Raw genomic sequence first — 54,376 nt, forward strand, 5'->3', positions numbered from 1 at the left:
GAGGACCAACGACTCTATATATATATATAGAGTATATATGTGTATAGAGAGAATATGAAGTGAGGGACATGTGGGGGATAGATGTGTGGTAGGCCGGGAAGGAAACAAGGAGAAAGAGGAGAGGGGCTGTGCGTGCTTTGCTGTTCTGTTATGTGAGAGATATAGTAAAGTTTATTCTGTACCACACAAGTTTGGATCCTTCTTTATCATTTCAACCGTACAATTCAAATTCTTCGTTACACATACACTACACACGAAACACACACCACACGCACGGACCCAACCCGTAGTAGGCCACATTGTATAGGCACGGCGCACTGCACACACGCACACGCAGACGCATACGCACAGACACATACACACAGAGATGCACACATACACGCGCACACACACTACACACCTGCAACGCGTTCGAACTGCGCTGGCGATGTGTGGATAATCGGCAGATAACGGATAAGCCCTCGGCTCAGAGCCAAACTAGCTGCCGTGCACGCCGTATAAGGAATAATGGGCGGGGCTTACTGTCTCACTAAAATGCAGATTTACGAGGAAATTCAAGGGCGCAGCATGCTAAATAGCAGGTGAATTTTGTTAACAAGCCACTAGCTATCGATTAAGACAGTTCGCGAGTAGATTGATGCGGCAGAACGTTAGATCAGCGATTCGCACATCGAAAACTTTAGATGTACTTGTGTGACGAGAGGTGCGGTGGGCGATGCCTGTTTAAGCGTGCCCATACGGTCTAGTTGCGAAACAATCTTATCAGGTAAGAATTTGACGATACGTTTAGTCCCGTTAGTTCTTACTTTTAATGTAAAAAAATGGCAACAAACATTTTACAAATTTTACCATAGAAAATTCGTCACGTAGTCAATTTAAAGTGTTAGTGTGACTGTCAAAGCCATGGATAGTGCTGACAAACAATTGAAACATAAACGAAACGTTAATAGCGATGAAACTGGACACGTGGAAGTGACGTGAACATTCTGAGTGACAACGATTGTAAAGCGCTAAAGCAGCCAGTCAGCATACAGGGCCCCGTTGTCAGAAACATCGTAAAGTTAATGCTAATGTTAATGCTAAGATAACACTTACGACTAATGTTAATGCTACGAGAGTAGCGTTGACAGAAACACATCGTAGCTACGACTACGATCGAGCAAACTCACGATAACAGGAACTTCATAATTTCATGTCACAAGGCTGCTGATTGGATGAGAATCGATCACAAAATTCAAATTCATACACATCTATTGTACATCACAGTAATTTATGCATATTATGATGGCTAACCACATATAAATAATATTTGATGAAAAACGACACGGTCATGAATTTATTCTGCACAACAAGACAAATTCTCACACTGTAACACGAGACGCGAGAGTCGTGGCAAGCGTGGCAAACATTTAAAACAAGAGAATAAATGCCATACGCCATTTGTAAATGTATTGTTTTGTTTTATCATCGGTAGATAATTAATGATTTTGACGTGTTTTTCTTGAAAAACACATTTTATTCATTATTATAAAATATAATATCACTATAATTGTAATTCGTAGTGTAAATGTGTTATTTTCAACTTAATATTAAAGTTACGAGAGGGTCTGGGCTCTCGTAATGTTAAAAGGATATTTTCGAGAATTTTTCATTCTCGTAACGTTGCGATGTTTCTGTCGACGGTTACGAGTGGGAGTTAATGTTAAGACTAATGTTAAGACTAATTTTGTTTCTGACAACGGGCCCCAGGACTGCAAGATCAAGCTTACAGCTTATGATGGAGGCGAAATACCTGTAAAGGGAAATGTATCCTCAGTATAAAGCACGATAGTAAGCTCTACAGTTTATTATCTGTGCAACTGAAGTAGTCCCAATCTTGGGTAGATCTTGTGAGGATCTTGGACTGATCAAAAGAGTTTGTTATGTGTGTAAAACTCCTGAAACGCACAAGCATTTCTTCGACGACTACAGTGATACCTTCCGTGGTCTAGGCTGTCTGCCCGTGAAAGTAAGCATACACACACGTGATGACGTCCTACCTGTGGTAGAACCGTGTAGGAGAGTACCATTCGGGCTACAGGACATGCTGAAGGAAAAGCTTAATCTGATGGAGTCGCTGAAAGTAATAGCTAAATTGAGTGAGCCTACTGAATGGGTTAATTCACTGGTAGTTGTGCACAAACCAAGTGGCCAACTGAGAGTGTGCATGGATCCTAAAAATCTAATTAAGGCTATCCAACGTGAGCACCATAAGCAACCAACAAGGGATGAAATATCGCCGAGGTTCAGTGGAAGCAGATATTTCTCCAAATTAGACTGTCGAAGTGGATATTGGCAACTAGAACTTGATGAAGCCAGCTCGAAACTGTGCACATTTAACACTCCATTTGGGCAATATCGCTACTTGAGACTACCATTTGGTGTATCATGTGCAAGTGAAATCTTTCAAAAGAAAATGAAAGAACTATTCGAAAATATAGATGGAGACACAGTGCACCAGATAGCTTGCGTATTTGCGTAAATACGCATGAATTTCATACAAATACGCATGTAATTTTCAAAGGTATGCGTATAGATACGCTTGTGTTTTAATAAATACGTACATGAGAAAACAAACAGATCGTATCAGTACGCTAACCTTCAATCTACTCCCGTATCGGCTCGACTCTCTCGCTAATAGACTGGTAGCTTGGTCGCGGTGCCCCACTCATTAATTTCGCTATGGCTGCTGTGTGTCAGTACGTGAACCAGTCTATCTACTATCTATCGTGACTGGTTCCTGTGTGTAGTTTATTTTACAAAGCTATGAGTTAGAATGTGTTGCGACTGGAGGGCAGTCTATACTCGCGGCCTTCCCGGAATTAATTCAAATAAGGAAAGTCGAACTGTGTGATCTAACTGTGCTCCCCATTGGTCCAATTATATTTGATTAGCGCCAATTAGAATTCAGTTTAACTCCCGCGGTAAAAAAACGCAACGTGGACCGTCGTCTGCAGAAACAAACATGAAGTCTACACGTCGCGCTGCCGAACAGTGTCAGAGCATTTTAAAATATATGAATCCTACAAGACCAAGGAATGTTTCGTCAGTGGAAGATATATAGTTTCACCTATAATCTCGCTAGTTGTTGAAAACTGTCTGGACATTGTCGCTCCCAAGGCTAAGAAGAAACACGATGGTAGTTTTGTTAGCGAGGAGACAGTAGCAAAATGGAAGGGAAAATATCCATGGCTTATACTCGTTGGAAAGGGGGCGGACAGAAGGATTAGGTGTGACAGTTGTGTTAATGCAAAAATTGATAATGTGTTCGCGAAGGAAGGAAGTCCGAGTATACAGATATCTACCATTGAAAAGCACAACAAGACGTTGGACCACGAGAACGGCAGGGTCTTTGGGTGGTGTACAATCACTATGTCAAGTTTTGTGTGAGTACCTCTTAAACTAATGAGGTTGTAAAGGCAAGATATGTTAATATTCTGGTCGATACTCATACTAAGAAAATATGATGAGTACTGCCAACAAGGAGTACTCATAGGGATCTTGCCGATACTCATACATTAAAAAAATGGTGAGTAAATACTCATCAACGCCAAAAATTATCTGGAGCACTGAGACAAAGTATTGATGGATGATTTAGCTGTGCATGCTGAGACAAAAGAAAGCACGGTGAGCGTCTGGATGCGGTGTTTCAGATTCCTAGGAAACATGGTCTGGAATTAAATTGTGAAAAGTGCTTGCTCGGAGTGAATGAGATTACGTTCATAGGAGACACTTACACAGATAAGGGATTGAAGCCTGCTCAGAAGAAGATAAAGGCAATCACTAAGCTAGAGCGTCCAGAAAACCGTACTGGCTTGTAAAGTTTTCTGGGGATGATCAACTATCTGGCTAGATTTTTGCCTGATTTATCAGCCAGATCAGCTCCACTGAGAACACTACTGGATAAGAACATTCAATGGAGATGGGACCATGAGCAGGAACAGACATGGACAGACCTCAAAGCTCTGATTACGAGCAGACCAGGGGGCCGTTTCACGAAGCTATCGTAAAAACGCCATCTTAAGGATATCCTTAGAATTCTTGTATGAGAGCCTAACGCTGTCCTAAATGTCCCTCGTTAAACTGTTTCACGAAACTTATGCCGGTGCGTTGTTAGACTGTCCTTAAAATTCAGCTGTAACGATGTTGCTGGTGGCATAGACTGGTACCATATCTCTACACCTTGCTACTAGATAGTCTATATATATAGAGACATGTTACAAAATACAAGTCTAATGGCGACCCAGCTCACTGTGAGTTGCTATGCTAATCTCTCGCGTCATTTAGTTTTAATACATGTAGGTACAACAGCGTGCAAACTAAAAATAATAGGTTAAAATATTTTTAAATGCCAAGTACCTGAGAAATAATTAAACTAAAGCAAGGTTGTCATATTTCCTGCAACTAGAACTACCACAAATGACGTATTGACTGAACAAAAATGTAACATAAATTCTGAAGGTTTAGATTTACGTTTACTTTGATACAGTATTGGCGACATAGGATACAGTGCATACATACCTATAGCACATACCGCCATAGCATATATACATGAACAGCCGAAGCACGCTACATGTAAGGTGCAAGGAAGCATTTCATCTCTTCAAAATCTGCTACCACAATAAGAAGCTTCTTAGCCACACTTAACCCCTGCGTGTCATGCCTTCACAGGCCTTGCACAGTATTCTCGTAGACACAGAAGTTACCTTCTCGGCGGGTTTTCGCTTTACACTACGGCTAGCCAAAACAATGAAAACACGCGGGAAATCGCGCGTTGCTTGCTGTACGATAGCCTAAGTACTGCCCCTGACCTGTCCTTAATATTCCTCCTTAATAGCAACGTCGTTGAGTTAGCGAGACGTTTGTGAAACGTGGAAACTTAGCGAGGCTTTCGTGAAACACTTTCTATATAAGGATATCCTAAAACCCCTCTTTAACCCATCACTAACTTAACGAGCGCTTCGTGAAACGAGCCCCAGTGCTGCAATACTACTATGTGAGAAAGGCGGTGAAGATATCAACTGACGCATCCCAGAGGGGAATAGGAGCAGTATTGCTTCAGTGTAAATCCCTAGAACGGGAAGACTGGTTACCGATATGCCTCAAGGGCCATGACAGAGTGTGAACAGAGATACGTGCAGATAGAAAAGGAAGCTACCAGTATGTGTATGGGCACAGGTTTGAAGCTGAAACAGTTCACAAACCGCTGATCGCTATTTTCAGTAAAGCTCTAAATGACTGCCCAGCTAGATTACAGAGACTGCATTTGATATTGCAAAAGTACGATTGTGAGCTAAAGTGTAAACAAGGTAAACTAATGTTTACAGCAGGCATGTTGTCCCGCAATTAGCTACCAGACACAGTTGATACCAGTTTTGAAACTGAAGTAAGTGCGCATGTTGTCAGTGTCATGAAGCATATTCCCCGTAGTTGATAGAAAGCTAGAAGAAATTCGAGCGGAAACTGACAAAGATGAGACAATGAATGAACTTAGAGAGATAATTCTGAAAGGGTGTAGTAATAAGTTTAAATGCCCAGAGATATTGCATCCTTATTGGAACTTTAGAGATGAATTGACCGTCAGGGGCGTAGCTATCACAACGCAGATACGCAGTTGCGTACACATCATTTCACCAAACATTTTTTTATTGCAGAGAGAGAGGGAGAGAGAGAGAGAGAGGAGTCAGTCAGTCAGACTAAATTGTTTGTAACAAATAACACCCACGCGGCGCGCCACTGTATCACAAGCTTACTAAATCAGTGACGGATTTAGGGGGGGGGGATTGGGTGGCTAGATTACCCACGCTGTTGGACTAACAATATTTTTACATAGTCACGCAGCTGTACACAGGGGCGGATTCAGAGGGTTTGGGTGACCAGTTTCCATAGTTCTAGTGACAGCTAGGGGGGTCCGGGGGCAAGCCCCCCCCGGGAATTTTTAAAAAATTAGGCCATATTTGGTGCTCTGGTGAATTTTGATGGTCAATTCTGAAGATACCCAGCCTGTGACCGGTTTCTGGAAACCGGTGCAAACCGGCCTAAATCCGCGCCTGGTACAATACGTCACAGACACCTGATGCATAGGTTAAATTATATAATGAAGTAGAAAAGCAGGTTACAACCCTTTTGCAGCTTTTTCACAATTCCAAGAAAGTTTTGCTGTCGTCCTCATCCCAGCGGTGGTCACCCCTACACATTGAATAATAAACGTGACTTAAACAATCCCCTGATGTGATGTGATGTGCAATGAGTGATGTGTGTGTTTGAGCACACACACGTGCCCACACGCACCCGCACACGCATAGACCCTACGCTCGCTCGCATGCACACAGAGAGGGAGATAATAAAATGTCTTGATAATAAAACGAAAATTACATGATTAGTTATAATAATCTTTAGTGACCACATCTTGTTGCTTGTGAAGAGTTCTACTAAAAAGATAATTGTCGTAGTCAGAATGAAGGCTGTACAATTACTCAAAAGTGCCTCAAATACCATATCCTGCGATCCACAATTTCACAATTTTCCCAGACGCCCCTGACCATGACTAACGGCATCATCATGAAATGCAGTAGAGTGGTTGTCCCACAAAGCTTGAGAAAGTCGATACTTGATAAAATACATGCAGGTCATATGGGGATGGAAAAGTGTAAGTAAAGAGCTCGAGATTCTGTGTATTGGCCTATGATAAATAAGTATGTTGAGCACAAAGTTAAGATGTGTGATGCGTGTCTGACTTACAGAGACAGGCAACAAGGTGAGCCTCTGAGTCCACATAACACACCGGGGGGTCCATGGCAAAAGGTTGCCACAGATCTATGTGTATTTGATAAAAAGGACTACCTAATAGCAGTTGACTGTTATTCCTGCTATCGAGAGGTGGTAAGGATCAGCAGACAGACAAGCAGTGCAGTAGTAATGGGGATGAAGAATCTGTTTTCGAGACATGGTGTACCACAAGAGGTATTTTCTGATAATGGTCCGTGCTATGATTCTGAGCAGTTCAAGAAGTTTGCTAGGGACTAAGATTTTAACCATACAACGTCCAGCCCACACTACCCAAAGTCGAATGGCCAGGTAGAGAAAACTGTTCAGATTGTGAAAAATATACTAACGAAGTCACAGCACAATGGAGATGATCCAATTATTGGGTTATTAGCATACAGGTCTACGCCGATTATTGAGTTTATTACCAGCTCAATTTTTAATGGGGAGAAAGCTTAGATCTAACCTACCGACTACTGAAGACAGTCTCAGAGTTGATGAGTATGAGAAGGTAAAGGAAGGAAAAGAGGCCAACAAACAAAAGCAGAAGCTGTATCATGATAAAGGTACTAGGTTATTATCAAGTCTGGTAAATGGTGATGTAGTGAGAATGAGAGATGAGAAGACTAACAGATTGTCTATGAGAGCAAAAGTTGTTAGAAGACTAGCTCCAAGGTCATATTTAGTACAAGCAGAATACGGTGCAATGTACAGAAGAAATTTATAGGACTGATTTGCTTGCTACGAGTGCTTTGCACCACAGGCCCAAGAAGAAGTTATTCCTGTGACACTTAATACGGCTGAAACGGAACAAGGTCATACTACTAACCATACCGATACAAAACATTCATATGAAACGTCTTCAATGAAACCTACTAACAATGAGAATGTTAAGGATGTAAATCATACACCAGAGATTCCTGTCACACGAGATGACAATATAGTCAGAAGGTCGACGCGAGTGTTTAAGCGACCAGACAGATTGATTGAGTCATGTTAACTAAGTTGAGAGTCTATATCAGTAGATAGGATGTACTAGCATGTATAATAATAACGTTTAACAAAATGTAACCGAAGACAGTGATAAGAGTTAGATTTGAACTATTTCTGTTATAACAATTATGTTACCATAAGATAGTCAAGTTGTTAATGGTTCGATGTAATGTGCACTTCTAAAAAAAGAAAATCCTAATCTGGTTATACGCATAAGTAATCAACAGAACAAGATTTTGTTTAATGTGATTTGTTTACACCCCTACAGTTTGTTTAAAGAAAGGGAGGTGTAATGGTTTGTATATTCACTATTATATTTGTTCAATACGAGACACCGTCAGGTGTTGCCCTCTATTATCCTGATTATGTAATCATACATTATATGTTTATAAAAGCGTGGGCTTGAGCGTATATGGCTGAGACCCGCAATAAAGGACAAGTTCATTTACTCCAGTGTTACGTTTATTATACTGCGTTGATCCGCACCTAAAGAATATTACATTACTGATGTTAATATTGATTTCACATAGATATAGAAGTGATATTGCCAGGAGTGTCATAATATAGACACTGTAGTGTCTGTAGTGTCTATAGTGTCTATAGTGTCTATACTACTCAGGATCTACATAGTCATAATATGATTAGTGAATAATAATAGATCTATTATTATTCACTCCTGATGTTGCTATTAGTACACTCCACGCAGTGTGATGATTTTCCATTATCAACGTGATAACAGCATATCATGGCAGTGATAACGGCAAATCATCACACTGCGTGGAGTGTAGCTATTAGTGGCTAGCATCATTGCTTGTGCTGCCTCTGGTGGTTACATTGATGCTTTTGTTTGCCTTTTCACATCTCACTTATCTTACTGTAAAATCCTTTTTTTTCATGGGGTTCTAATTTTCGTGGATTTCGTGGGTCCATCAATCCACAAATTTATGTACCCAACGAAATATTATGTACATATGTCAATTGCCGGTTCCGGAGTGGAGGCCCGCAAACCGACGTCTGCCAACTTTCAAAGGCGCCGGTATTTCTGTAAACAATCAGGCCCGGCCGGGAGGAGGGGGACATCGGGTTTAGGCGGCAGTGACAAGTAACACAAAGTAGTGATAAAATTGCTGACACTCCAACCATCCAAAGCAATGTTTATATAGGAGTAATGTGCTCAGCTAGGGCCCGGGTTAGTTAGGCATCCATGTTTACACAACACTGTGGAGTCTGTGCATGCGCCAGAAACGGCAAGTAGGTGCGAGTTCAGGTTAGTAATTTGTTTGTTGGCATTGTTGTTTTTGAAAAAAAAAATTTATTGGAAGGCTTGATCCACAAATTTAAGAACCCACGAACATATATTTTTTATTGAAACCATGAAAATTGGAACCCACGAAAATATGTGACTTTACAGTACCTTTAGACTAACGTTTCGGCGAATGCCTGCATAAACCTGAAGATATTGCTGCTGCTGCTATGCTATGGTGCTATGATGCTATCTATCACAAGCAACAGTCACCTATAAATTTGAATTTATTTCTTAATAATATTTTACCATAACAATTACAATGTAATACATATAAAAAACTAAAATGTCACTGAGAATAATGCTGAATGACGGAGTAGTGTTATTCTTTAAATAGTGTAAAGAACATCAAGGAAATTTAATCTTTTCCCATGAAGGTGCAGAAATAATTCACACCTATTCATCTTCAATATCCAACTGATCAATTTCATCTTCTGCACCTCCTATTGCCCTCCAAAATTGTATAGCTACTTGTTCTGCAAATACTTTTCTCTGGTCATGTGGCAAAGTAGCTGCATGTTCTTTCATTATACGCATTCTTTCGAAAAGTTGCTCAAAGCTCTCACCTGAAAAGAAGATAATCCACATACATGTACACTGAAAACACATCAGCAAATATGCTCGTGTTTGCTGTACAATAACAATATACGATTAAAGGAATAATATGTCCATTGATTATGCAATGTTGACGAATGCTAGAGTAACTGGCACCTTGTGTAGTTAATAAGTACGTAACCTTATAGCCTAACGCGTATTAGTTTGTCCAATATCACTGCTGGTTACATTACAAGCAAGACTTGAAATCGGTTGTTGATATTCATTTATAACGTGCCGTAAATGTCATCCAGGAGTCAAGCGATAAGTCGCCGATAACGTAAACATTTGTGCGGCCCGTATGTTTTGGACGCCAGATGAAATGGATGTGTCAGCTGTGTAACTATGGCCACGGACTAAACATGGAAATGGAGTAAAACACACGTACTAATCACGGACGCACATGGACAGCCCTGACAAAAAGTTCCTTATCACGAGCGTCCGTGTTTACGAAATCACTGATGATAGCATTGCGTACGGCCGAGCGGTGTCAGGACAAATACCCCCCGGACAATTACCCCCGGACAATTACCCCCCCAGGGTTCTTGTTAATAGCCGGTAACCGGTTATTTTTACCGCCTATCGCGCAATTTGTTACCGGCTATCAATTTGAGAAACTCCAACTAAAGGCGGTAAAATATTTAATCCATATTTGAAAAAACGAAGTTTATTTTAAATACTTCCAACCAAGACTAACTCTGTGCACGGGCGGGTTTTTCTTTTTATAATAGATACTTAATATCATATATTTTCCTATCTAAAAAACGAAGTTTATTTTAAATACTTCCAACCCAAGACTAACTCTGTGCACGGGCGGGTTTTTCTTTTTATAATAGATACTTAATAATAATAGCATATATTTTCCTATCTAAACTACCAAATTCTAGAACCCATACTCATCAAAATAGGCTATTTGTGGGTCAAATCAGAATTTTTTTCCCGGGGGTGCATGCCGGACCCCCCTAGCAGGGCTTCGCGCCTTCGCGTCGCCTTACCGGGGTCCGGCCGGAAAACAGTTACCTTGTTTCTTGTCAAATTACCTTCGTTTGTCAAAGTTAAGCCTGCCCCCCTGCATTTACCCCGGACCAATTCTACCCGGACATTTACCCCGCATTTACCCGGACAATTACCCTGCGCATTACCCCCAGGGTCTTTAACACCATGCCATTTCACCCCCAAGGAATCCACACCTGGACATTACCCCTGGACAGATTATCCCCCGACAATTACCCCTGGATTTACCCGGGCATTTACCCACGGCATTACGCCCCCGGAATTACACCCCGGACAATTACCCCCCGGCACACTTTTACCCCCGACATTTACCCCGGACATTTTACTCGCCGCATCCCGGACATTTACCCGGACAATTACCCGGATATTTACCCGCAGAACACTTACTCCCCGTGATTACTCACTTGGTGTTTATTACTTCATTGATAACAGTGATACAGGCAGGGTCGGAGTGAAGGAAGAATGGGGGTGGAGGGGAGGGGGGAAAAGGTTGAAGGATAGAGTAGTGTGGTGGGGGGCATGAGAAGAGGAATAGGAGGTGCGTAGAGGAGGAGGAGGAGGAGTGGAGGTGGAGGAGGAGGAGGCGACGCGAAGCGTGGGAAAGGAGGGCACTTAGGGGGGGAGGTGGAGGAGGGAGAGGAGGAGAGGAGGAGAGGATGAAGGAGGGAGAATGGGTGAGAGGATGAGGAGGAGGTGAAGGAGGAGGAGGGAGAGACCGTGGGTGGGAGAAGAGTGGTGTGAGTGCGGAGGGCGAGAAGGTGGAGAGAGGAGCGAGGGAGAAGTGCGGCGGGGGCAGGTGGTGGAGGAGGAGTGGAGTGTGGTGGGAGGAGGAGAGGAGCCGAGATATCGTGTGGGGGGGAAGGGGGAGTGGTATTGAGGTAGAGGAGCGTAGAGGCGCCCTTCCTCATACTTTTTCCTCCCCCACCCTCCTCTCCTCTCTTCTCCTTCTTCCTCCATCACTATCTCTCTCCTTCCTTCCACCCTCTTCCCTCCTCCCCTCATTTCTTCGCATTTCTCCCAATCTTCGTCCCCTCCCTTTCTCCACTGCTCTGCTCCTCTACCTCCCTCCACCTCTTACTCCTCTCTTCCTCCTCCCTACAGCCTTTACCCTCTACACCCTGGCCTCCGTCTCCTCCCTTCTCTACTCCTCACCTGCCTCCTTCCTCTTCCTCTCCTCCCGTAATACCCTCCTCTCTCCACCTCCTCTCTCATTTCTTTCTCCTCCGTCCACTTTTTCCTCCTATTCTCATCTCGTCACTTCTCCTCCTCTCTTACCTTCTCCCTCCTCCTTCCCCTTTCCCCACGTTCTCCCTCTATACTTATCCCTCCTCTCTCCTCCCTCTCCACCTTCTCTCACTCCACCTCCTCGTCTCTTCGTCCTTCTCCTCTCTCCTCTCTACCCCCTCTCCTATCCCCTCCTCATCCCCACCCACGTTATCCCAGTTCTCCCTCTTCCTCTCACTCCTCTTCTCATCTCCCTCCTTCCTTTCCTCTTTTCTCACCTCTCCCCTCCTCCTCTTCTCCTTCTCCCCTCCTTCCCTCCCCTTCAGACCTCTGCCTGTTCACTGTCTCCATGATATAACCACACGTGCGTAAAGTAAAAAAATCTGTCCGGGGGGGGGGGGGGGCGTTATTGTTCCAGGCCTAATGTCGGGGGGTAAATGTCCGGGGGGTAATGTCGGGGGTTTGTCTTGCTGGCGGTAAATGTACGCGGGGGTAATTGTTCCGGGGTAATGGCGGGGGGTAATTGTCCGGGGGTATGGCGGGGGGTATTGCTCCGGCGGGTTATGTCGGGGGGTTAATTGTCGGGGGTAAATGTCAGGGGAGTAATTAGTGGGGGTTTATGGTCCGGGGGTAATTGTGGGGGTGGTCGGGGACGGTATTGTCCGGGGGTAAATGGCATGGGGGGTAAATGGCATGGGGGGTAATTGTCCGGGGGGTAATTGTCAGGGGGTAATTGTCCGGGGGGTGATTGTCCGGGGGTAATTGTCCGGGGGGTGATTGTCCGGGGGGTATTTGTCCTAGAACCGGCCGAGCATGCGTGCGAAAATGCCCGGTGCACTATAAATCTGTATCACACCCGCTTCGCCGGCAGCGGTTTGAAACTGTAAACAACTCAGTCAACTGATTTCTTGGACTGCAGATTTCAATTAGACATTTCTTAGTAAGCAGCAGTGATATAGGACAAACTAATATGCGTTTGGCTATAAGGTAATGTACTTATTAACTACATAAGGTGCCAGTTACCATAGCATTCATCAACATTGCACATCAATGGACATATTATTCCTTTAAAGAGCTAACGCTTACTAAAAGCACAGTTTAAGTTATTGGAATCACGTTATATTTCTTAAAAATTTGAACTTGCAAATTGCATCTGTTCGCTAATAGAGTATTTTTATAACAACATTGTTTATACGCTGCCCCACAGTTACAGGCAGAATATTGATTTTCCCATTCAGTTTTAAAGGCACATAACAAACCAAGAGTACAGAATCAATATATGCGAATGCAGACCTACATCTATAAGCGTTATTAGCCAATTACATAGCAACCTCTAGCTGATCATCAATCCATAAGTGTTAGCATTAATGAAGAGCAAAGGTCCACCGACACATATATAGCTAAGTAGATCTATCTATTGCTGGTAACTGCTTACCTCCAGGGTCTTCATTACCAAGTGCAGTCAACAACTCTCGGTCCATCACTCCATCGCCAGTTGCTGTCACTTTGCCTGTTGTCTGCTTCTTCATGTTCTCTGTGTCCTTCTTGTCCTTGTCACCCTCCACCGATCCACAAGCGCCCTCTGTGTGTTCACAAGCACCCTCGATGTGACTGGCAACATCTGCCCTCGCAAATCGTCCCGTGGCGGCGCCAGCATCCGAGACCCGCCCCGCAGCATGGTCTTGCAGTTGCGACGCGAGCACGCCTAGTGAGTTCTGCGTCGACGCATCCTTCAGTTCTAGGTTGGGCCATAGGTGCGCATGCAGTGCCTGCACGACGCGCCGCATACCACCCAGCTCCACCTCCTCGAAGCCCTCATCCGAGTCGTCGGCTTCGTCGCCACTCGACGGCTCGCCATACCGCTCGACGAGCTCAAACGCCACCTTGAGGCAGTAGCTACGCAGCTTCTCTCGTGAGATCACTGCACCCGAGTTCTCGGCGAGCGTCTCACAGACAAGCAGTCGCACGTCAGGCTGCCAGTGGGCGACGAACGTGAGCCAGCAGCGCACCGCGCTGAGGCTCTCCTCACTCTTGCTGTCAAAGTGGATGACTACGGCCTGTACGGCGTCAGTGAACTCGCGGCAGCCGAGTGTCTGCGTCGGCAGTGTGCACAGGTGCACATCAGCGCTGTAGTACTTGGTGTTGATGTGCCACGGGTATGCCTGGATCGTGTCGGCCCACATCTCCGGCTCCGGCAGCACGTCATCACCGATCACCTCACGGATGAGATGCTCTGGCTTGTAGCTCGAGCAGCTGATGAAGACAGCGCACGGTCCCGGGACGAGTGCCGCCGATGCCATTACTACAAGATGTCAGTCGCTCTGAGATTCAATAGTCTGCAAAATAACACCAGAACCGTGGCAAATACGAATTAGCTCGTTTTTTGAACAAAACTTGCTTGTGTTGTTTGCATACATTGTTCAACACACAGTCAAGTGGAAATCAGGGTAGCAACAGTTGTGTGAACAACTTGGGTCTCACCAGTTAGTAAACTTTTTACTGATTACTCCGGCACAACAATCTCCACATATTTGTGCTGTTATAGTCTATGAAACAGCAGGGGAACACCCAAGTGTGCCCGCTATCTTCAGATTTCCGAAATGAAATGTTAAAACGGTCCCACAAAATCAGTGCACTTAATTACGTGACGCATATATATTCATAGACTGGTACCTATCTCGAAATGTATACAAAGGTAACTAACAAAAAATCACTAGGTTTGTTGACATATATACATATGTAAACAATCAAACAGGGCATGAAATTCAGATTTTTTGCACCAGCCCTCTGGGCTGGAAACAGCAGTTTTTTTTTTACCAGCCCTCACAAATTTTGTTAGCTGTTTGAACCAGAAGAGACCTAAAATAAGACTTGGAATGATAATTAAAATCACGCTGGTCCGAAAAATGTTGTAGTGTGCGGCATCGCGTAGGAGCTGTTGAACAAGACTATTATAATTCAGGTCGTGAATGATGTCCGAAGTGTTTTTCATTCATTCATTTCAGGTGCTGACTGGCAGCCGTTCTACGCACATCCTGATCTCTCTCCCCCTTGTGATATTGCCCTCTACACTGTTGTCACCAGTTATCTCTATCACTCGCTTCTTTAGCAGCGGTGATTGCGCAAAGTGTTGGAATCAGGTAAAACAGCAATGTAGGCCATTTGCTCATTAATGCTATAAATACAAATGTAGGTCCTCGCTAAGACGGCTGAAACCACCGGCTAGGAGGGCCGGTGTTTTGCCAATGTTACTGGCCCTCTTAATAATCTGCCAGCATATGCCTGTGGGCCAGGGAATAAAATACACGGGAGCGACAAGCGATTTCGCTCTGGTAAGCTCTAAAATCGCTCTGGTAAGAACAATAACGGGAGCGATCGCCCCAGAGAGAAAATCGCTCCCGTGGCCTGATAAATTGAAACGTACACAAGTAGGCAGTGGGAAAAATATACGGGGGCTCGGGGCGATTTAGCCCCCGAAATGCCAAAAAGAGCCCCGGAAATGCCAAAAAGAGCCCCCGTAAATTTGCATAGAGTTCAATGCAAACTAAATTTTAGAGTGCTATTTTTATGCACGCGAGCTTGACTACTACGTTCCGGCAGTACCCCGGGGGACATAGACCCTCTCAGCCTCTGAGACTGTGACAAATTAACCGTGTACTTTCTTATTTTGAGACTGACAAAAGAAACAAACAACTGCACAGTGGTATTTTTATATATAAAAACATTTATTTACATCCAAATGAAAAGATAACGTGGTTTATACCGTATGTTTATTACAGAGTAACAAAACAATAAGCAATCTAGAAGTAGTGACTAGTGAAGCATCTGTACATGTAGAGAGAGAAGAGTGAGAACTGAGAAGGGGAGTGGTGGACAGAATGGTAGTATGGTACTATGATAGAACTTAGAAGATCTATGGGAGAGGTCAGAGGTGTCGGAGCCTCGGAGGCAGCATTGTGAATGCGAATCGATTCAAAGGATGTTTGGATCATGAGTTACAAGTGTGATTAGTGATATGTAGTAATGTAAATATAATTATAGGTACATGTATTAACAGAAAATTCGACACGCTCATGGAATTAATAATACATACAATTTACATTGATGTCCCCATCCCCACAAATAAAATAAGAGTGCATTATATATATTGATTATATTACGTATTTTTCGAAAATTTGAAACTATGAAAATGGCTCTGGAGTCTTGATACATAAAAAATGGCTCTGGAGCTTCAAAAAATGGCTCTGGCAAATTTTTGAAAAGTCAGAAAAATGGCTCTGGTGAAAAAAAAAGTATTTTTTACCCTGCTGTGAGCTGGTGCTAATTTCGCTCCCTGTCTAATTAAAAATGCAGATCGGTTTACATATTGGTGGAAAGAATGTTGTGCGGGTGTTCTATGACATGTTAGCCTTAGGCCTACTATACACATTTGGTGTTTATGCAAGGAGTACTGGTACGTATCAGAACGGTATACTCTCTGTCGTTTCTCTTGATAGTCACATCACATGTACCTACATACTTTCTAGAAATTGAGCTATTTGGTGAAACAGCGCTAAGCAGATCGATATAGGTTTTAATGTACGAAGCTAAGGTTGTGTTCTCACATTTTATTTATTCCACACACCATACAGATATAGATACGTGTTGTACCATGCAGTGCTTGCCACAGCTAGCACATTAGAGTTGCATTCCTGCACCCACTCGTGTTTAAAACATAAGGATTTTATTTGAGACCACAAGCCCAGAGTAGTACAGTGTTATTTACGATAAACTACCGGCCCACAATCCCTTATCTGCAATTCTGAAATTTAAACATCACTGTTACACGAGTTTCGTGTGAAGCATCATTCATAGGCATGACATGATATAATACGGTAACACTTTTTTCTAGTCATAAAACTCTGTGTGAATATTCATAAAATCAGCTGTAGCAACATTACTGCGTTTGCTTACAGAATGCTATGAGTGTCGGAAAACCATCTAGGTAGGTAGACCGTTTAATTACGCACTAGAACTTTTTATAATCTGACGCTATTCTGGGCCTAGAAAGCTTTAGCATATAAAAGTTATCCAGCATAATTTATTGGTCTACCACCGAGGGTGGTAGGGTACTACCTTAGCAGGGTGCGAAATTAACGGGAGTCCGGAGTCAAATACTCCCTGATTTACTGTCGGACTCCCTGATTTGACATATGCAGGAGTCCGTGTGACTCCCTGCAAATTCTGCCATACTAACTAGTTCATTCCAGAGCATGGCCTCGCGGAATTACCGTATTTTTTCAGCTAATGTCCAAAGAAAATTTGGCAGACGTGTAACCGCATGCATCTTAAAAATAACCACACACAGAGCTCAGAAATTCGGTATTTATCGTTTACACGAGGCAAAATGCGCGGTCCAAGAAATACGGTATCTAAACAGATCCGGTATTTGTTGAAATACGCAGATTCCCAGACCCCGAATAATTTGCCGTGCTTGAGAAATACCGGATCTCTTGGACCGCGCATTTCCTCGTGTGAACGCTGAATACCGTATTTCTGAAGCCCTGTATTTTATAGACTGGTCCGCGCTCAACAGTTCCAGTGTAACGCAAGTGGAACTGTCGAGCGCGGACCAGTCTACGTATTTTATCGGCAGTTGGTGCGCATTGCATTGTTTATTTCGCATTGTTCGCTTGATTGTTCACTTGGACGCTTTTTTTCCAGTGTACTAAAGCAGCTCGTAGCTCGCAAATACGGCATTTCTGGAGCCGCGAATCAGCGTCTGAACGCTCGGTCGCGTATTTGTCTCAGATTTGGTATTTCGCAAATACCGTATTTCATAAATACGAGGTCTCGTGTGAACGAGGCTTTTCTTAATATTATTTATTTTGAACCTCAGACTGCGGACTCCCTGATTCTGCTGCGGACTCCCTCTTTTTGAGGGTAGGGAGTCCGCTGGATTCCCGTGTTCAATAGTTAATTGCTACCCCTGCTTAGCCCTTTCGCTGCTGTAATGTTTGAATGTCCAAAACAAATAACACTAATAACACATTAGCTGAGTTTTACTGGTTCATGCTTTTAATGTGAGTGACCGATTTCTGTTCGATTTCCTGGACCAAAAAACGTACACCACTCTACCAACCAAAACCAATAACGATCCTCCCTGTCACAACACTGTGACAATACTGTGTTCATGTTAATACCAACATCTCAATGTTGTAATGTTTGTAACGACAGATGGCGCCAGGGTGGCCAGTGTCACGAAAACCGGTAGCATGGCTGATCGTAACAGCAGTTGCCAATAAAGCAGTTCCATTCAACAATGGCTTTCTCTCTTGATTACTCACACAACGCATATTGAAACATGGTGGCAGCGGTGTAAGTGATTAAAGACCAATTTTACCCAGATCATGGAAGGATTCATGCTGGAGAGACATGGGTAAAGTGAAGAGAAATGCGCTGGAGTGCAGCCCGCCAGAATTCCTTTGTTCTCCCGGATCAGCTGGCGGTAAATACAGCAGCAGCAAGCAGGCGGCCGTGCAGTATTGGCGAAGCAGGGAGTCCAAATACCAATGTTGGTTTGGGCATCCGCTGACCAAGACTGGCGTGCGAAGAGTGGATAGACTCTCTCTCAAGACATCACTCCCACTCGCGACGCCGGTGTAGAGCTGCATGATTGAGACTCGCCGCCGAGCAGGTACAGAGACGCGGAGTGCAAGTGACTGCATCTGCTACAGTGCTAATGAACGGTTGGACTGTGTACCTGTTAATCGTTCATCGTCTACCTTGTGGAGAGTGCCTGATGCTGAGAGCAAGTGACTTCTCCTAGGGCCTACTGAATGAACGGTTTAATTGACTTGTGATCCGGCGAGACATAAATAGTTTGAAAGGAACTGGAACGTATAGTTGCCTATGCTAGCCTATAGTTAGCTGCTGATAATTTGTATTGCACATTCGTTTCCACGTATATTTACAATGCATGGTTTGGCAGAATTTGTAACAAGCATACGTGTAGGTTCGGGTGTGTATATTATTCGCACTGTTTGCACAATGTGTCACGATATGCCCTGATAATTGTGTCATACATGTACATGAAACAATGTCCACAGTAATAAGCAGCGCATGATATCCCTCTATTAATGTGTGTTATGCATTAAGGGTTGTGACAGTACGTTTGTTTGACGTAGTCGGTGTCGTTTGACGTTGTCGTCGTTGTGACATGTCGTTGTGCAAAAGGTTTGTTTCATGACTGTTTAACCAGTATATGCATTACTATTACATGTAGTTTTGACCATTCGGTGTGAAGCAACATGGCACAGGCACCACCCAATAACGTTTATGTTACTCCCACTCTCTCTTAGAGTAAAGGAGGATAGGGTTGATGAGTGGAAGATTTTTAAGCAAATGTTTGGCAACTACGCTATCATCACTGAATTGTCTAAGAAGCCGAAGGAATACCAGAAGGCAGGTTTTTGTTGGCATACGTTAGCGACGAAGGGTTAAAGGTGTTCAACAGCCTAACGTATGCACAGGGCGAAGACCAGGATGATATAGAGATTATCATTAAAAAATTGTCAGATCTGATTGTGGGTCAGACCAATGAGACCTACGAGCGCTTCATGTTTAATAAGCGGGATCAGTCGCCAGGAGAAAGCATTGAGGCTTATGTAGCAGACTTGAGAGAGCTGGCGAAGACCTGTAATTTTTGTACATGTCTTCAAGATAGTCTGATTCGTGACCGTACATACTCTGGCATTTTGATTCTGCACAAGAAAAAGGCTTTTGCAGAAGAGGGACTTGAAGCTCCCAGATGCAGTAGATATCTGCAAGTCTTTTGAGCAGGCTCGTACTCAGTTGCAGATGATTGGAGACGAACCGGTGATACATAAGGTAGAAAGGTTTAAGAAAAAGGGTCAGATAAAAAAGACTCAAGAAACGCGAGATCCGCCTAAGATGAGACAATTGAACTGCAAGTTCTGTAACAGGACACACAACGCTAAGAAGGAAGAGTGTCCAGCATTCGAGAAAGAGTGCAATAAATGCCACAGAAAAAACCACTTCGCGGTTTGCTGTAGGCAAAAGAGTTACCAGCCGGGTAAACTACATAAGGTATGTGAAGAACATTCCAGTCAATCTTCATCAGATACAGAGTCCATCAAGTGCATTGAAGTATATGCCACAGGTACAAAGCCCAAGAAAGGACTTTATGTTCCGCTGAGAGTGGGAGCCAAGAAAGAGATTTTTCAAATAGACTCTGGAGCCAGCGTAAATGTGGTCCCCAGAGGAATGGTTTCTGATGCGGATATTGTCAGAGAGAGAATTATCTTGAAGATGTATAATGGCTCAACCCTCCCAGCTCTAGGGCGAGCCAAAATCGAGTGAAGAATGACAAGACTTGGCAAGAAGTACAAGGTACATTGCATTGTAGTCAGAGAAGATGGATTGACACCTCTTCTGAGTGGGTGCCAGCAGAACAGATGAAGCTTCTCACTGTCCACTTGAGAACTTTGAGACCGTGAACTTAGTGGCACCTCAAGATGTGATGGATGAATATCCTGAGGTGTTTGATTGCTCAGAGGTTGGCGAGTTTGGCAGGGAAGAAGATCGCATTTGACGCTGACAGAGGATGCAAGACCAACAGTAAAGACCAGCTAGGGTAGTTGCGGAAGCACTTAGGCAACAAGTGAAAACGGAACTGGATGAGTTGGTGAGCCGAGGGATTATCTCAGAAGTGACAGAACTACCGATTGGGTAAGCCAAATGGCCATAGTCCAGAAGAAGTCTGGGAAGGTGCGTCCTCTGTCTAGATCTCTGACCTTTGAATCAAGTGCTTATGAGAGAGCACATACTCATTGCCAGTGCTAGATGACATTCTACCCCCAGCTGTCACAGTCGGCAAAGGTTTTTTCCATCTGTGATTTGAGATGGGTACCTTCCCTGTCGTCTAGATGAAGAGTAAAGCTTGCTAACGACATTTGCCTACGCCATGGGTAAGATATAGATACAAGGAGCCCATTTGCGCTGAATATTAGCAGTGAGGTGTTCCATGAGGCGTCTGCATCAGCGCGTTGATGGCTTGGTATGGGCGTCGGGTGTGCAGATGACATCAATTCGTCTGGGCGCTGATGTGAAGGAGCATGATGTCGTCTTTCGCAGCCCTACTTCGAAGGCGTGTCGGGAGATTGGAGTCGCACTCAACAGGGGGACAAGTGTCAGTTCCGACTAGCCGAGATCCATTTCCTGGGTCATGCTCATCTCACGCAATGGGTTGAAGTAGATCATCGAAAAACTGAGGCCATACTTTCAGTATGGAGTCACCACAGACAAAGATGATATTGATCGACTTCGATGGAATGGTAAACTTACCTATGCCGCGGTTTCTCCAAATTTGGGCAGATGTCGAGTTGCAACGCGTTGGAAGCGAACTCTACCGTAAGAATGCTGAATGGACTTGCGGATCCAACGCATAGGATATGCAAGTGCAGGAGCCTGAGCAGCTTATGGACTGAAGCGCCAATATTGAATGGTAAACTACGACCCAAGACAAAGCGCTTGTATTCGAACTGATGCTAGTGCACAGGACTTGGGTCTGTTAATGACGTCAAGATGGCAAGCCGGTAAAGCGTATCCAGTAGAGCATTTGCGAGACGCAGAACTTGCTACTGACTGTCATAGAAAACAGAGTTGCTAGCCATAGTGTAGCCCTTGAAAAGTGGAATCAGTTCACTTCGGTCGCGAAGTAAGTCGCTGTCTCAGACCACATGCCTCTCCACAGCATCCACAAGAAAGCCGCTGGATAGACCAGCCAAAACGGCTCCAGGTGTTTTAATTGTCACGAGCATAGCTCACTATGATGTTGATGTCCAGTACATCAAGGGGAAAGAGAACCACTTGCGCAGATCGCTAATCGGTCCTTCTGAAGTCCATCATGACGGCCAGCGAAGACATCGAGCTGGTAAATGCAGTTAGTCATTCTGTCTCTGCCAGAAGAAGACATTCTCAAGATGCAGAAAGCACACGTGTGAGGGATGAGGGCTTAAAGCATTGAAAAGTACTATCATGACTGGATGGCCGAGTGTAAGGCACAGCTGTCACCACACGTAATACATATTTCAACCTGAGAGATGAGCTCACTGTAGTTGATGGCTTAATTTTCAGAGGAGAGCAACTTGTGTTCCAAGGCTATGAGAAGAGATGTCAAGACTGATCTCCATATAGGCCATAGTGGAGTGGAAGCGACTCTCAAGACGAGCACGGGAATATGTCTATCTGCGCGCAGATGGCCAAGAAATACACTGAATGGATTCAGACATGCGCAACATGCTGGAGTACTCAAATGCCCAACCTCAACTGCCTCTGATGTCACATGAGGTACCCAACCGCCTGGGAGAAGATCGGAGTTGATCTTATGTTTTTGGAGGGTGAAGAGTACTTAGTGACAGTTTGCTATAGATCTAACTTCTGGGAAGTTGATCGATTGTATAAGTCGACTGCGAAGAGTGTGATCAACAAGCTGACCAACCATTTCGCTAGGTATGGAATCCCGGATGAGATGGTAAGCCGATAATGGACTCCGTTCTCGTCAGCGGAGTTTGCAAGCTTCATAAAGAGGTTGAATATTAAACACCAAACCATCTGCCCTATAACAGCAAAGCGAATGGCATGTTGAGTCGGCAGTCAAATCAGCGAAGAAAGTCATGAAGAATGTCGGAGGTCTGGTGAAGATCTGCTTCTCGCGTTGCTGAATTTGAGGAACACTCCTACGCAAGGGGTCGACTCCAGCCCTTCACAGAGATTCCTCGGAAGGCGTACTAAACAAGAGTCCCAACTACGCCTCACTTCTGAAGCCGAGGAGTCACGAGACTAAGCACGAGATGCAACAACTCGAGCTTAACAAGAAGCGTCAGGCCAAATACTTCGATAGGCATGCGAGGGAGCTGCCTGAACTTGTTCAAGGCGACGTTGTCAGGATGAAGCCGTTTCGACCAGGAGAGGATCGTTGGAAAAAAGGAAGGGTACTTCGTCGTTTGGATGAGAGGTCCTTTGAAGTGGATGTTGATGGCGCGGTGTACAGACGCAATAGAGAACATCTAAGAGCAAGTAAAGAATCTCCTGACTCAGAGAGATCTCCAGTTGGCCCCAGACCTGAGGGAAGCAACCCGACTACGGACGCTCAAGGTACACTCCCACCGGCAGACAAGCCGGTTGGAGACACCACTTCACATAATACTATTGATGATTATCACCAACAAGGTCAAGACTGTGTCCATGAAGATGTAGGGGATAAACCACCTGATATGTCGAACTCATTGAGACGTTCAGGAAGACACCGACATCTCCCAGACAAGATGAAAGATTTTGTTATGTATTAACAAAATAAGAAATGCGACACAGATACGTTACATGAAAAGGGGAAGTTTTTCATATTTGCTTTGCGGATGTTTTTTGGTTAAAAAGTAAAGGATTAAGGATTACCGATTGGAATATTTGTCGGTTGTAGAGATAGCTACAGAACTAGGATTCCATGATTTGAAAGACGGATAGTCTGATATTGTTTTTGACATATATGTGTATTTGTGTTTAAGGAAGCACATTTTGTTTTTGTGAGGTGTGCAATCTTAGATTTGCATGGTTGTTGAGTTATTTTACATAGGCTATGCAATGATGAGTTGTTTTGAGTAGTTTAAACTCATGTGAGGCTTCTCTTACCGACTGGTAGTTTTGTGAATGTGGTATTGCACATAGATATGTATTGTGATGTGAAACAAAGTAATGTTCATCAACGTTGTAGACCAAGCTGGAGCGAAATCATTCTTATTTCTTAGTTTTGTTTTATAGGCCCATTTGATTGATGATTGCACATTTTAGGTCCAGAATAGTCACTCATATCTTGATTGGCCATATTGTGTATGATTTGCCAATATGTGTTTTCATATTACACAGTATTAGGCTATTTTAGTCTTTTCGGTCAGTTTACCAAAAGCACCATCTCTCATGTTTTAAAAAGGAGAGGATGTGACAATACTGTGTTCATGTTAATACCAACATCTCAATGTTGTAATGTTTGTAACGACAGATGGCGCCAGGGTGGCCAGTGTCACGAAAACCGGTAGCATGGCTGATCGTAACAGCAGTTGCCAATAAAGCAGTTCCATTCAACAATGGCTTTCTCTCTTGATTACTCACACAACGCATATTGAAACAAACACATGTTGTTATAAACAAACACCTGACACGCCAACGCCACCTGGTGTGAACTATAGGAGGCTTACCGTATATAAGGCACTGCCATGTGGCAGAAGGCCTCTTCTTACCTCGTGCGTGCTTAGACCTGTATCCCACCAGGTGCTCGATAATAAAGCATGGTGTTCTAACATAACTCTAAATACAGTACGTGTATAAGTATTGTAACATGGTGTCAGAAGTGGGATGTGTGTGTGCCTCAAGAATAGCTGAAAGGAATTCTGTGTTAGTGCTACTCTGATTCAACAAGCTACAGCAAGGCAAACATGGAACAGCTCAAGCCTCTGGGACCACTACACTTTGATGCTAGAAATTTGGCTCAAGCTTGGAGGAAGTGGTGGGAGGAGTCTGAACTGTACATGGAGCTGGCATTAGAAGGGAAGGATGAAAAGGTAAAGAAAAAAATGTTCTTGTACCTAATTGGAGAGAGAGGAAGGGAGATATACCCGACTCTGCTCATCCCAGTAGCAGAAGAGTTGCGCACTGTACAGCACATGCACGACGCAGTTGCAAAGTACTGCATCCCCACGTCGAACGAGACAGTGGAGAGATACCGGTTCTTTACGAGGAATCAGGACCAAACGGAGAGCATTGAGGAATATTCAACGGCTTTAAGAGTGCTGGCGAATACATGCAATTTTGGAGTGTTGGAAGACTCACTCTTAACACGTTGAACGCTGCATGTTTAACAATGCACCTACCGCCCTGTGCTGAGATTTTCGCGTTTTCCCCGCTTAGTCACTGATTACACAAAATGTTTTTGGCAGGTTTAACTAGCTATAAAATTATTTATAATTAGTGGCTAGTATAATATAGATATAAACTTACTCTCAGACATCAAAACAACACCCGTAATTAATCACCCGTGTTCAACCCAGCAAACACGGAACATTCTCGTAACATTCGCTGGAGGTTCTAGTTTGGTTACATTAGCCAAAAATATTCTAAGAACATTCCCATATCGTTATGCATTCATTGGTTTTACTTGGTGAGAGAGTTATGTTCTTGGAATGTTTCTCGTAACATTCGCTGGAGGTTCTAGTGTGGTTACATTAGCCAAAAATATTTTAAGAACATTCCCATATCGTTATGCATTCATTGGTTTTACTTGGTGAGAGAGTTATGTTCTTGAAATGTTCGGAAAACGTTAACCGTCTTCGGATGGGTTCGAAACTCCTAATTGCCGTTTTTGTGATGTTGCAAACTATAGCACAGGTATCAAATGTATTTTTGTTCGCAGTGGCTACGGGGACGGTAGCCGTATCTTAATGTCTCGAGGTACGGGTACGGTAGTCCATTTGCGCATACATCACTTTCCCACAAAATAATGTCGTTCACTAGCTATTAATTAATCTCCAGCCTAATTAATTAATTAATTAGCTAGCCTACACTAGTTGTTTGTGATTGATTGTCAGTTCAGAAACAGTTCAGAAACAGTTCAGTTCAGTTTGTTATTGAAAGCCAAAGGTTATAAATCATAGATTAATTTATCTGTTTTTAGACGCTATATATACGACTCGAGTCGCTTTATAGTTAGTGTTAAGGTTAGGGATAGGTATAGTTATACTGTTTGTACTTGTCTGTGTGTGTGTGTTTGTGTGGGAGGGACTGCCGTACTCAAGACGTTAAGATATGTCTGCAGCGCATACATAGTGTTGCTGGAGTTAATGTCATTTTCGGAGGTTGATCAATGTTATGTGAATGTTGGTAAAAACGTTCTCAGAATGTCAGGACTTTCCTAAAAAACGTTATTAGAACGTTACTGAATAATGTTCTGCTAACCTAAAAGAAACATTCCCATAACATTCAAGGAACATAACTTTGTTAGCTGGGAATCAAATCAAATACAACTCTCAGACATCAAAACAACTTTACAAGAACCGGCGGTCAAACGCCCTTTGGCCCGGTGAACAAAAACCATTACCTCAGTCCCAAAAACTCCCAAAATAACGTTCCAAACAACAGTAAAGTATTGTATAGATTATGTAATCTACTACTGGGGTTTGTACAGTGACGCTGTTCAATTTGTAAGCGTACAGCCCATGCCATCTATAGGAAAACATAGTAAACGTTCCAAATTTTTTTTTTTTTTTGCCACGAGTATACTTGTGTTTTGCGGCCGTGTGTTTTGCAGGTTCGAACGAGTATACTCGTGTTTTGCGTTGAACGTGTTAAGAGATAGAATTGTGGGAGGAGTGAGGAGTCAAGAGACTCGTGAAAGCCTTCTGAAAGCTACGAATTTGACACTCGACACGTGTCTAAAATTGTGTCGAGCGACTGAATTCTCGCAAGAGGCAATTAGAGAATTTGCACACACCTCCATTCAGTCTGTCCATGCAGTAAAGCACAAAGAGGTGCGGGACAGGAGTTTCGGCGAGAAGCAGAAGAAAGGATGCAAGTTCTGTGGGAATAGCCACATATACGAGCGAGAGAAGTGTCTGCAAAAAGTGCAAAAAGTGTGATGGTGACAACCACTTTCAAAGCCAGTCCGACGCTCTGCGAAAGTCGGCTAAACCGAAGGCTCAGTACAAGGGCAAGAAGAAGAACGTGTACTCACTTAACAGAGGCGACTCCGACAGTGATGACTACTGGACGGTAAGGACAGTCGACCGGAGAGGTGAGAGAAAAGTGTTTGCTCGCATGCTTGTCAATGGTGCAGCTGTACGTTTTCAACTCGACAGCGGGGCAACCTGCAACATAGATCCAGCTGAAGTGCTCTCCCAACAACAACTCTTGAGCATTGACAGAACACAGCGGAGGGTGCTCACAACCACTGGTTGAGTGTTGGGTGAAAATGATCAACCCCAAAAATGATGCAAAGTATAAAGTAGCCTGTGTTGTGCTTCAAGAGAGCTGTGTCCCAATTCTTGGTGTCTCGGCAGCCCAGCAGATGCAGTTGCTGGAAATAAAACACGAGAACATTATGAAGGTGGAAACACGTGAGAGTTCGAAAGTTCCTCTCACGAAGGAGGTACTTATGGAGGAGTTCAAGGATGTGTTTGAGGGTACCGGAAGGTTGCCGGGGTCCTTGCACCTTGAAATAGACACGTCAGTACCACCTGTAGTTCATCCGCCAAGACGTGTCCCGATAGCACTGAAGGAAGCATTAAGAGTCGAGCTGGAAGACTTGGTGAAGAAGAGCATTATTGCCAAGGTTACCACTCCAACCGACTGGGACTCCAGTCTTGTGGTAGCAAGGAAGCCTAATGGTAAACTGCGCATCTGTTTAGACCCTAAAGACTTGAACAAAGCGCTGAAGCGCAGCCACTACCTTCTTCCCACCATTGAGGATGTGCTCCCGAATATGAGTGGGGTGAAGGTCTTCAGTCTGTTCGATGCTAAAAATGCTCATATCTCACCACGTTCAATACGCCGTTTGGAAGATATCGGCGGCTCCGGATGCCGTTCGGAATAAAACCGGCTCCTGAGGAATATCAATGACGGCAGGACGAGGCACTTGAAGGCTTGCCAGGCATGAGAAGCATTGCCGATGACGTGCTAGTGCAAGGTGTAGGAGACACTGTGGAAGAGGCTCTGGACAATCATGACTCCAATGTCCGTGCGTTCTTACAGTGGTGCAGACAGAAGAACCTGAGGTTAAACCTGGGAAAAATGAAGCTCAAGCAGACACAAGCAGCATATATTGGGCACCTACTCACTAGTCGATGGCAGACCCAGAAAAAGTGAGAGCAGTGGAACAGATGCCACCCCCTCGAGATGTACTGTAACAACCACGTTACAAGGCACTCCCCCCCCCCTCTATCGGCGGTCGACGGAAACATTCATCCTACGGCGTTGCCCCTAGCGACCACGTGCGATCAATACGGCCTGCTGGCCATTCGTTCTACGGCGTTGCCCCTAGCAACCACGCGCGATCAATGCGGCCTGCTGGCCATTCGTTCTACGGCGTTGCCCCTAGCAACCACACGCGATCAATACGGCCTGCTGGCAGGGCGAGCTGAACAGTCAAAGATGGCGGCCCGCCCACGCTGAAACACGCTGCTGGAGTACCGCTACGTCACTGGCACCCACGCCGGCTGGTTAGGTTATTAACACCACCCTCCCCAATTAGCGGCGCGTACGTGTCGTGATTAGTGGTGCCGGCCCTAGCATGGAGGCTCGGCTCGGCGATGCTGCGCAGCTGATGCGATGCGACTTTTAGAACCAGTCAGCCGTGAAGTATCGCCATGTCGTGGGATTAAAGGATTACATGCGTTAAATGCACCGTGAAAAGCTGTTAACGCCCGGGACAGCGGCCATGTTGAGCGCGCGCGACGCGTTTGTGCGGGTAGACGGAGCCACCTCCTGGACGGTGGTACGGCAGAATAGCGGGTCTTCCCCGTTAGGGGCCACCATCGTCCAGGGCGAAGGTGGTGAAGCCAAGCGAACGCGGATGAGACGAACGCGGTGATTGGCGCGCGTGGCACGTGGGTGAGCATGCACCGCGCGCGTGGCGACGCCTATATAAACTGCTGCACGAGCAGAAATCGGGGAGTGCTCCTCTGACTCTGGACACGACCGCCCGTGTATGTCAAGCAATAGTCTACTTCAATAAAACAACTAGTCATGGTATATATTCTCTGACTTTACTCTTGTCTATGTCTTTTGGCTATGAATACGACATCTTAATCTACAACTGTATAGTAACGTAAAAACCTTCGTTACAGTACCAGCTGTCAGACGACTCCTTGGCCTAGCGAATTATCTTAGCACCCAAACTAAGTGCTTTGGTGGAGCCAATGAGGGTGCTGACACAAAAGAACATTGAATGGCATACAAGCTTTTAGAGAGCTGAAAGTTGCCATTACAGAGCAGCCGGTTAGGGCTACCGCCAGTAGGCCTACTAGGCCAGTAGCCGAGTAGGGCACCCGAAAATTATTATTATAGAGCAGCCGGTGCTTCGGTACTTTGACCCAAGAGAAGAGGTGGTAGTGCAGTGTGATGCTTCAGAGAAAGGGTTAGGTGCAGCGTTTATGCAGAAGGGGCAACACATTGCTTTTGCAAGCAGAGCCCTTACAGACACAGAAACTCGATACGCACAGATCGAGAAAGAGCTCCTTGCCTGTCTTTGGAGTTACCAAGTTCCACCAGTACGTATATGGAAGGCCGTTTGTGGTACAGACCAACCATAAACCACTGGAGAACATTATGCAAAAACCGCGTTATGCGGCACCGAAACGGCTGCAAACCATGTTGGTAAAGCTACAAGGCTATGACGTAGAGTTGAAATACCAACCTGGCCCTACTTTGTACCTGGCGGATACGTTGAGTAGAGCATACGTTCCAGGAGATCCTGAACTGGATAGCTTCGAGAAGTACCTGAATAATGTCAATGTGCTGAGTTACCTGCCAATTTCAGAAGGTAAACTCGAACAGATCCGTGCTGCTACTGAACGCGACTTGAGTGTACTTAAGTCTTCTGTGTTCGAGGGTTGGCCCGAGAAGAAAGATACTGTGCCGGGAGATATCAAGCACTATTTTAGTCTAAGAGACCAGTTGTCGGTGCACAACGGAATCATCTTGACTGGTGACCGCGTGGTAATTCCCAACTCAATGAGAAGGGAAATGATGGACCAGATACACAGCTCACATGTTGGCATTGAAGGCTGCCTGTGGCGGGCTAGAGAGTGCCTGTATTGGCCAGCAATGAATTCGGAAATTCGCAATTTCATTGTTGCATGTGAAATCTGCAACTCGATGCCCAGGAAGCAGCAGGAGACGTTAGTGCCACATGATGTGCCTGGTAGGCCATGGGCTACGGTGGGAACAGATCTGTGCTATATCGATGGGTTGAATTACCTCGTCACCGCGGATTACTACTCAAACTTTATTGAGGTAGATTATCTGGAGGATACCAGAGCAGAAACAGTTGTCACGAAACTAAAGGCACAGTTTTCACGCCACGGGATACCGGATTCTGTCGTGAGTGACAACGGCCCACAGTTTTCGTGTGATGTGTTTGCGAACTTTAGCAGGAAGTGGGGTTTTGAGCATAATACCTCATCTCCTCGATATCCGCAGAGTAACGGTAAAGTGGAAAATGCGGTGAAGACGATCAAGAATCTAATTATGAAGTCAAAGATGGCAAAATCTGATCCTTACCTGGCTATTCTGGACTTCAGAAACACTACAACCCAGGAAGTAGGATCGTCGCCAGCAAAAAGGATCTTTGGTAGGCGTACAAAGACGTTGCTACCCACCACTGCAGCTCTACTCAATCCCCGAGGTCTACCGCATGACTGCGAGAGGGAGATGATCACTCTACTAAAGCACAAGGCAGCGGATTATTATAATAAGTCTGCAAAAGATCTAAGAGAGTTGTCGCAAGGTGATGTAGTATGGATACAGCCTTCCCCAGCGGGAAAAAAAATGGGTTAAGGGTTGTGTTACCATACAAGGTCCAACACGGGGACTTATAGTAGAAACCGTGTCCATTTGAGGCAATCAGCAGAGAGAGCGGACAACCTCTGCTCACCAGCAACTACAGAAGTCACGGCTACAGAAAGCCCGAGACAACTGGAGAGTCCTGCTGTTCAACCGGTTCAGAGGCGACTGGAGAGTCCTGTCTCAGCTGAGCGACCGACAGCTGAGCCTACTGAGCCACCGCCACATGTAGAGAAACAGGAGCAGCCATTCCGGCAGGCAACAAAAATGACATCCATCAGTCCAGCCAGAACCAGATCCGGGCGGACGATCAGGAAACCTAAACGTTATGAGGACGAGTAGATAGCAAAGAAGCTACCACCTGTAAATATATAATGGTGATGTGTTAGTGACATTAAAGAATAAGTAACGATGTGAGTTTAGTTGTAACGACGTTGTGGTAGACCTAGATCTTGAGTATGAATTTGTGAAAGGGCTAATGTTGTTTATTTTATTATAATTTGGTTGATAATGCCTTGAGACCCATTCATCTATTTTTCTCAATGTATAACGTCTCTACTTTATTTTGCATCTATATCACCTGTACATTGTACGTGTTATTTCATAAAGAGGAAGGATGTCACAACACATTGTTATAACACACGTTGTTATAAACAAACACCTGAGCGTTTGTTACGCCGACGCCACCTGGTGTGAACTATAGGAGGCTTAGCGTATATAAGGCAATGCCATGTGGCAGAAGGCCTCTTCTTACCTCGTGCGTGCTTATACCTGTATCCCACCAGGTGCTCGATAATCAAGCATGGTGTTCTAACATAACTCTAAATACAGTACGTGTATAAGTATTGTAATACTCCCCCTTCCCGGTATTGCTTGAGCTTGTCCTCAGCTCTTGTGACCTGCTGCCACCTAGTGTCAGAATCAAACAATAACCGCTCAACTTAACTATAAATATTACAGATTCTATATCTACGATACTACAGCTGCGAACCCCAAATTTCCCTTTTATGCATAGCATGCTAAGTTTAAAATTAGCATTTTACCAATTTATGCATGTTACTTTCAGAGCCAAAATTGAGCTATATTGAATGCTCCTAGAACTCTGAAGTACTAGAAAGGTTTATTGTATGGGACTATACTAGGAGATTCAGAAATATGAAGTTAAATTTTTGCCAAAATTATGCTAATTAGCATAATTTATGCCAGAAACGTCTAATTTTCCTGTATTTCCTGAAATATAAGCTAAAACATTCATGTTAAAAGTTTTTTAATTGTTTCAAACTGCTACTCACAATTTATAGACAAGGTAATCCTTTTCTTTTCTTGTAGTATATTCTTTTTCATTCCTTTTTAACGCTTTTTGGACCTTTAGGTGTGAATCGTCAATGTTTCAGAAAATTTTCGTAACAACGTGTAATTCGAGATAGGATATCAATGTTATGCTATTGTGAATGTTATCCTGTAAATAAACACTAACACAGTAATCCAATGTCTTTCTGTGTTCTTCTCTCCATATATAGTTAGTTATAAGTGACTTTATATTTGTACTGGGTATGATAACGCTTGAAGCATGCTGGGAAACACATGGCTTGGTCGCAGTCCTCACAGTAGTTTCGAGTTTGATGCCGCTGGTGAGCCTGCCTATCAGAGCACACAATACACTCTGGCCTGTAGGATTTGTTGACATATTCTGCACAGAAGTGACCAACTAAGCATCTTTTCCTACGCTTATCCACAGTGTTTCCTTTGTCTTTAGCATGTGTACGAATGTTCAGAGGAATGAGAGAGTCAATGACTTTCTCACGGAACATGGTCTGGTCAATGTTGACATCAGGATGGCTCTCTTTGTAGGCAATGTGGCCATTGACAAGTGCTGTTTCTATCACATAGTGGTACATTATCTGATACCACTTCTGGGACTTGTGTGGATAGCAGTAGTAGGCTGAAAGCTGGTCAAACCTATCGACCCCACCCATATATTTGTTGTAGTCTTGAACTAGAGCAGGCTTTTTCACCGTACGCTTTCCAGTGGCATCCTTCTTCAATCGGATTTCCTTGTTGACTGTTTGATTACCATGAAGTGTAGCGAGGAGTGTTTATGGTATATAAACACCGGCTACACCCGAGCCCGCCCGTCGCGGGAATGAATCCCGATGGTGACACCTAGGTGCGACAAAGGAGACGAGGCGACGGTGGAGGACCACCTGCTCTCGAAGTCGCACCGTGAGAAACTCGCGCCGTGAGAAATGTGTCACTAAGGCGCGGGTTTTATGGTGACCAATTACGGACGGACTTAAAAGCGAAGGCTCTAGCCGAGCTCGGCAGAACCTGACTGTCCTTCCGACTGACTCTTGTTCATTACTCATAGCTTGTATCGCATACCTTGTGCCTGCTTCAACTCTAAACATGTCAAGCAATAAACGCCAGTGTGGTACGTTACTACCTTAGTTGTTGTCTATCTGTTGGTTTGCGTTCTCCCATCCTTGTACCTACCTACATACCTACACCTACCTGCGCCTAGCCTTAGATCGCCAGTAGTCTTACCCCGCTAACGAACGACATCGTTACAGAAGCGTTAAAAGGCAATTCACATGTTTAGTGTCCTGCCACGTGGTGAAGGTCAGGGAGTAATTTGCACCATGCCAAAACACAGGCAAATCACCCTGTTTCAGTTTTACGTCTTTGGGACCAATGTTCTTTGGCAATCCCTTTCTATTGGATCGAACAGTACCACATGCACCCATGTTCTTCTGTTTGAGGCTATGAAACAGTTCTGGGTAGGAGAAGAAGTTGTCCATAAAAACTTTATGGCCACTACCATCCATTCCATCCAAAAGATTTCGAACTACATGGGAACCCAATGTCTCGTCGCCACGGTCATCCTCCAACTTCCCTGTATAAACTCGCCATCTAAGGTTAAAACCATTTCTAGAATCACAGAGTGACCAAATCTTTATTCCCCACTTTTTGGGTTTATTAGGAATATACTGTTTGAAACTCAGACGTCCTTTGAACCCTTTCATTATCTTATCCACCGATATCTCTTGATGTGGCACATAGGCGTCCAGGTAGGTATCCTTCACGAGATCAATCACGGGGCGAATCTTGTACAACAGATCATAGAGGTCATGACCCCTCGGATGTTGTCCTTTGTTATCACAGAAGTGCAGAAATGACCGTAGGATATGGTAGCGGTCCCGTGCAATCACTTCAGTGTAAGACGGAGTTTGAGTTAGCCAGAATCTATCCCAGTAATCAGTAAGTCAATTTTTAGAGCAGAGTCACATGGCAATCTCGATGGCAACAAACACCTTCATCTCCTCCACTGTATTGTCCTTCCATTTCCTGGACCTGGATGATGGTGGAATTTCAACAGGGTTGTCAAAAAACAGCAGGGCATAGTTATTAGTCTCTCGTGCCATAACAGTAAATATTCCAACAGGAAAAAACTTGTAGAAGTAGTCAATAGGTTCATCATGATCAGGGTCAATTACACCGGCTTTCAAACCTGGTTGTCCTTGATACAAAGGGTTAAATGTAGGCTGCACATTTACATCAGGACCCAGCTTGGCCCAATCAAAATTATGACCTGCAGCCCTAGGCATATTGGCTTGACAACGTCTTTGCCTAGGAGGGGGTGCATCATCATCGCTTTTATCATCAATGTCCATGCCATTCTCAGATTCAGTCTCAGAATCTACATTTTGACCCCCATCTGAGTCACTGTCACCTTGTACACTGTTAGCATTACCGCCATCATAGCCCAAATCATCGCCAGACATGTCAGAATCATCCCCCGAGTTCTCACCTTCTGATTCACTGTCCGCAAATATTTCGTCAATTAATGGTTCTACACTCAACCTAGCACGTGGTCGGGCCATTTAAATTTGTGTAAACAAACTTTTAGACGTCAAAATACTCGAAAAGAAACACCTGGTTTTATCGCTGGAAACCGGAAGGCCTGCTCATGAACTAACCACTAATGCCAGCTATCGGATGTTTATGGAACTGCATATCAGTCTGAGTGCATGGAAACTTGTATGGGACAAAGTCGCCGATCAGTGTACAGCCGCATGATGGGCATTTTTATTTGTGTGCTGATCGGCGTACATTCGCAGCGAAAGGGTTAGTATAACATATATCACAATGAATTAACGTTAAAAAAAATCTGAAAAATTCCCCAGGGGCGTAGCTAGGGTGAAATGGATGTGTACGCACACAGGCGGGGGTTGCGGGTGTCCTCCCCCAGAAAATTTTGAAAATGTAGATCGCAGGAGATGGTATTTGAGGGACTTTTGAGTAAATATACAGCCTTCATTCTGACTACGACAATTATCTTTTTACTAGAACTAAATTCTCTTCATGAGCAACAAGATGTGATCACAACTAATCATATAATTTTCGTTTTATTATCAAGTCATGTTGAACTAACGCACATTCTTAAACTCTCTCTTTCTCTCTCTCCCTCTCTGTGTGCGTACGTGCTTGCATGCGAGCGAGCGTATGCGTGCGGGTGCGTGTGGGCACGTGTGTGTGGCTCAAACACACACATCACATCACGGCATTGTTTAAGTCACGTTCGTTATTCAATGTGTAGGGGTGACTACCGCTGGGATGAGGGCGACAGCAACTCTTTCTTGGAATTGTGAAAAAGCTGAAAAATGGTTGTAACCTGCTTTTCCACTCAATTATATAATTTAACCTATATGCATCAGGTGACGTTTTGTACAGCCGCGCGACTATGTAACAATATTGTTAATTCAACAGAGGGGGTAGCTACCCACTCCACCCACCCCCCTAAATCCGCTACTGATGTAGTAAGCTTGTGAGTAGAGATATCTCAATAGACATATGGGTGCTTCTGAGCTATTGAGTTATAAATAACGTCCGTAACTTTTTGGGACCTAATTTTCCATATATCTGTTTATAACAAATTATTAATGTAGTAGAGTTTCAATTTTAAGCTGTAGAGATAAAAACAATAGTTTTGACCAGAATTTGTCATGGAATACTAATTTTATACATGTTTTAGTGTGAAAATGTCAATGTTTTCTCGTGACATTTTATGACGTGTCATTTTTGCATGCTTTTAACATGTTGTATAAATATTTAAATTTTATTCCCCTCCATTATAATGTCTTAGTTATGGTTAGAAACGACATAAATTGTTTTGATGAAACAAAGAAATCCTTAAAATATATTATTTTTTAATGTTTTATCTTCTTTTGAATTTAGTAGTCACGGACGTTACCTGTCGGTCAAAAAAACACTTACATTTTGCACTAACATTTAAAACCCACACAAATACAGTATAACATTGGAAGTATCATTAATACATACATTTAATGTCTTATCTTCATGACCACTGCTCTTTTTTCTCAAGGAATGCGATTACACATCAAATAAATCAAATAAGAAATAAGTGCCTGCATGTCTGTCAAATATAACGTCCATAACTTTGATGTAAAAAATAAAATCTAGACATGCTGTTGGCATAACACCCCTACTCACAGTTAAAGTGGAACATTCCACAGGAAGTAACATCAGGGATTTGTGTCAGATGCATCTGAGAAAGTTGAAAATAGAGACAAATGGCTGTCTGTCAAATATTTCCTGAGTACTTAACGTCCGTGACGTTCGGACGTTATTTTTTTCAACAAAATCTTTAAATACATGTGCATGGAAAATGATATCATGTCCAATATCGATGTTATTATGCATGCAGACATTAAACATATATAAATATCGATCATTCAAGTGGAGAATGTTCAGATATTGACATAAATACGCTCGGACGTTACTATTGACATTTGATCACAATTTGTTATGGGTATGTCAAAGTAAAAGTCACGTCCGTATCAGGATTGCAACACAAATTATGTAGCAAATACTTTCCCTCTTTGTATGTATAATTGATAATCGTGTTCACAAGTAGGTTTCCTTCAAATTCTGCCATCAAATGTGTCCTTGTTTGATTTTAAATAACTTAATTTTGAAGTTTATATTCGGACATTACACAAGAATTGTCAATTTGTCAATGGTAACGTCCGGAAAACTATATTGTCGAAAATTGTGGCATATCTTCCAACAAACATGTTAAAAGTACACATAGTGTAGCTCACATTGTAATACAGTGCTTGCAATGCTTTCACAGTTTTAGAAGTCTACAATACTTTGTATATAAAATTGTGAATTCAACAAATTTTAGTAACGTCGACTCCGTAACACTAACAATTTAATGTATTATTCTGTTCAAAATGATAATTTCTGAGAAATGATCATTATAGGCACACAGCACGCATCTAACTTGTTGTAAATTGACATTCATCCTCAATTTAGCCCTTGTATTTTTATTTCAAAACCTTGTCAAAGCATGTTGAGTAACGTCCGTAACTTTCAAAGTAACTCATAAAAAATCAGAATTTTTATATATAATGCACTCAAAACTATCTTCTAACGTAGCCTTTCTAAAATTTTAATACATCATCTATAATCAGGGCCTATACAGTACAGAATACATGCAACTTTATTTTGAAAGGTGTTGTCACAAAAATATTACTCAATAGCTCAGAAGCACCCATATGTCGAGACGAGGACCAGTCTATGCTGGATGACTGTGTGAAAATGGTTGAATCAAGATATCAAAAATTCCTTTGAAATCAATGAAAAATGAATTCAACGCTAAATAAAATATAACAGTTTACGGTAAATAAACAGATGCTTTCACGCTAACGCTAATTTCTATCAGGGTATCAGGAGTCTGACTGACTGACTCTCGCTCTCTCTCTCTCTCTCTCTCTCTCTCTCTCTCTCTCTCTCTCTCGCTCTCTCTCTCTCTCTCTCTGCAATAAAAAAACGTTTGGTAAAATTATGTGTACGCAACTGCGTATCTGTGTTGTCGTAGCTACGCCCCTGTTCCCACACAAGTTCCCGAATGGTTTCAGGTCAGAGACTGTGGATTTGTATAAAATAAATTGTAGCCGTTTGTGCTCTCGAGTCGTGTTGTGACACGAAATTTATTTACTACCAAACTGTTACTCTCCACCTTTTGCAAGGGTATTGCTCCAGTGAAGATTAAACGTTTATTGACGAATGAATCGAATCAATCACACGTTTTGTTTGCAGAGGAGATATATCTCTATGCTCAAGCCAAAAAATGAATTTTCAAAAAAAATTCATGAAATTTCCAGCACCTAATTATGTTACCACACAAATTTTGAATTTTTATGTAAAAATAGTATTTTAGATATTTCTCAATTACCACAGTGAGGAAGCAAAATTTTCGCCACAGGTTAAGCACAATATGTACCAAAATAGCGCATCACTCAGGATTTTTCGTTAAGTTTTATATTTACTGAGAAAAAATGAAAAAAACTGTTTAAAAATCAAGTTGTGTGTTAGTTAGAATTGAAAATTTTTGCGAATAAAGAGGCATAACTCGTAAAATACGGCACTGAATAACAATCCCTGACGCGTTTTTTTTTACAGCAATATGTTACCATTAAAACGAGTGTAAAATTAAATTATTCCGAGTTGTAATCACAGAGATATATATCCATTTATACATCGGCTACTATGTCAGAAATCGAAACGGAGAAATCGGAGGTTTTCTATTTTTCACAATGATCGACCGCCTGTGTGCATAATGGGTGAACGTATGTGAAACATCTACTGTTAGTAGGTATCACAGTGATATTTTTAAAGTGCACAACATTTTTAAACTTTGTGGATTTTATTATAAAGCTCATGAAAAGAAACATTTTGATACCTCATTTGTCAAATTTGAATGTATACTTTTTGAGATATGCTTATTTAAAAGTAATGGGAAAGGGTCGATTTTGTTTAAATTAACGCATAAGTGATAATCAGTAATATTTGCACAGTCATATCTCAGAAAAGTACCCTTCAGTGACATTGAACTGATGTCATCTTAAACTACCTATGCCTATGGCATACAACTCTCCTATTTTTTTTCAGGTTGTGCAAAATTTTTATTTTTTTTTAATGATTTTTTGAAAACCCTTGTAAAGCATATTTTGCCATGTGTAACAATGCACATTTTTACTAGTTGCGCGCAAGTTCTCAATGCATTTTCAAATCCACATAAATTCAAAACCGTACGGTACACAGAAGTAATCTTTGGAGACCAAGCAATAGGTATCAAGTTTAAAAGACTCTGTGAATATGGACCATGACAAATGTCCACTCATTTTTTAAACTGTATCCAAACATAGCCCCGCAACGCACCGCGCGCGCGCGCTGTGGCTCTAAACTGCCGCGCAAGTGCATTTTTAACAAACAAAAATGCACGCCATTCATCAAGAATAAAATGTAATTTCCATATTTGTCATTACATCAATTTTGAAATACATGTTTACTAGTCTAGATAACTATTCAGTCGTTTCGCCATAAATTGTTTAAATTCAAAGACCTCAGTGAGTACAGTGAGTGCTACACCAGCTGTACGCTCCTGCAGATGGACGGATATTCCTGCAGCCTTTATTGATCTAATTCCTTCTGCTTTACAAATACATAATTACAACACTAGGTATGCCTCAAAAGGTAAATACACAGACCTGCCTCCAGGACTAACTATGGTCTATCTCGATTTAAGTCTCTGGCCTCAAGGATATGGGAAACAATTCCTCTTGAAATTAAAACCCTCGCCTCACAGTAAATTTAAACATGATTATAAGCTATTCCTTCTAGACAGCCAGTAATAATCAATTAAATTAAATTAGTGCGTGTTATTTAGGACAATTGGTTATATATTATATTATAATTGCTTGCTTGCTCTTGTTACTTATTACTTATTACATCAATTGTATATTTGTTCTACTGTTCCTTCCATATATATGTATATATGTATTTTTTTTTTTTTTGTACGTAGACAGCCAGAAATGTTCAATTAAATTAGTGTATGTTATTTAGGACCATTAGAAATTAGTTATATATTATATTATAATTGCTTGCTTGTTCTTGTTACTTATTAAATCAATTGTATTTTTTGTTCTACTGTTCCATATATATGTATATATGTATTTTTTTTTTGTACGTAGACAGCCAGAAATGTTCAATTAAATTAGTGTATGTTATTTAGGACCATTATAAATTAGTTATATATTATATTATAATTGCTTTCTTGTTCTTGTTACCTATTACATCAATTGTATTTTTTGTTCTAGATACTGTTCCATATATGTATGTATGTATATATTTTGTTTCCCTCTTATTTCCTATATTTAGTTTAATTGTACTTTTCCCTCAGACTTTTTATTACCTATGGTAGTGGTCAACTCGAAAGCTTATTGCTACTTTGACCACTACGCACATTCACCTTGAACCTATCGATTCTATATTATATATTTCTCTCCCTTTTTACTTCTATCTGAAATTATCTGTACAAATGAATGAAAAGTGCAAAATAAAATGAATCTGAATCTGAATGAATCTGAATCTAGCAACACATAAACAAAACATAAACACCGACTCACGGCCCGCCAGTGTGGACCGGCAAGATCGATAAGAAAGATACAGCGCTGATTATTTCGTCTTCTAGTTCTATTTTTCCCAAACTGCAAAATATCATCAAAACAAAAAATACGACCGTAGAGGATATATATAGTAACTAATTTCGTGAAAGAAGTGATTAGTTTTGACGCTCGACGCGCTTGATCAGTTGCCGGCAAAGACGTTACCTTCTATCGCTGCGCGCATGATTGTAACGCGCTGTGTTGATGCTTTGTTCGTATACCTTATATTCAGCCGCTATGCGCTGCTACGCCATCTCACGGTGAATATAGAGTACCGAAGCGTGACGTCACGGTGGCATGACAACGAACCCACTGGTTCTACACAACCCACTGGCTCCATAACATTAACTGCGTGAAAATGTTGTGCGTACGTAAAACACGAGTATGTGCGCTGCAGACAGCGGTAAAGCATCGGTAGCAAGTCGATCTTACAATATTTAATTTATTTTATTTTATTTTTTATTTTATTTTTTATTTTTTTATTTTTTCGTTGCTTTTCACTTCCATCCTTTGGAAATCTATAAAAACTGCAAATAATGGCTCTCACTCTCAGAATGATGGTTACAATCGGGTACAAAACACGACAGGCAGTTAATGTTACCAGATCATATGATTGTGTAGAACCAGTAGGTTCGTTGTCCTGCCACCGTGACGTCATCACTTCGGAGCTCTATTGGCTCATTGCCTCATTGCTTATCGGGTTCTTCGTTAAATTCTCTTCAATTTGATATGAAAATCACGAAAAATGGTTCGCCGTTTCGATGAAAATTACCCGATTAAAATCCTTAACCGTAATTTTAGAGGAATATTTTATTACCTACCCCAACATATTTCACATGAAATTAAAGCTAAAACCGTGCTCTGTGTGACTGTTATGTTTTCTAAATGATTACTACATCGGCGTAAAAGCGCCTGGGACTAGAGCAGCCCCTTGCAACGATGGCTTTCCACAATAGCTGGTGAAAGACGTAATAAATGCCCAGCTAGCAGAGTGTTCAGAATCTAATACCTCTGTGAGTGAATGGTATATTTTAATGAAAATATCATAAATCAAGAGTCTATACATTCAGCTTTCATATATGCTATATAATTTTCCCATTAAAATAATAATCTTGGTGCGAATTTCGCCTGTTGAAAAAGAAGCTTTTTCTCACTCGCGGTGCAGCAGGAACCGCAATAATGTGCTTTACTGTGATACCTACTGTTAGTACTTACTGTCACATATCCAGATGAGACGGGATACTAGAGAAGCGTTGCCGAAACGAGATGTTGATCCGAAGCGCTGAAGCGCAGATCTTTCGCGCAGTTCCGCGGCAAGGCGCACGGCGACCGGGAACGTCCTACGACAGTATGCAGCGCTGGCAGCTATGGATCCGTGCGCCGAATGAATTGGCGGCGCACGGATCCATAGCTGCCAGGCGAACAGTCCGCAATTTTAGTGGGGGACAAGAGGGTAGACATTTGGGACGTGAACAGTGTTCACTTGTTATAAAAAGTGTAACCGAGTAATGTGTTCGTAACCGAGCTGTGTCACGCGAAATCACAGAAAGACTGTCGAAATTCTGACATTCGCGAACCTTGCCCAGTAATGGAAACGGCTGTCAGAATCAGGAAACACCTACCGGCGCTCTTCGCGCCCCAACGCTCCAACGTTTTTGCAACGTTCCAATGGCGAGGCTCGTACGGGAGTTGGAAAGCAGTGCGGCCTGCCCGCCGCCTATAGCCCATAGACTGGCACTCTCTCGCACCTCTCGGCTTAGCTTAGTCACTCAATGGCTAATCGAGGTGGGAGCGAGTCCTAGTCTATATATAGCCTTTGCACCTCGCAACCTTCTTGAAAGAGAGTAGGCCTATACTAGAAACATTAACAATTTCGTAGTAAATAGATTTCGTATTTAGTTAGCATTATATTTTATTGAAACGGTCGAAGTGCCTGTGGCGGCGGCGGTCCGCATGTAGACTGGTATTACATTCCACACCTACGGCTACGGCTACGAATACTTGTATTACTACAAGTACATGTGTACACTAATTACTACTAAGTACTACTACTAGTACTAGTAGTAGTAGTACTACTAAGTTACCAGCACTACTAGTACTACTACTAGTACTAGTAACTACCAGGACCGCAGGAGCTAATAGTAATAGTAATAATGACTAACTCTGTTACTAGTAATTAACTTACTAATAATGACGAACCCTAACCATAACCCTAACCTATTATATTGATATAATATTATATTTATATTGATGTAAATGACATTGGTTTTATTGCGCATGCCATACATTGGGGCCCATATAATATTGGGAGCCATGTTCTCTATCCTTGAACCACTAGTACTACTAGACTACTACGACTAGCAAGAAACGCTCTTTGCTAGGGTTAGAATACCCCTAGGCTATACTAGACACAGGCACTTCCAGCGTTTCAATAAAATATAATGGTAACTAAATACGAAATCTATTTACTACGAAATTGTTAATGTTTCTAGTATAGGCCTACTCTAATAATGGCTAATAAAATAATGGTTAATAAATACAACTTGTCAGTAGGACTAGTACTACAGTACCAGCAATAGTCTTAATGTTTGATTTCACCTAATAACTTCACTTCAACACCGTTAAATACACCGATGCAACACATAGCCGCACGCCATTGTGCATGCACAGATACACAGTAGATAGGAGCTGGACAACCATAAATCACGTCAGGCTGCCGTGTCAATTGACTGGTACCAGATTAAATATTCCAGATCTAAGAAACTAAGATGGCTACGATAATTAAAAGCCCAAGTAGACTGGTACGACCTTCACTCAGCCAACTATCGTTGGCTATACTGAAGTGAGTTACGCTAGCGTGTTGAACTCTGCGACGCGCGGCAGTCTAGGTCATCGATCCGAGCGGTTTTTTAAAAAAAACTTGGAAATGGTACGTAGATGGACTCGTTGCGCCATCTATGGGTCGCGATAACTTCCATATTAATGTGAGGGCATGATCCAGCAAAAAGGGAAAATTATTTTTCTACACTTGCTCGACGCGCGCCAACAAGCAAGGTAGCAATTTCGAGCATTTGGAGTTATTCTCGCCCTACGTGCATAGTCCAAAGGCTTGCGGAAGCGCCAGAACTGCTGAATTGACCGATCAGAGGCCGATCTGATACAACCGTTAAAGTCATATTGACAGCGCAGCGATTTCGTTCTAAAAGGCGCCACCAGGTGGCGCGAAGCGCGCTTCGCGCGGATATCAGCTGCAGAACGTCCAGGGATGAGATTGGATAATTTAATTTTCAGCTGAAATTTTAATTAGTAAACAGTGGAGCGAGCAATGCGAGGACTGTTGGTCATCGGAAAGCTAGGGGGGTCCGGGGGCATGCTCCCCCAGAATTTTTTTAAAAGAATGGTGCAATTTGGTGCATTCTAGCTATTCTGAACAAATTATAGGAGACTCTTGAATCACCTTTTCAAGTTCAAAAGGAACAAACGAACTATAATACGAAATCAGGGGCTGAAAATAGGGCAAGTTTTTTTATTAAATGTCTAGACATAATGAATTTTTCTGTTTCCACCGGTTGCTTGCATTGTTTTACTCAGACATAACCTGCCTTGCTGCGACCAGATTTGAATGAAAAAACACAATGCGAATGAACAATCAGTGCATAGTCATGCACACAACATGCACGCAGCAACATGTAAACCCGGCCCCCAGGCCAGGCATGGTCGTTACGTGATCAGCTACCTCAAATGTCTGCCCCTCTACTGCAGCCTGTGAACGAGGATTTTCTTTCTGGTACGCAAAAACAGATACACTGTATACTTCGCTGTCAGCCTACTGTCTACACTCTACAGTCTACAGTCAGGTGCTGTTGAGGGTATATAATTTAAATTGTTACATTGTACCCACTCCCAATTTCTCAACGAATTTAGACGTTTCCCAAAATCGACCCCTGGGACTGTCAAATCCGCGGATTTCCGCGGATCCGCGGAAGAATCTCATCCCTGCATATCCATGACTAACTGACACCACTTAATTGGTAAAATGTTCCATGCACCTTGAGAAATTGTGAGAAATTATGAGGTTACCATCAAAATTTGCAGGCAAAACGCGCGAACACCGCCCATTGCCTGACGTCACTAAGCTATATATATATGTCACCAAATGTGTGCCCAATGTAACGAGGTGAAAGAACTATTTTGGGCAGCGTGGGATAGTTTACCTATCACTGGCAGATGACAGCTGTAGAATGGTTGATGTTGATGGCTCAGTGAATATTGTGAAAATGCTGGTTGTATCATGTGTCTGACGTCATCAGTGAGGTCAGCCGCGGCTCACTACACGTGTACGCGGGCAATCAAAACGCTCTAAAAGTTCACATGTATCGTTATATGGAGAAACGAGCATGTACAGACGTGGCACATAGTGTTAGCCATCGAATAAAGTTGAAAATGAAAAATCAGTAAAATTTTGCCTAAAACCTTGTGTTTCTTTACTATCTTTCGCCTATTATTAGTAATAATTTCCCATAAATGCCGTTCATAAGCTCCTCCCCAACACTCAATTTCACTGCACACACGACAACAAACAACAAGAATAAAGAGAACATGTCAAGAGCAAGAAATCTCTATATTCGTGTTGTTTGTGCACAGTGGCATGTACGTGTGCGGTGTACTTGTGTGTCGCAGAAGAGCATGTGAACGGTATTTACAGGAAACTATCGGCAATAATAAGCGAAAGAGAGTAGAGAAACAGTTAGCTCTAGTACTATATAGCCCTTCGCTCTGCTGCAGGGCTATAGAACATTCTGTGTTGAATCCTCTCACTTTTTCTGCTCCCACTGCTCGCACGAAAAATGGCTCACAAGATGCAAAATGATCGGGCTTTTTAAACTGTGTACGTCACGAATTTCTAGCACCAGCAAGTAGTATATTTGTGTTATTTGTACAAAATAAAATGTATGAAAATACAATTCGTGTTTCTGTTTACTTTTCATGCTTATATATACCTTCTTTATACTCCCTAATTTGCCGGTGCATTCGATGTAACCAAACGCTCGACACAAACAACTGCCATTAATTCGAAACTCTTGCGTGGCGTCCAGACGTTTCCAATGGAGAAAAAAAAAATAAGAGAAAAAATATTTTTAATTACAACTATGTCAAAATCTGTGACTGCGGAGCGGGGGTGCACCGCGGCGAGCGCCTTAGACGCGAAGTCACAAAAGGGGGATCTGGGGGTCCACCCAGGGGAAAAATACACGGGGGCGGCGGGCGATTTCGCCCCCGAAATGCCAAAAAGAGCCCCCGAAAATACGATATCGGGGGCGACCCCAAAAGCAAAAGTCGCCCTGGAAATCGATTGTCCAGGTCGGTCCCGCGCCTTGCCGATCTCGATCGGCCTCTGCCGCTAGCGGCAGCCGGTTCCACGGCGCGGTAGAATTCCTAGTACGGTGTGGCTGTCAAGTGTTTATCATTAAGCATGCATGTGTGTATTGCATTCAATCAAGCGCGCGCCGCCGCCCGCGCGTATATATACGTGTGTGCCTGTGTGCCTGCAGGCGTGCTTGCGTGTGTGCCTGCGCGCGTGCGTGCGTGCGGGCGTGCCTGTGTGCCTGCGGGCGTGCTTGCGTGTGTGCCTGCGCGCGTGCGTGTGTGCGGGCGTGCCTGTGTGCCTGCGGGCGTGCCTACGTAGACCCGTAGGACCAACGACCCGTAGGATTATAGAACGTAATCCATGGAAAATCCTAATGAAATTCACACGTATATTTTTCCCTGCCGGCACACTCGTGTGTCATTCCCGATTGTAGCTTTTTTGTCAATTCCCCGAAAGAGTTTTGCTGCCGCTCTCTCATAGTCCAGCAATGCCAACCCTCTAAATTTTAGTAGTGATTAGTACCACGCCTGAAACATCGTGCCCCCCCCCCATACTTCAATCATATGCCGCCCCTGCCAGCAGGCACGTACGCAGCGTCGATGTGCACAGCCATTCACACGTGCCTCGCGGGCCGCCTTTCTCAAACCCCTGAGCTTCCAGGGCCCTTACGCGGGCCTTGGACCCAGCCCGCAAGAGACTTCGCGTATAAACAATCGATCCTCCTAGCTCGTACAGGCGGACATTCCACTATTTCGGGTAGCCGTAATAGTTTCTGTGTTTAGCTGAACCTGTGATTATTCACTATTCAAGGTGCATTTTGTGGTTTGTGACTTGTGAGTTGTGTTATCATGTTAGGTCTGTCAGTCTGATGCAATAACTGTCTTGAATATTGACTGTGTCTGTGTGTGCCGTGTGTGTGGTGTGTGTGTGCGTGCGTGCGTGCGTGCCGTGCCGTGCGCTGCGTGCTGTGCGTGCGTGTGACGTGTGTGTGGTGTTGTGCGCGCCCACGAGTGTGTATTAGCTACTGTGCTTGTGTGTTACATTTGAGGAAACAGCCCTGGAAAAAAGTCGCCCTGGAAAGTGGAAAAAGAGCCCTGGAAAATGAAAAAGTAGCCCCCGAAATTTTGGGGGGGTTTGCAAAAAGAGCCCCGGAAATAAAAAAATTAATTTTTTCACTGGGTCCACCCCCCAATTTTTTTTTCAATAAAGGCTGTAAACATGATTTCCACGCCGCTATTGAAATGTAAATCATGCAAATTTATAATGCCATGAATGCGGTGAATGGGATTGCCGCCATGTCTTTCGATGTCATGAATGCGCACGGCGATCTCGCGCATATCGTTGTAGCAAGACTTGAAAATTGACCAATGGTGTGAGAGCCAAGATGGCGGTGCCCATAGAAAAATTGGCGCCGCCATATTGGGTCAGAGAAAATACGGCATGGTACTGACGAAACGAACCAAGAAACGGAGGAATCCGGAAAAAAATACATTAATAAAATAATCAGGAAATCCGGAATTCCGGATAAATCCGAAAGAATCTCATCCCTGACACTACAAATGTAGACAAAACACATGGGCAGCCTATTACATTTCGGGTGACATCACGTGCGTACGTGAGAGCATTTTAAATGTAATCGCAAGTAGTGCTAGCACTTTGAGGAATAAATGCATAAATACATGGTGTAAAGTTGTGGAAAGTGTTCAAAAAGATAGGTGAGAGGTCCATGTAGATAAATAAGTGTTAAAAAGCCCGATCATTTTGCATTTTGTGAGCCATTTTTCGTGGGAGCGGAAAAAGTGACAGGATTCAACATAGAATGTTCTATAGCCCTGCAGCGGAGCGAAGGGCTATAGTATAGTATTAGTACTAGAGCTAAGAAACAGTGAGACTAGTCTTTGGTAGTAAATACATTTCGTGTTTATTTACCATATAATTTTTTTTATTGAAACATTCCAAGTGGCTGCCTGTGTCTCACTGTGTGCGACTTAGCTCCAAGAAACGGTCATACATCAAGAGACCATCATCGTCACACAGCATGTGTTGCACAGGCACTTGGAACGTCTCAATAAAAATAAAAAAGTAAATAAACACGAAATGTATTTACTACCAAAGTCTTAATGTTTCTCTACTCTATTTCGACTATAATCACCTGTAAATGCCGGTCAAATGCTCTGCAACACACAAGTACACCGCACGCTAGCTGCTGCACACTTAGCTCTAGTATTAGTAACTAGAGCCCGCACGCGCAACTGTACACGGGCTATAGTTACTATATATATAGAGCTACTGCACACTGACAGCAGACACATAAATATATAGTATATGTATATATTTATATGTCAGTGTGCAGCAGCTAGCGTGCGGCGGCCAGCGTGTGACAGTGTGTTGCAGATGAGCATTTGGGCGGCATTTACAGGAAATTGTCGGCAATAATAGGTGAAAGAGAGTATTTACTGTATTTACTGTATAGCCACACACAACATTATGTCGATGCATGGCTATGAAGGGTTAGGCAGCTATTGCTTATTTATAAACCCTGGCTCGACCAATGGCGGCTAAGCCTGATCTTGAAGTCGAGACTGTCTTTTGACGTTACTATTTAAGTATAATACTAGTTATGTTTTCAGGGAGGCTGTTCCATGTGTCGACCAGGTAAAAAGTTCAGGTCGAAAGAGTAGAGAAACATTTAGACTTTGGTAGTAAATAAATTTCGTATTTATTTAGCATTATATTTTAATGAAATGCTCCAAGTGCCTGTGATGTGTAGGACTGCCTATATTGATGTTAGTCACAAATCCTGGTCGTATCAGCGACTGTGCCTGTGGACCGTTACTACTTGCAGCTAGGGCCTGCATAGCTCTAGAACTATAGCCCTCCGCTCCACCGCAGGGCTATAGAACATACTAAGGCAATTTCCAGGGAATAAGCAAAAACAACTTTTTTGTGGTTAATAACTTCTTCGGTATGCCAAATAAAGCACATTCTCTGCCGCACAAATGTCTTAAAGGGACAGTAGCCTCTAGGATTTTACTGCATACAACTATACTTACTGTATAACAAATCGTCTATACCCACACGTATTTGTTACCAGATACCTAATTTAATTATTATAATTAATTACACATCAACGCTACGAAATTTGAACGGCGCCATGACACCCGCGACCCGCAGACCGGTGGCTGGCGGCGGGACTCCGAAAAGTCTGCGATTTTGATCAGATTTCATTTTGCACGTGTATGCGAGGACGCGAAGGGCTAATACGGGAAAAGTGGAGATTTAGTATTTATACAGACCCATGAAAATACTATTTACCGACACGATTCATTTACGGCGGACACACAATTTATTCATATTATAACTGAACCCCTATATATGTCGTTTATAAGAGATTACAATCTTTTGCTTTTAATGAAAACCCTAAGAAACACACCTGTCGTTTGCTAGCCCCTTGGCTGGAAACGGTGGATTTTGCGCACTTATCAGATCGTCGGCATCTGCAGTGGCGGCCAAGCACGTCGTGTGTTAACAACAACTGTAGTAGTTAGTTGTTTAAAACTTAAAGAACAATATATTTCTAAAGGGGGGGGGGGGGGGGGGGGTAATGATGAAACCATGAAACTTTTTATGTAGCGGCTAATCTATAACCTAAATTAGGCTGAAAATAACCCTAGAACCTAGAGTAAACTCTCTTTTAAAGTTACTAAAAACACTAAAATTAAATCCAGCGATAACCTAGAAAGCTTAAAATGTTGTACTATGCTATACTTACTCAGGTCGACCGAGTTTGTTTACCACCCACTTGTAATCGCTCATTGTTTCGCATAGTGAGAGGCGGGCAGCAAATGTATTTCCACGTGAAGGGTGGGGCAGGTTGCATGCGTTGCCCCCAAACCGGCACTACCTGGCACAACGAAAAATGTGGTTTACAAGCGATTTCACCTACATTTTTGTTTTAGTAAGCGAGTTCGATGGTGAATAAAAATACAAATGTATACAAACATGAGCTTGCTGGTTGTTCACTGGTCCTTATTCTATCTTCCGGTAGTATTACACGAACCAGATACTTCATCTCGTTTGACATATATCGTCACTTTTCACACTGCAGTGGGTTTTCACTTAGTTACGCTGTAGAATGCTGGCGAGGCCACACTCTAAATTTGCACACACAGCTCTTGGCAATGAGCACGTAGGCTTCTCGGCCGGTAGCCTAAGGTCGGACGGTGCAGAAAATTCGCCTAGAAAATTAAGCTTACGTTGCACCCATGCTGGAGTTAAAAATTACAATTTTAACATTTAAACTATATTATAGAAGCCTTGTTTTTTTTATGGTTTTCCCCGCGTTTTTTTTTTAAATAAACGCTGTGCGCTGGTAAAATAATGCTGAACTACTGTTCCCCGCGGAGGAATGATGTGTACTGAATTGTTATCAGTAAACTGACGCTCCAGCGATTGTGAGCTTTTCGGCACATCGTTTTGGGGCAATTAAAGTTGCATAGCAAACCGTTATCCTGCTAGGCCCGAAGTACAAGTTGCCGAATGGCGCTGGCCTAACCGATCACTGCCGTGGCTCATGAAGAGCTGTGTGTGCAAACCTTAGACTGTGGCCCGCCAAGGGATTACGTAACTCAAGGTAAACAACCATGTCGTGAATAAGTAAGCCGGATTTATGCGGTAACAACGAAGGAAGCTCACGTGGTTTGTAAATACTACCTGGAAGATAGATATAAGGACCAGTTGAACAAAGACCAGGCTCATACTTTGATACCTACCGACCTTTTAGTCATTTGTATTTCTTTATTGCACAATCCGGAACTCGTGAACGAACAAAGAATGTAGTGAAATCAGTACCAAATCGTTGTCTTAACTGCCTTTGGTCATTAACGTACGCTCGGGGGGGACACTCTCTGATATAACTGACTGATAAATAATACAGTTTAAGCCCAGATCCTCCTTTGATATTGAGTCTTCTACCCAGGATAGTGAGGCGAAGAGGCTGACGCGTTTATGTGCCGGCGTCCAGTCACACCATACACCCCACGCACGCATCCGGACCAGAATCAACCGACTGAAAAATCAAGCCATTTTGGCCAGTGCGGTTGTCGTTTCGACCTTGGGTGTGCGTCAGCGAATTCGTGGTACTGTGCCGTAGTCGTTCGAGCAACACGAAGGCTGACCCAGAGCGGCTATGCATGCTCGTTGTCACTTTCCTCGTGACGCGCGCCCGTAGTGCGTTCGGGATTTTGTGTGCCAATCTCAGAATTGCTGCGCGAGCAGCTCGGACGGCCATGAAGGTACACGCCCAAAGAGAGGGACGCCAGAGCACGGGGATGTGCCCCGGCGACCGTGTCTCACGAGGGCGCAGAGCGCGCACGAGACCAAACAGCCAAGACGCGGCAGCGCGGAGCACACGACCGTGCGAACTGGGTATTTCCGTTGTATGTTACGTCGGCTGAAGGGTGTAGCGAAGCCAGGCGTAGCGCGACACGCTAGGCGTGTTTCTAAACGCATGTGCCACGAACATTGCCAGGGGCAAATAATGGGCTGTGCTGAACGAGGTGCTGAACGAGTCGGTGTAGCGCGCCCCAGCGTTCTTCTAGGCGTGTTCCTAGGCCGTGTAGCGCAGGCGTATGATAGCTCGGCGTAGAGTACCCTATATAGAACGGGTCCCCGGCTCCGCGCCCACCCGCTCGATCATGCACACTCGTCTCCTCCGACACCTCGAAGTGGATGCACAGATGAATTCCTGGCTGATCGTGTTCTAGAAGAGGGTACGCACCTCAAGAGATAGAGGATCGCTGACAGGGGCTGCGGACTGAGACAATACGGAAATCAGGCGGTTTCGCGTTGCAACCATCAGCAGAACCCTCATGGAACTTGGCACTTCGACAAGTCCATCGTCATCCAAGAAAAGGAAAAAGAGAATAAGGAGGTCAAGCGGAGTTCTGGGCTCCGACCGTGGATGCGGTAGGCGACAGACCAGTTTTTGCTGTATGGACGGCAGCTACTTGTTGAACTGCGCGTAAGGAATGACGGGTCCCGGCAGTCCTTCAGATGAAATTCATGAGGATGCCGCCCCGAAGATGTTGCCGCCAAGCTGCTGAACCAGAGTGTGGTCCGAAGAGTCACGGCAAGCAGAATAGGGCATCGCCGCTACAGAGGGGGCGCTGCCGGCCCTCGGCCCTGAGCGTTGCGCCTGAACGCTGCGGCAGTCGCGGGTTGGCCGGGGGTGCTGTGAGCCGGAAGGGGACGTAGTGCACTCATGTCCTAAATGGGTGAGGGTGCCGTCAAAACACCATATCCGCTGGCTCATCCCGAGAAGTGACCGTGTGTTGCTGACTGTGCCGTTGGCTGTCGCGTTGTTGGCTGGAGCGTTGGCTGTACGCTAGCTGTGGCGTTGAAAGTGTGCGGTGCACTGCGCGGTGGGCACAGCGTCGCGGACCATCTTCGTTCCGTGCCAGGCTTAGCAAACACGCTGTGCATCATCGTTGTCAATCGGCTAGCGTCTCCAAATCCTGACAAAAGATTGGCGACAAACGACGGCAGCGGTGATGCTAATTTGTCGCATTTTTTGATGTAATTTTCAGTGCGCCGGCCCCGCCGTCACGTGCGTGTAATAGACTATTCAGACTCCAATATAAGCCACCAAAACGCGCAAGAGGATAGGGTTACAAAGCCTGCCTAATCCTTGTTTGCTGCGGAGGAAGTGCGCCGGACGGTGAATGCACAATGCCGGCAATACTGCTGATATTAAGAGCGAGAGATCAACCTGTTACAAAATATTCGAGAAGTGACAGAGCGCGAATATACTGAGCCGGGCCAGATTTCTGTGACGGAGCTGTAGACGTAGCATTTCCCCAAATTGCGCATAGCGGATCGCAAACCGGCAGCCCCGTCAAACGAGTGTGTCCGGTGAATCCGCTCCTTCAAAGCCCGACCGTAATGTTCAGCAGGTCAACAATAAGTGGCGCTCCAAGTATATTCGGCCGCTTGTCACTTCCAAATTTTTGTAACAGGTTATATTACTATTTAGTTCAATACAGATATTGGCAGATACATAGTAAGTTCCACCAGATACGCGACGAAAGGTTCGTTTGAGGAATTAAACCGCAGTTTGGACAGTTGCTAAAGTATCTGAAGACGCACCCAGCAAAAGCCGGCCCCGAGTGAGTTCACTCAGCGCATATCCTCCGCACAAATAGGTAGGGAGGCTTTGTAATCCCCTATCCTCTGGTTTGGTACATTATTTACTGTCGTCGTATTAAGATTGCGCTTACAAATGTATCGCAATAGCTCTGTATTTAAAACTACATAATGACCTGTTACAAAAATTCGGAAGTGAGAGCGACGGCGAATATCACTGAGCGCGCGCATTTTCTGTTGACCTGTGAACGGTATCCATTTCCCAATGCCATAGCGAGTCCGGCGCGGCCACAACGCGAGCGCCCCCCGAGGCTGTCGGTGAATTCCACTCCTTCAGAAGACCGAAGTACGTGCACATAGGTCAACAAGAAAGGGCCTCAGGTATATTCGGCCGCTCGTCGAAGCTGTCGAATTCTTTGGGATGACAGCGAGGTTATACCTAGTTTAATACAGAGATCTGCGCCGGATAGCAGTTGTAGGTATTCCCGAATAGGGCGGAGGGGAAAGGTTGTGTCCTCACATAAACCGCTCCGCTGCCTAGTCCCACTAAGCCTTTCTGTGTGGGCCTCTTATAACGAATGATTTGTTGGCGAAAGACTGACCTGGTCTACTTCTATTCCGCGCCTCTTTGCCTGACGACGCGTGACTGGTACCGCACGCATCTCCAAATAAAGAGTGAGGCCCAGTTAGGCGGCCTCCCGCAGAGGCGTGCGTCCTTCGGTACGCCCGTCGGTTTTCTGAGAAGTGGCAACATCATGGTAATGTCATTCAATGTGCAGACAATAGTGGTAAAATCTTTCGCAGTTACTCTCATCCAAATCACCCTTGACGATTTGTACGTTTACTCGTTGTATCTCAATATCTTATCTCTTACCCTACTTACAAATATTGTGGTGTTATTATTAGTAACCGATCTTCGCTGGAATCGCACCATTGACTACATTGTAAGAAAGGCTCCCGACTGATTCGCTGCCTATCGGCGCTAATCTTAGCTTTGCTGACTCTAAAGAACTCGGTCCTGACAGCTTTCAAAATGAACTAATGGCGTTCGTGCCGCATATTAGAATATGCTTCGGCCAGCCTGGTGCCCTTATCAGACTTCAGAACTGCTCTATGATTGGACACCAAATTGCAGCCCAAGTAAAAGCTAACCGAAAGATGGGTTCTGGCCAGACAACTAGTGATTGATAGTACTGAATTGTTGGTTTTGGCTCGTCTTGAATGGCCTCCCCTTCGTGTCCCGCTTTCTTCACTAAACTCAATGAACTTTCTATACCTTATCAAAGTGGTGAGATGACAATTGCATTGGCCTTCTTGGCTATATGAAGCCTGCTTCGCTGGCAAGGCCGCGCATCATCCTGGAGCGTGATTGTCAGCTTTGTTTTCGGGCATGTCACAACTTCTAAGATGATCCCCTTTCAAGTTTAGCTTGCTTTGTCTCGCGTGAGGTCCGTATTGAATGTCACTGCCGTCATTCCTTATAAATTAGGGCAGAATGCAGGCAACTTTCTTCCGCTGCGGCGATCGCAGCAGTGTGGTCTACCCCGTCGACCATATGATCCCACTCTCGCATCTTCTTTAATTACAGTCTCCAGGATTCTTGAAGATTATCACTTATGAGGTTTAGTGGGTTACAGCCCAGTTTTGGAAATTTTCTAGGAAGGTACCTGAAACGCACCTCAGCAAACCGGGGCCCGAGGTGATGTCACTCCGGGCACTGGTCCTCCGCAGAAAAGGATAGTGACTACTTCTTCATGCGTGAGAAAGTAGCGGGTCGCGACAGTCGCCCAGTGC

The 54,376-nt window shown here is 43.7% G+C and overlaps 4 protein-coding genes across 4 annotated transcripts; 2 read left to right on the top strand and 2 right to left on the bottom strand.

Moving 5' to 3' along the window:
• The first annotated feature begins 2,083 nt into the window (after positions 1–2,083).
• Positions 2,084–3,860, top strand: LOC106817132 (uncharacterized protein K02A2.6-like). Its single transcript, XM_014821778.1, has 3 exons — positions 2,084–2,509; positions 3,316–3,387; positions 3,693–3,860. Exons 1-3 carry the CDS (start codon positions 2,084–2,086, stop codon positions 3,858–3,860), a joined length of 666 nt encoding a protein of 221 aa, XP_014677264.1.
• A 4,387-nt stretch (positions 3,861–8,247) lies between these two features.
• LOC106817135 (alpha- and gamma-adaptin-binding protein p34-like) lies at positions 8,248–26,841 on the bottom strand. The gene is made up of 3 exons (XM_014821782.1): positions 26,712–26,841; positions 13,368–14,268; positions 8,248–9,666 (listed from the first exon to the last, which is right to left on the bottom strand). Exons 2-3 carry the CDS (start codon positions 14,230–14,232, stop codon positions 9,497–9,499), a joined length of 1,035 nt encoding a protein of 344 aa, XP_014677268.1. The 5' UTR covers positions 14,233–14,268; positions 26,712–26,841; the 3' UTR covers positions 8,248–9,496.
• A 107-nt stretch (positions 26,842–26,948) lies between these two features.
• LOC106817133 (uncharacterized protein K02A2.6-like) lies at positions 26,949–30,330 on the top strand. Its single transcript, XM_014821780.1, has 4 exons — positions 26,949–27,467; positions 27,602–27,837; positions 29,197–30,076; positions 30,277–30,330. The coding sequence occupies exons 1-4, from the start codon at positions 26,949–26,951 to the stop codon at positions 30,328–30,330; spliced, it is 1,689 nt and encodes a 562-aa protein (XP_014677266.1).
• Positions 30,331–32,058: 1,728 nt separating this feature from the next.
• LOC106817134 (piggyBac transposable element-derived protein 4-like) lies at positions 32,059–34,324 on the bottom strand. The gene is made up of 3 exons (XM_014821781.1): positions 33,130–34,324; positions 32,921–32,936; positions 32,059–32,600 (listed from the first exon to the last, which is right to left on the bottom strand). The coding sequence occupies exons 1-3, from the start codon at positions 33,559–33,561 to the stop codon at positions 32,059–32,061; spliced, it is 990 nt and encodes a 329-aa protein (XP_014677267.1). The 5' UTR covers positions 33,562–34,324.
• Positions 34,325–54,376: the final 20,052 nt, after the last annotated feature.

The sequence above is a fragment of the Priapulus caudatus genome, unplaced genomic scaffold (assembly GCF_000485595.1).
Source record: "Priapulus caudatus unplaced genomic scaffold, Priapulus_caudatus-5.0.1 Scaffold1604, whole genome shotgun sequence".
Classification (NCBI taxonomy): Eukaryota; Metazoa; Priapulida; class Priapulimorpha; order Priapulimorphida; family Priapulidae; genus Priapulus; species Priapulus caudatus.

Bases quoted from the DNA above. Each gene is read 5' to 3' on its own strand.
- LOC106817134 (XM_014821781.1), bottom strand. From the start codon at position 33,561: ATGAAAGGGTTCAAAGGACGTCTGAGTTTCAAACAGTATATTCCTAAT.
- LOC106817132 (XM_014821778.1), top strand. From the start codon at position 2,084: ATGCTGAAGGAAAAGCTTAATCTGATGGAGTCGCTGAAAGTAATAGCT. The intron at 2,510-3,315 runs GTATTTGCGTAA...GTGTTCGCGAAG, and splicing joins CAGTGCACCAGATAGCTTGC to GAAGGAAGTCCGAGTATACA. The intron at 3,388-3,692 runs GTCTTTGGGTGG...GCGGTGTTTCAG, and splicing joins TGGACCACGAGAACGGCAGG to ATTCCTAGGAAACATGGTCT.
- LOC106817133 (XM_014821780.1), top strand. From the start codon at position 26,949: ATGATCAACCCCAAAAATGATGCAAAGTATAAAGTAGCCTGTGTTGTG. The intron at 27,468-27,601 runs GTGAAGGTCTTC...CAATGACGGCAG, and splicing joins TGCTCCCGAATATGAGTGGG to GACGAGGCACTTGAAGGCTT. The intron at 30,077-30,276 runs GTGAGTGACAAC...TCTGGACTTCAG, and splicing joins ACGGGATACCGGATTCTGTC to AAACACTACAACCCAGGAAG.
- LOC106817135 (XM_014821782.1), bottom strand. From the start codon at position 14,232: ATGGCATCGGCGGCACTCGTCCCGGGACCGTGCGCTGTCTTCATCAGC. The intron at 9,667-13,367 runs GTAAGCAGTTAC...TCTTCTTTTCAG, and splicing joins TGGTAATGAAGACCCTGGAG to GTGAGAGCTTTGAGCAACTT.